This window comes from Mytilus galloprovincialis, chromosome 7, assembly GCF_965363235.1.
Source record: "Mytilus galloprovincialis chromosome 7, xbMytGall1.hap1.1, whole genome shotgun sequence".
Taxonomy (NCBI): Eukaryota; Metazoa; Mollusca; class Bivalvia; order Mytilida; family Mytilidae; genus Mytilus; species Mytilus galloprovincialis.
Window position 1 is genome coordinate 28,660,270 of NC_134844.1, and position 72,089 is coordinate 28,732,358.

The 72,089-nt window shown below is 34.3% G+C and overlaps 3 protein-coding genes across 5 annotated transcripts in view; 1 reads left to right on the top strand and 2 right to left on the bottom strand.

Annotated features, from left to right (window-relative positions):
- The first annotated feature begins 24,843 nt into the window (after window positions 1-24,843).
- Window positions 24,844-32,709, top strand: LOC143082703 (uncharacterized). 2 transcript variants are annotated; one of them, XM_076258517.1, is made up of 2 exons: window positions 24,844-24,970; window positions 30,681-32,709. In XM_076258517.1, exon 2 carries the CDS (start codon window positions 30,684-30,686, stop codon window positions 32,586-32,588), a length of 1,905 nt encoding a protein of 634 aa, XP_076114632.1. In that variant the 5' UTR covers window positions 24,844-24,970; window positions 30,681-30,683; the 3' UTR covers window positions 32,589-32,709. The 2 variants fall into 2 exon arrangements, with proteins under 2 accessions (XP_076114632.1, XP_076114633.1); XM_076258518.1 differs by lacking the exon at window positions 24,844-24,970 and adding an exon at window positions 25,845-25,941.
- A 2,364-nt stretch (window positions 32,710-35,073) lies between these two features.
- On the bottom strand, window positions 35,074-50,423 carry LOC143082704 (uncharacterized). Of its 2 annotated transcripts, XM_076258521.1 has the most exons (13): window positions 50,292-50,423; window positions 49,648-49,780; window positions 48,927-49,048; window positions 47,980-48,119; window positions 47,402-47,549; window positions 45,259-45,462; window positions 44,206-44,409; window positions 42,493-43,275; window positions 41,317-41,529; window positions 39,836-39,931; window positions 39,068-39,393; window positions 38,079-38,280; window positions 35,074-37,020 (listed from the first exon to the last, which is right to left on the bottom strand). In XM_076258521.1, exons 2-13 carry the CDS (start codon window positions 49,671-49,673, stop codon window positions 36,737-36,739), a joined length of 2,748 nt encoding a protein of 915 aa, XP_076114636.1. In that variant the 5' UTR covers window positions 49,674-49,780; window positions 50,292-50,423; the 3' UTR covers window positions 35,074-36,736. The 2 variants fall into 2 exon arrangements, with proteins under 2 accessions (XP_076114636.1, XP_076114634.1); XM_076258519.1 differs by lacking the exons at window positions 49,648-49,780; window positions 50,292-50,423 and adding an exon at window positions 49,317-49,372.
- Window positions 50,424-50,507: 84 nt separating this feature from the next.
- The window catches only part of LOC143084172 (uncharacterized), a 71,363-nt gene continuing 49,781 nt past the window's right edge, over window positions 50,508-72,089 (bottom strand). The window contains exons 27-42 of the mRNA XM_076260581.1: window positions 68,852-69,010; window positions 67,139-67,328; window positions 66,456-66,695; window positions 65,596-65,813; window positions 65,064-65,169; window positions 64,553-64,669; window positions 62,612-62,747; window positions 60,716-60,893; window positions 59,836-60,112; window positions 58,508-58,694; window positions 57,894-58,105; window positions 56,965-57,191; window positions 56,291-56,444; window positions 52,307-52,485; window positions 51,737-51,874; window positions 50,508-51,087 (exon numbers count right to left, since the gene is read on the bottom strand). Of these exons, the coding sequence (XP_076116696.1) occupies window positions 50,887-51,087; window positions 51,737-51,874; window positions 52,307-52,485; window positions 56,291-56,444; window positions 56,965-57,191; window positions 57,894-58,105; window positions 58,508-58,694; window positions 59,836-60,112; window positions 60,716-60,893; window positions 62,612-62,747; window positions 64,553-64,669; window positions 65,064-65,169; window positions 65,596-65,813; window positions 66,456-66,695; window positions 67,139-67,328; window positions 68,852-69,010 (2,919 nt within the window). The 3' untranslated portion in view covers window positions 50,508-50,886. The remainder of the gene's footprint in view (window positions 51,088-51,736; window positions 51,875-52,306; window positions 52,486-56,290; window positions 56,445-56,964; window positions 57,192-57,893; window positions 58,106-58,507; window positions 58,695-59,835; window positions 60,113-60,715; window positions 60,894-62,611; window positions 62,748-64,552; window positions 64,670-65,063; window positions 65,170-65,595; window positions 65,814-66,455; window positions 66,696-67,138; window positions 67,329-68,851; window positions 69,011-72,089) is intronic.

Here is a 72,089-nt window from a genome sequence, read left to right on the forward strand (position 1 = left end):
TAATAATATAAGCAACACGACGGGTGCCACATGTGGAGCAGGATCTGCTTACCCTTCCGGAGCACATGAGATCACCCCAGTTTTTTTGTTGGGTTCGTGTTGCTTATTCTCTAGTTATCTATGTTGTATCTTCTATACTATTATTTGTCAGTTTGTCTTTTTTATTTTTAGCCATGGCGTTGTCAGTTTATTTTCAATCTATGAGTTTGACTATCCCTCTAGTATCTTTCGTCCCTCTTTTTTGGACATACATGAACAAATAAAGGAATTTGATCGAAAACGTTACAGAGAAGTATACAAAATAGAATTTTTGTTCTTGCAATACATGAATTGATAACTCATCCAGTACATAGACATGATTAAACTGAAACTGACACTGCCATCATAAAACACCAAAAACGATCATATTTAAAAACAAACAACCGTATATATAATACCAAACATCACAAACACGAACACCACCAAAAACTGAGGAGTGATTGCAGGGTGCCCAGAAGAATTGTCGATAAAACAAGGAAATTATTTAGTGAAAAATCGAATTTGGAAATGAGAGGTTAAATGTTTCAAAAGTACCAGGCTTATAATTTGATACGCCGCACGCGCGTTTCGCCGTCTATATATACATAAGACTCATGAATGATGCTTCGATCAAAATTGTTAAAAAGCCTACAAGTGAAAAGTTGAAGAGCATTGAGTACAGTTCCAAAATCCCTATGAGAATATAAATTGCAAATGTCCATTTTTCATACAATTGTAATAAGAAGAATAACCAAATAAACGATGTGAATAACCTTTTTAGTATACAAAATCTTTTTTTTTTCTATAAAAGCAACTGTTGTATACTGCTGTTCAAAAGCAATCAATCGATTTGAGATAAACCATTCGGGTTACAAACTGAGACCAACCGAGTGAAACACATCAAATATAAGAGTAAAACAACGGAACAGCAGAAACACTGAAGTTGAACTAAAACAAACGCCAACATACATAGAAATGGACTATTTTTAAATAACAGCTGCAATATTCCTGACTTGGAACAGGAGATTTAAAGAAAAAATGGTGAGTTGAATCTGGTTTTATGGATAGCCAAACCAAGTTTGATATCCTTATCGTGTTAAATTATCTATAAAAAAAAAGAAGCATGAATTACTTTAAATCAATAGGTTGCATTGCACACAATTGCCGTAGACAATCATTCTGAAAAATTAATAATTGATTCAAATAAAATTAATTTGGACTTTTAGGGACGACATCAAAAGTTCAATGAAGGATAAAAAACTTAATTCATATACATGTAGTTCTTTTACTGACCCCCCCCCCCCCCCCCTCTCAACTTAATTTGGGAAAAATTGATTGACCAATTAGGATGTATGTAAAATCGATGTCAATTTAAACAAAACTTGCAGCAGTTTGACCCCCCACCCCAAACTATTTGAATTAAGTTTTTTATCCTTCATTGATTTTTTGATGTCGTCCCTTAGTTAATCATTATTTTTGATAATATTTCAACACTTCTACATTCATTGTTGTATGCGTTCTCTACAATAAGCATGTATGGTTCTATGATATTTTTTCACTTAATATTCTTATGTTTACGAAAACGTTTTCAATGATTCTTTTACTGCCGACATACGTTAAAAATATAAACTAGTCCAATACCATTTGTACATTAGAACTCGTCATTGGTTGAGATAAAATTGAGAATGGAAATGGGGAATGTGTCGAGGAGACAACAATCCAACCAATGTTATTTTTTGTCGTTAAATGGCTATTTATTAGTACTCTTTGTGCAAAAAAAAATTAAAGATTTGTATAGCTTATTTCCTAAATCCTGTTAATTAAGACTTTGGTTGGATTGCTTGCTTTGTTTACATGAACGTTTGCTATTTTTAGCATTCATGAAAATTAAGATTGACATCTGCTAACAATATAAAATTATTATAGTGAAAACCTGCAGAGGCGGATTTAGAGGGGGGGCCCAGGGGGCCCGGGCCCCCCCTTTTTGGGAAAAAATTTGGTTGCTTATATAGGGAATCATTGAAGCGTGACTGGAGCGGGCCCCCTCTTAGGTCAGTCAGTGGGCCCCCACTTATGAAAATTTCTGGATCCGCCACTGACCTGTATACCTTATACTTAAATTTGATCGGATGTTATCTTGTAGGTAAGAAACGGTAAGCGGAAGAAGGGATCCCGTAGACCGCCCTACGTCACGATTCATGAATTATGCATATTCTATTTATAGGCTATTTATAAACGATTCTGAAAATACTTATTCTAAAAATAGAATATTCTCAACATGTACAACTATTAAAAAAAAAACCGATTCAAAATCATTAACTTTCATGTAACACGGTGAATTTGCTTTATTTATTTTTTTATCACATGAAAAAAAGGAAAATGTACCGCATTACAGTAGCATATATCATAGTACAAATATATATACAGATAGCTTTTTAAAATACACCCTAACGGGAAGGATTGTGCCTGATGTTCATATGATGAAATCATAATCTTTCAGTCAGTTTAGTTGAAGTCTGGAGCTGGCATGTCAGTTAACTGCTAGTAGTCTGTTGTTATTTATGTATTATTGTCATTTTGTTTATTTTCTTTGGTTACATCTTCTGACATCAGACTCGGATTTCTCTTGAACTGAATTTTAATGTGCGTATTGTTATGCGTTTACTTTACTACATTGGTTAGAGGTATAGGGGGAGGGTTGAGATCTCACAAACATGTTTAACCCCGCCGCATTTTTGCGCCTGTCCCAAGTCAGGAGCCTCTGGCCTTTGTTAGTCTTGTATTATTTTAATTTTAGTTTCTTGTGTACAATTTGGAAATTAGTATGGCGTTCATTATCACTGGACTAGTATATATTTGTTTAGGGGCCAGCTGAAGGACGCCTCCGGGTGCGGGAATTTCTCGCTACATTGAAGACCTGTTGGTGACCCTCTGCTGTTGTTTTTTATTTGGGCGGGTTGTTGTCTCTTTGCCACATTCCCCATTTCCATTCTCAATTTTACATGATACATTTCATATAGATATGATAAACAGTAGGACTTAGTGCCTTAATTATGTTGTAAAGACCTGCAAATGTCAAATGCACGTGTCCCATGGCTTTGGATATACTATGGAGTTAATAATATTTTTATTATCCGTCTAAAAGAGTATTTTTATGTAGGCAAATTGAAAAAAGATGTAGCTTACACATGTTAAACATGTTACACGTACTAAGGCTTTACAGGAGTGTGAGAGGGTGTTTAAACTGGTCTGCGTTTAAAGAAACGAATCTGTAATGTGACCCCCTGTTGTCTGACCATTCTACTATAGCTGGACGTTCTATAGGAACCATTGTTACTTGTTTACAATAAAGCTACTGTTAGGGCGTTCTACAGGATCCCCTGGTCGTTCTACATGATCCCCTGTTGTCTGAACCTTATATATCTACTACAAAACGTTCTATAGGGTCCCTTATATTGTTTGTTTATCATGTATACACTAAAGGACGTTCTACAGGATCCCCCTGGGCAGTCTACAGCTCGGGGATCTACAGGATCCCTTGTTGTCTGAATATCATATATATATATCTACTATATATAGTATAGAACGTTCTATAGGAACAAGTTTTTGGTCAGGATTCTTCTGAAAAAGCTCATACCAAATTTATGAAATATATTCTTGGTGTAAACAGAAAGTCAGGTAATATAGCTCATGTAATGTCAGAGATTGGTAGATTTCCTATGTATTTTACTATAATTTTATCAATGTTAAAATATTGTCATAGACTGGAACGTTTGAAAGAAGGATTATTATTTGATGCATTTATATGTTGTGAACATACAGTTACACAGTTCTAATGTGAATACATGGTATTCTAGTATAGATTATATTCAGAGAGATTGAATTACCAAATTTTTACCAATCAATTGGTTCTTTATGTCAGTATGTTAAAAATAAACTATGTAAAAGTAATTTCACATTTTGGAATAAACTGAAGTATCAAACAATTAACTCCGAAAAAGGGAAAAAATTGTTTTAAAAAGAAAAATATTTAGAATTACAGGACTTAAAAAAAAGACAGTCAATTTGTAAATTAAGAATAAGCGCTCACTCTTTAAAAATTGAGACAAACAGAAATTCAAAAAAACATGTAGAAAGATCTGAGCGTCTTTATTCTAATTGCTCACTCGGTAAAGTTGAAGATGAGCTTCATTTTTTATTAGAATGCCCTCTTTATGATATTCAAAGGGACGATTTTTTCCAAGACATTTCTAACAATTGTTATAATTTTATAAATTTAAATAAATCTTCTAAATTGTATGGCTCTTGACCCAAGAAAATGTTACTCTTATGGAAAAACTTGGCTGTTATATTGGTGACTTTTTTTAATTAAGGAGATCAGATATGAACACTGACACTAAGTCAAGTAAACAATTTGAGAATAAATACATATATAATGTAATTTTATTATTCTTTTATTCACAATATATATGTGGTTTTTGGCTTGATTCTGACCAATGCTTATATTCCAAATATATATGTATATGCCTCTATTATTGTTGTTGTTACCAATTATGTAAATCAATTGTATCTGATTCTATGCCCTTTATAGGCCCTGTAATTTTTGGAAAAAATATATATAAGATCCCATATTGTTTGTTTATCATGAATATACTAAAGGGCGTGTTCTCCAGATCCCCTGGTGTCTGAACATAATATATTACCTATAGAACGTTCTTTAGGATACCCTATTGTTTGTTTCTGATGTATCTACTAGGCTAAGAGAAGGTTCTATAGAATCCCCTGTTGTTTGTTTATCATGTTTATACTAGAGGACTCTCTACTAGATCCCTTGGTTGGTCTGTGGGATCCCCTGTTTTCTCAACATTATATATAAACTATAGAACGTTCTATAGGATACCCTATTGTTTGTTTTTGATGTATCTACTAGGCTAAGAGAACGTTCTACAGGATCCCCTGTTGTTTGTTTTTCAAGTGTATACTATAGGGCGTTCTACAGGATCCCAAAGGCGGTCTACAGGATCCCCTGTTTTCTCAACATTACATATCTACTATAAGACGTTCCACAGAATCCCCTGTTGTTTGTTTTTCAAGTGTATACTATAGGGCGTTCTACAGGATCCCCTAGGCGTTCTATAGGATCCCCTGTTTTCTCAACATTATATATCTACTATAAGACGTTCTATTGGTTCCCCTGTTGTTTGTTTATCAAGTATATACTTTAAGACTTTCTATGGGATCCCTTGGTCGGTCTGTGGAATCCCCTGTTTTCTCAACATTATTGTTTACTATAAGACGTTCTACAGGATCCCATGTTGTTTGTTTTTCAAGTATATACTATAGGGCGTTCTACAGAATACTTGAGCAATCTACAGGATACCCTGTTTATAAAAATTATGCAATTAAGATAATACTTTCAATAGGTTCCCCTGTTGTTTGTTTATCATGTATATACTATAAGGCTTTCTATAGGATCCCCTGTTGTTTGTTTTTCAAGTGTATACTATAAGGCGTTCTACAGGATCTCCTAGGCGGTCTACAGGATCCCCTGTTTTCTCAACATTATATATCTACTATATGACGTTCTATAGGGCCCCATGTTGTTTGTTGTTCATGTTTATACTATAGGGCGTTCTACAGTATCCCCTGGGCGATCTGCAGGATCCCCTGTTTTCTCAATATTATTAATCTACTATAAGACGTTCTATAGGATCCTCTGTTGTTTGTTTTTCAAGTGTATACTATATTGCGTTCTACAGGATCCCCTAGGCGTTCTACAGGATCCCCTGTTTTCTCAACATTATATATCTACTATATGACGTTCTATAGGGCCCCATGTTGTTTGTTGTTCATGTTTATATTATAGGGCGTTCTACAGTATCCCCTTGGCGGTCTGCAGGATCCCCTGTTTTCTCAACATTATTTATCTACTATAAGACGTTCTATAGGATCCCCTGTTGTTTGTTTTTCAAGTGTAGACTATATTGCGTTCTACAGGATCCCCTTGGCGGTCTACAGGATCTCCTGTTTTCTCAACATTATATATCTACTATTTGACGTTCTATAGGGCACCCTGTTGTTTGTTGTTCATGTTTATACTATAGGTCGTTCTACAGTATCCCCCTGGGCGGTCTACAGGACCCCCTGTTTTCTCAACATTATTTATCTACTATGAGACGTTCTATAGGATCCCCTGTTGTTTGTTTTTCAAGTGTATACTATAGGGCGTTCTACAGGATCCCCTAGGCGTTCTACAGGATCCCCTGTTTTCTCAACATTATATATCTACTATAAGACGTTCTATTGGTTCCCCTGTTGTTTGTTTATCAAGTATATACTTTAAGACTTTCTATGGGATCCCTTGGTCGGTCTGTGGAATCCCCTGTTTTCTCAACATTATTGTTTACTATAAGACGTTCTACAGGATCCCATGTTGTTTGTTTTTCAAGTATATACTATAGGGCGTTCTACAGAATACTTGAGCAATCTACAGGATACCCTGTTTATAAAAATTATGCAATTAAGATAATACTTTCAATAGGTTCCCCTGTTGTTTGTTTATCATGTATATACTATAAGGCTTTCTATAGGATCCCCTGTTGTTTGTTTTTCAAGTGTATACTATAAGGCGTTCTACAGGATCTCCTAGGCGGTCTACAGGATCCCCTGTTTTCTCAACATTATATATCTACTATATGACGTTCTATAGGGCCCCATGTTGTTTGTTGTTCATGTTTATACTATAGGGCGTTCTACAGTATCCCCTGGGCGATCTGCAGGATCCCCTGTTTTCTCAATATTATTAATCTACTATAAGACGTTCTATAGGATCCTCTGTTGTTTGTTTTTCAAGTGTATACTATATTGCGTTCTACAGGATCCCCTAGGCGTTCTACAGGATCCCCTGTTTTCTCAACATTATATATCTACTATATGACGTTCTATAGGGCCCCATGTTGTTTGTTGTTCATGTTTATATTATAGGGCGTTCTACAGTATCCCCTTGGCGGTCTGCAGGATCCCCTGTTTTCTCAACATTATTTATCTACTATAAGACGTTCTATAGGATCCCCTGTTGTTTGTTTTTCAAGTGTAGACTATATTGCGTTCTACAGGATCCCCTTGGCGGTCTACAGGATCTCCTGTTTTCTCAACATTATATATCTACTATTTGACGTTCTATAGGGCACCCTGTTGTTTGTTGTTCATGTTTATACTATAGGTCGTTCTACAGTATCCCCCTGGGCGGTCTACAGGACCCCCTGTTTTCTCAACATTATTTATCTACTATGAGACGTTCTATAGGATCCCCTGTTGTTTGTTTTTCAAGTGTATACTATAGGGCGTTCTACAGGATCCCCTAGGCGTTCTACAGGATCCCCTGTTTTCTCAACATTATATATCTACTATAAGACGTTCTATTGGTTCCCCTGTTGTTTGTTTATCAAGTATATACTTTAAGACTTTCTATGGGATCCCTTGGTCGGTCTGTGGAATCCCCTGTTTTCTCAACATTATTGTTTACTATAAGACGTTCTACAGGATCCCATGTTGTTTGTTTTTCAAGTATATACTATAGGGCGTTCTACAGAATACTTGAGCAATCTACAGGATACCCTGTTTATAAAAATTATGCAATTAAGATAATACTTTCAATAGGTTCCCCTGTTGTTTGTTTATCATGTATATACTATAAGGCTTTCTATAGGATCCCCTGTTGTTTGTTTTTCAAGTGTATACTATAAGGCGTTCTACAGGATCTCCTAGGCGGTCTACAGGATCCCCTGTTTTCTCAACATTATATATCTACTATATGACGTTCTATAGGGCCCCATGTTGTTTGTTGTTCATGTTTATACTATAGGGCGTTCTACAGTATCCCCTGGGCGATCTGCAGGATCCCCTGTTTTCTCAATATTATTAATCTACTATAAGACGTTCTATAGGATCCTCTGTTGTTTGTTTTTCAAGTGTATACTATATTGCGTTCTACAGGATCCCCTAGGCGTTCTACAGCATCCCCTGTTTTCTCAACATTATATATCTACTATATGACGTTCTATAGGGCCCCATGTTGTTTGTTGTTCATGTTTATATTATAGGGCGTTCTACAGTATCCCCTTGGCGGTCTGCAGGATCCCCTGTTTTCTCAACATTATTTATCTACTATAAGACGTTCTATAGGATCCCCTGTTGTTTGTTTTTCAAGTGTAGACTATATTGCGTTCTACAGGATCCCCTTGGCGGTCTACAGGATCTCCTGTTTTCTCAACATTATATATCTACTATTTGACGTTCTATAGGGCACCCTGTTGTTTGTTGTTCATGTTTATACTATAGGTCGTTCTACAGTATCCCCCTGGGCGGTCTACAGGACCCCCTGTTTTCTCAACATTATTTATCTACTATGAGACGTTCTATAGGATCCCCTGTTGTTTGTTTTTCAAGTGTATACTATAGGGCGTTCTACAGGATCCCCTAGGCGTTCTACAGGATCCCCTGTTTTCTCAACATTATATATGTACTATAAGACGTTCTATTGGTTCCCCTGTTGTTTGTTTATCAAGTATATACTTTAAGACTTTCTATGGGATCCCTTGGTCGGTCTGTGGAATCCCCTGTTTTCTCAACATTATTGTTTACTATAAGACATTCTACAGGATCCCATGTTGTTTGTTTTTCAAGTATATACTATAGGGCGTTCTACAGAATACTTGAGCAATCTACAGGATACCCTGTTTATAAAAATTATGCAATTAAGATAATACTTTCAATAGGTTCCCCTGTTGTTTGTTTATCATGTATATACTATAAGGCTTTCTATAGGATCCCCTGTTGTTTGTTTTTCAAGTGTATACTATAAGGCGTTCTACAGGATCTCCTAGGCGGTCTACAGGATCCCCTGTTTTCTCAACATTATATATCTACTATATGACGTTCTATAGGGCCCCATGTTGTTTGTTGTTCATGTTTATACTATAGGGCGTTCTACAGTATCCCCTGGGCGATCTGCAGGATCCCCTGTTTTCTCAATATTATTAATCTACTATAAGACGTTCTATAGGATCCTCTGTTGTTTGTTTTTCAAGTGTATACTATATTGCGTTCTACAGGATCCCCTAGGCGTTCTACAGGATCCCCTGTTTTCTCAACATTATATATCTACTATATGACGTTCTATAGGGCCCCATGTTGTTTGTTGTTCATGTTTATATTATAGGGCGTTCTACAGTATCCCCTTGGCGGTCTGCAGGATCCCCTGTTTTCTCAACATTATTTATCTACTATAAGACGTTCTATAGGATCCCCTGTTGTTTGTTTTTCAAGTGTATACTATATTGCGTTCTACAGGATCCCCTTGGCGGTCTACAGGATCCCCTGTTTTCTCAAAATTATATATCTACTATTTGACGTTCTATAGGGCACCCTGTTGTTTGTTGTTCATGTTTATACTATAGGTCGTTCTACAGTATCCCCCTGGGCGGTCTACAGGACCCCCTGTTTTCTCAACATTATTTATCTACTATGAGACGTTCTATAGGATCCCCTGTTGTTTATTTTTCAAGTATATACTATCGGGCGTTCTACAGGATCCCATGTTGTCTTAACATCATATATCTACTATAAGACGTTAATAGGACCCCCCTGTTGATTGTTTTTCAACTGTATACTATAGGGCGTTCTACAGGATCCCCTGTTTTCTCAAAATTATATATCTACTATAAGACGTTCTATAGGATCCCCTGTTGTTGTTGTTCATTCACTGGGCGGTCTACACGATCCCCTGTTGTTTGAACATTATATATATACTATAAGGACGTTGTATAAGACCCCCAATTGATTTGTTTTTATGTTTATACTATAGGTCGTTCTACAGGATCCCCAGGGCGGTTTACAGGATCCTTTTTTGTAAAAAAAATATGCATCTGAGAAAGGAAATGCTATAGGTCCCCCTGTAGTTTGTTTGTCATGTATATACTATAAGGCGATCTTGGGCGGTCTGCAGGATCTCCTGTTTTCTTAACGTTATATATTTAAAATAGGACGTTCCATAGGGTCCCCTGTTGGTGTTGTTAGTGTTTATTTTAAAGGGCGTTCTACAGTATCCTCTTTTGTCTGAACATTATATATCTACTATAGAACGTTTTATAGGATCCCATATATTGTTTGTTTATTATGTATGTACTAAAGGGCGTTCTACAGGATCCACTGTTGTCTGAACATTATATATCTACTATAGAACGTTCTTTATGATCCCCTATTGTTTTTTATCGTGTATATACTAAGGGGCGTTCTACAGGATCCCCTGGGCGGTCTACAGGATCCGCTGTTGTCTGACCATTATATATCTACTTAAGGACGCTGTACAGGATCCCCTGTTGTTTGAATATTATATATCTACTATGGGACGTTCTATAGGTAAGACTGTTGTTTGTTTTTCATGTATATATTAGAGGGCGTTATATATATGCTCCCATGGGCGGTCGATATGATCCCCTGTGGTTAAATAGTTGTGTATCTGTATAGGGCGTTCTATAGGATCCCCAGGGCGGTCTATAGGATCCCATTGTTTGGTTATCATGTATTCACTAGATTTATCTACTAGAGAGCGTTCTATGGGATCCCCTGTTGGGTCTATAGGATCACCTGTTGTGTTATAATCGTGCATCTGCTATAGGGCGTTCTATAGGTTCCCCGGGCTGGTCTATAGGATCCCCTGTTGGTTGTTAATCATGAATCTATAATATGTTGTTCTAGCCTGGGCGGTCTATAGGACCCCGTATTGTTTCATAATCGCACATCTGTTAAATGGAATTCTTTGGGATCCCCGGGTCGGTCCATAGAATCCTCTGCATGTTGTTTGTTCAACATGTTTCTTCTAGAGGGTGTTCCATAAAATCCCAGGGTCGGTCTATAGGAGATCTTTAGTTTTTTCATCATGTATCTATTAGAGGGCGTTATATATATGCTTCCATGGGCGGTCGATATGATCCCCTGTGGTTTAATAGTTGTTTATCTGTATAGGGCGTTCTATATGATCCCATTGTTTGGTTATCATGTATTCACTAGATTTATTTACTAAAGAGCGTTCTATGGGATCCCCTGTTGGGTCTTTAGGATCACCTGTTGTGTTATAATCGTGTCTGCTATGGGGCGGTCTATAGGATCCCCTGTTGGTTGTTTATCATGTATGTATAACAGGTTGTTCTATAGGATCCCAAGGTCGGTAAATATGATCCCTGTTGTTTGTTCAACATGTTTCGTCTAGAGGGTGTTCCATAAAACCCTAGGGTCGGTCTATAGGAGCACTGTAGTTTCATCATGTATCTATTAGAGGGCGATATATATATGCTCCCATATGCGTTCTTTAGGATCCCTTGTGGTTTAATAATTGTGTATCTGCTATAGGGCGTTCTAAAGGATCCACGGGGCGGTCTATAGGATCCCCTGTTGTTTGTTCATAATGTATCTATAACAGGTTGTTCTATACGAACCCCTTGGCTGTCTATAGGATCCCCTGTTGGTTGTTCATCATGTATCTATAACAGGTTGTTCTATACGATCCCCTGGGCGGTGTATAGGTGTCGCTTTTTTTAATAATCGCGTATATTCTATAGTGCGTTCTATAGGATCTCCGGGTCTGTCTATAGGATCCCCTATTGTTTATACCTTGGCGGTCTATATGATCCCCTTTTGTTTAATAATCGCGCATATTCTATAGTGCGTTCTATAGGACCCCCGGGTCTGTCTATATGACCCCCTATTCTTTAATAACCTTGCATCTGCTATAGGGCGTTCTATGTTATCCCTTTCAAAGGTCGAGGGGGCATATTGTTATTGGTTGTCTTTAATTTCTTTTTCTTTTCTTTTTCCCCATAATTTAATTGTCCCGACAAGTTCTCGGAAAAGGATAGACGCATTCATCTTTATGGAATTATGGCATAATGTAAACCATTATAGAAAGTTGTGCTTTTTAATAAGGGGATGGTCCAAGATGGTCTCGATTACTATAAACACTGGTCAACAGTATTTTTTTTAATGTTTTTTGTATATAATTCTAGTATTCCTGAGCATAGAACCATGATATTCAATATACAAAGTAGGTGTCAACAATTTGTATGATCCTCAGAACTACATGTACCTAGCAGTAGGTAGTTGTGTTTTTTTAGTGTAAATGTTATTTCAAAATTGCTGACGGTAACCTAGCAATGGCAAGGTCGTCTGGAAACTTGACAACAGTATGACATCCGCCTCTGCTCGCAATGCCAATTCTATTTGTTTTCGTATTTTTATGGATTTGTACAGACAGGAGAAAAGAAATTGACCCGTCTGTTAATATCCCTTTCCGATATATTGATGATGTACTGTCTATTAATGATAATAGATTCAATGAGTATATATGGCAATCCGTTTTACTATTTATTCTAACTTCAAGATACTCATATAATATATCAGATATTTCAAATGATATATAAAATCTCTCTCTCATATATAATATATGATATATCTAATATACTATACAAGATATCTCATATAATATATAATATATAAGATATTTTATATAATTTACTCTTTATAAGATATCTTATCAACTTTAAAAGATAGCTTATATACTTTATAAGATATCTTATCAACTTTAAAAGATAGCCTATATACTTTATAAGATATCTTATCAACTTTAAAAGATAGCTTATATACTTTATAAGATATCTTATTGATTCAATAAGATATATTATACACTTAAGAAGATATACTATAAACGAAATGAACAAAAAAGAAACGAACAATAACAATATGCCCCCTTTGAAAGGGATAACAAAGAACGTCCTATAGCAGATGCACGATTATTAAACAAGAGGGGATCCTAAGACCGACCCGGGGATCCTATAAAGCGCCCAGGGTATCGTATAAAACACCCTGTTATAGATACATGAACAACGAACAGGGGATCCTATAGACCTCCCTGGGAATCCTATAAAACGCCCTATAGCAGATACACGAATATTGCACAACAGGTGATCCTATAGACCCAACAGGGGATCCCATAGAACGCTCCCTAGTAGATACGTGATTACCAAACAACGGGATCCTATAGAACACCCTATAGCAGATACACTATTATTAAACCAAAGGGAATCCTATAGACCGCCCAGGGGATCCTGTAGAATACCCTCCAATAGATACATTATGAACAACCAACAGGGCTCCTACAGACCGACCTAGAGATTCTATGGACCGACCCGGGGAGCTTAAAGAACGCCCTATAGCAGATGCACGATTATTAAACAATACGGGATCATATAGACTACCCAGGGAATACTACAGAACGCCCTATTATAGATACATAATGAACAACCAACAGGGGATCAAGCATGCAGATACACGACTATTAAACAACAGGGGATCCTATAAAACGCCCTCTAGTAATTACGTAAAGTAGATAAATGTTTAAAAACAGAGGAACCTATAGAACGTCCTATCCTAGATGCATACAAATCAAACAGGGGATCCTGAAGAATATATAATGCTCAGACAACAGGAGATCCTGCAGAACGCCCTATAGTATAAACATGGACAACAATCAACAGGGGATCCTATAGAACGTCCTATGATAGATATATAATGTTGAGAAAACTGGGGATCCTGCAGAACGTCCTATAGTAGATATATAATATTAAGACAACAAGGGATCCTGTAGACCGCCCATGGTATCCTGTAGAACGCCCTTAAGTATAAACAGGAAAAACAATCAACAGAACGTCCTATAGTACATATATTATGTTCAAAAACAAAGATTCCTGCAGACCGCCCAAAGTTTCCTGCAGACCGCCCAACGGATCATATAGAAAGCCCTATAGTATAAACATGAAAAACAATCAACAGGAAGGGGGTCTTATAGAACGTCCTATAGTACATATATTATGTTGAAAAACAGAGATTCCTGCAGACCACACAAAGTTTCCCTCAGACCGCCAAAGGGATCATATAGAAAGCCCTATAGTATAAACATGAAAAACAATCAACAGGGGATCTTATAGAACGCCATTTAGTACATATATAATGTAAAGACAACAGGGTATCCTGTAGACCGCTCAAGGGATCCTGTAGAACGCCCTTTAGTATATACATGATTAACAAACAATAGGGGATCCTATAGAACGTCTTATAGTAGATATATTATGTTGAGAAAACAGGGGATCCTGTAGAACGCCCTATAGTATATAAATGAAAAACAAACAACAGGGGATACTTTAGAACGTCGTATAGTAGATATATATTTTTAAACAAATGGGGATCCTGTAGACCGCCTAGTGGATTCTGTAGAACGCCCTATAGTATAAACATAAAACACAATCAACAGGGCATCCTGTAGACCGCCCAGGGGATCCGGTAGAACGGCCGTCAGTACATAAATAATAAACAAACAATATAGGGATCCTATAGAACGTCCTATAGTAGATATTTAATGTAATTCCAACAGGGGAACCTGTAGACCGTCCATGGTATCCTGTAGAACGCCCTTTAGTATAAACATAAAAACAATCAGCAGAACGTCCTATAGTACATATATTATGTTAAAAAAACAAAGACTCCTGCAGATCGCCCAAGGGATCATCTAGAAAGCCCTATTGTATAAACATGAAAAACAATCAACAGGGGGTCTTATATATACAACGCCATTTAGTACATTATAATGAAAAGACAACACGGGATCCTGAAGACCGCCCAGGGGATCATGTAGAACGCCCTCGAGTATATACTTGATTAACAAACAATAGGGGATTCTATAGAACGTCTTATAGTAGATATATTATGTTGCGAAAACAAGGGATCCTGTAGACCGCCCAGGGGATCCTGTAAAACGCCCTATAGTATATAAATGAAAAACAAACAACAGGGGATACTTTAGAAGGTCTTATAGTAGATATATATTTTTACACAAATGGGGATCCTGTAGACCGCCTAGTGGATCCTTAGAACGCCCTATAGTATAAACATAAAAAAAAACAATCAATAGGGCATCCTGTAGACCGCCCAGGGGATCCGGTAGAACGCCCTTTAGTATATAAATAATAAACAAACAATATAGGGATCCTATAGAACGTCCTATAGTAGATATATAATGTAAATACAACAGGGGATCCTGTAGACCGCCCATGGTATCCTGTAGAACGCCCTTTAGTATAAACATGAAAAACAATCAACAGAACGTCCTATAGTACATATATTATGTTGAAAAACAAAGATTCCTGCAGACCACCCAAAGTTTCCTACAGACCGCCAAAGGGATCATATAGAAAGTCCTATTGTATAAACATGAAAAAAAATCAACAGGGGGTCTTATATATACAACGCCATTTAGTACATATATAATGTAAAGACAACAGGGGATCCTGAAGACCGTCCAGGGGATCCTTTACAACGCCCTGTAGTATAAACATGAAATACAATTAACAGGGGGTCTTATAGAACGTCCTATAGTACATATATTATGTTGAAAAACAGAGATTTCTGCAGACCACACAAAGTTTCCCGCAGACCGCCCAAGGGATCATATAGAAAGCGCTATAGTATAAACATGAAAAACAATCAACAGGGGATCTTATAGAACGCAATTTAGTACATATATAATTTAAAGATGACAAGGTATCCTGTAGACCGCCCAAGGGATCATGTAGACCGCCCAAGGGATCCTGTAGAACGCCCTTTAGTATATACATGATTAACAAACAATAGGGGATCCTATAGAACGTCTTATAGTAGATATATTATGTTGAGAAAACAGGGGATCCTGTAGACCGCCCAGGGGATACTGTAGAACGCCCTATAGTATATAAATGAAAAACAAACAACAGGGGATACTTTAGAACGTCCTATAGTAGATATATATTTTTAAACAAATGGGGATCCTGTAGACCGCCTAGTGGATCCTGTAGAACGCCCTGTCGTATATACATGATTAACAAACAATAGGGGATCCTATAGAACCTCTTATAATAGATATATTATGTTGAGAAAACAGGGGATCCTGTAGAACGCCCTATAGTATATAAATGAAAAACAAACAACAGCGGATACTTTAGAACGTCTTATAGCAGATACATTGTATATAATGTTGAGAAAACAGGGGATCCTGCAGACCAACCAAGTGATTCTATAGAAAGCCTTATAGTATATACATGACCGCCTAGTGGATCCTGTAGAACGCCCTATAGTATAAATTTATAAAAACAATCAACAGGGCATCCTGTACCCCGCCCAGGGGATCCGGTATAACGCCCTTTAGTATATAAATAATAAACAAACAATATAGGGGATCCTACAGAACGTCCTATAGTAGATATATAATGTAAAGACAACAGGGGATCCTGTAGAACGTCATGTAGTAGATATATAATGTAAAGACAACAGGAGATCCTGTAGACCGTCAACGGGATCCTGTAGAACGCATTATAGTATAAACATGAAAAACAATCAACAGGGGGTCTTATAGAACGTCCTTTAGTATATATATAATGTAAAGACAACAGGTATCCCGTAGACCGCCCAAGGGATCCTGTAGAACGCCCTTTAGTATAAACATGAAAAACAATCAACAGGAGATCTTATAGAACGCCATTTAGTACATATATAATGTTAAGACAACAGAGTATCCTGTAGATCGCCCAAGGGATCCTGTAGAACTCCCTATAGTATAAACATGAAAAACAATCAACAGGGCATCCTATAGAACGTCTTATGATAGATATATAATGTTGAGAAAATAGGGGATCCTGCAGACCGCCCAACGGATCATAAACGCCCTATAATGTATACATAATAAACAAAGAACAGGGGAACCTATTGAATTTCCTATCTCAGATGCATATTTTTTTTTAACAAAAGGGGATTCTGTAGACCGCCCAGGGGATCCCGTTGAACGCCCTATAGTATAAATATGAAAAACAAAGAACAGGGGAACCTATAGAAGTTCCTATCTCAGATGCATATTTTTTTAACAAAAGGGGATTCTGTAGACCGCCCAGGGGATCCCGTAGAACGCCCTATAGTATAAATATGAAAAACAAAGAACAGGGGAACCTATAGAAGTTCCTATCTCAGATGCATATTTTTTTAATAAAAGGGGATTCTGTAGACCGCCCAGGGTATCCTGTAGAACGCCCGATAGTATAAACATAAAAACAAACAATCAACAGGGCATCCTGTAGACCGCCCATGGGATCCGGTAGAACGCCCTTTAGTATATAAATAATAAACAAACAATATAGGGGATCCTATAGAACGTCCTATAGTAGATATATAATGTTCAGACAAAAGGCGATCCTGTAGACTGCCTAGGGGATCCTATTGAACGCCTTTTAGTATATAAATGATAAACAAACAACATGGGATCCTACAGGATCCCTTGGGCGGTCTACAGAATACCCTGTTGTCTTTACATTATATATGTACTATAGGACGTTCTATAAGACCCCCTGTTGATTGTTTTTCATGTTTATACTATAGGGCTTTCTATATGATATTAAGTTGAAAAACAGAGATTCCTGCAGACCACCCAAAATTTCCCGCAGACCGCCCAAGGGATCATATAGAAAGCCCTATAGTATAGACATGAAAAACGATCAACAGGGAATCTTATAGAACGCCATTTAGTACATATATAATGTAAAGACAACAGGTGATCTTTTAAAACGCCCTATAGCATAAACATGAAAAACAATCAACAGGGGGTCTTATAGAACGTCCTATAGTACATATATTATGTTGAAAAACAGATTCCTGCAGACCGCCCAAGGGATCATATAGAAAGCCCTATAGTATAAACATGAAAACAATTAACATGGGATCTTATAGAACGCCATTTAGTACATATATAATGTAAAGACAACAGGGTATCCTGTAGACCGCCCAAGGGACCCTGTAGAACGCCCTTTAGTATATACATGATTAACAAACAATAGGGGATCCTATAGAACGTCTTATAATAGATATATTATGTTGAGAAAACAGGGGATCCTGTAGAACGCCCTATAGTATATAAATGAAAAACAAACAACAGCGGATACTTTAGAACGTCTTATAGTAGATATATAATGTTGAGAAAACAGGGGATCCTGCAGACCGCCCAGCGGATACTGTAGAACGCCCTATAGTATAAACCTAAACAACAAACAACAGGGGATCATATAGAACGTCTTATAGTAGATACATTGTATATAATGTTGAGAAAACAGGGGATCCTGCAGACCAACCAAGTGATTCTATAGAAAGCCTTATAGTATATACATGACCGCCTAGTGGATCCTGTAGAACGCCCTATAGTATAAATTTATAAAAACAATCAACAGGGCATCCTGTACCCCGCCCAGGGGATCCGGTATAACGCCCTTTAGTATATAATTTATAAATAAACAATATAGGGGATCCTATAGAACGTCCTATAGTAGATATATAATGTAAAGACAACAGAGGATCCTGTAGAACGTCATGTAGTAGATATATAATGTAAAGACAACAGGGGATCCTGTAGACCGTCAACGGGATCCTGTAGAACGCATTATAGTATAAACATGAAAAACAATCAACATGGGGTCTTATAGAACGTCCTTTAGTATATATATAATGTAAAGACAACAGGTATCCCGTAGACCGCCCAAGGGATCCTGTAGAACGCCCTTTAGTATAAACATGAAAAACAATCAACAGGAGATCTTATAGAACGCCATTTAGTACATATATAATGTAAAGACAACAGAGTATCCTGTAGACCGCCCAAGGGATCCTGTAGAACGCCCTATAGTATAAACATGAAAAACAATCAACAGGGCATCCTATAGAACGTCTTATGATAGATATATAATGTTGAGAAAACAGGGGATCCTGCAGACCGCCCAAGGGATCATAAACGCCCTATAATGTATACATAATAAACAAAGAACAGGGGAACCTATTGAATTTCCTATCTCAGATGCATATTTTTTTTAACAAAAGGGGATTCTGTAGACCGCCCAGGGGATCCCGTTGAACGCCCTATAGTATAAATATGAAAAACAAAGAACAGGGGAACCTATAGAAGTTCCTATCTCAGATGCATATTTTTTTTAACAAAAGGGGATTCTGTAGACCGCCCAGGGGATCCCGTAGAACGCCCTATAGTATAAATATGAAAAACAAAGAACAGGGGAACCTATAGAAGTTCCTATCTCAGATGCATATTTTTTTTAACAAAAGGGGATTCTGTAGACCGCCCAGGGTATCCTGTAGAACGCCCGATAGTATAAACATAAAAACAAACAATCAACAGGGCATCCTGTAGACCGCCCAGGGGATCCGGTAGAACGCCCTTTAGTATATAAATAATAAACAAACAATATAGGGGATCCTATAGAACGTCCTATAGTAGATATATAATGTTCAGACAAAAGGCGATCCTGTAGACTGCCTAGGGGATCCTATTGAACGCCTTTTAGTATATAAATGATAAACAAACAACATGGGATCCTACAGGATCCCTTGGGCGGTCTACAGAATACCCTGTTGTCTTTACATTATATATGTACTATAGGACGTTCTATAAGACCCCCTGTTGATTGTTTTTCATGTTTATACTATAGGGCTTTCTATATGATATTATGTTGAAAAACAGAGATTCCTGCAGACCACCCAAAGTTTCCCGCAGACCGCCCAAGGGATCATATAGAAAGCACTATAGTATAAACATGAAAAACAATCAACAGGAGATCTTATAGAACGCCATTTAGTACAAATATAATGTAAAGACAACAGAGTATCCTGTAGACCGCCCGAGGGATCCTGTAGAACGCCCTTTAGTATATACATGATTAACAAACAATAGGGGATCCTATAGAACGTCTTATAATAGATATATTATGTTGAGAAAACAGGGGATCCTGTAGACCGCCCAGGGGATACTGTAGAACGCCCCATAGTATATAAATGAAAAACAAACAACAGGGGATACTTTAGAACGTCCTATAGTAGATATATATTTTTAAACAAATGGGGATCCTGTAGACCGCCTAGTGGATCCTGTAGAACGCCCTGTCGTATATACATGATTAACAAACAATAGGGGATCCTATAGAACGTCTTATAATAGATATATTATGTTGAGAAAACACTGGGGATCCTGTAGACCGCCCAGGGGATCCTGTAGAACGCCCTATAGTATATTAATGAAAAACAAACAACAGGGGATACTTTAGAACGTCTTATAGTAGATATATATTTTTAAACAAAAGGGGATCCTGTAGACCGCCCAGGGGATCCGGTAGAACGCACTTTAGTATATAAATAATAAACAAACAATATAGGGATCCTATAGAACGTCCTATAGTAGATATATAATGTAAATAAAACAGGGGATCCTGTAGAACGCCCATTAGTATAAACATGAAAAGCAATCAACAGAACGTCCTATAGTACATATATTATGTTGAAAAACAAAGATTCCTGCAGACCGCCCAAAGTTTCCTGCAGACCGCCCAAGGGATCATATAGAAAGCCCTATAGTATATACATGAAAAACGATCGGGAATCTTATAGAACGCCATTTAGTACATATATAATGTAAAGACAACAGGTGATCCTTTAAAACGCCCTATAGTATAAACATGAAAAACAATCAACAGGGGGTCTTATAGAACGTCCTATAGTACATATATTATGTTGAAACACAGATTCCTGCAGACCGCCCAAGGGATCATATAGAAAGCCCTATAGTATAAACATGAAAACAATTAACATGGGATCTTATAAAACGCCATTTAGTACATATATAATGTAAAGACAACAGGGTATCCTGTAGACCGCCCAAGGGATCCTGTAGAACGCCCTTTAGTATATACATGATTAACAAACAATAGGGGATCCTATAGAACGTCTTATAATAGATATATTATGTTGAGAAAACAGGGGATCCTGTAGACCGCCCAGGGGATCCTGTAGAACGCCCTATAGTATATAAATGAAAAACAAACAACAGGGGATACTTTAGAACGTCTTATAGTATATATATAATGTTGAGAAAACAGGGGATCCTGCAGACCAACCAAGTGATTCTATAGAAAGCCTTATAGTATAGTGGATCCGGTATAACGCCCTTTAGTATATAAATAATAAACAAACAATATAAGGGATCCTATAGAACGTCCTATAGTAGATATATAATGTAAAGACAACAGGTATCCCGTAGACCGCCCAAGGGATCCTGTAGAACGCCCTTTAGTATAAACATGAAAAACAATCAACAGGAGATCTTATAGAACGCCATTTAGTACATATATAATGTAAAGACAACAGAGTATCCTGTAGACCGCCCAAGGGATCCTGTAAAACGCCCTTTAGTATATACACGATTAACAAACAATAGGGGATCCTATAGAACGTCTTATAGTATATATATTATGTTGAGAAAACAGGGGATCCTGTAGACCGCCCTGGGGATCCTGTAGAACGCCTTTTAGTATATAAATGAAAAACAAACAAACGGGGATCCTATAGACCGCCCAGTGGATCCTGTAGAACGCCTTTTAGTATAAATTTAAAAAACAATCAACAGGGCATCCTGTAGACCGCCCAGGGGATCCGGTATAACGCCCTTTAGTATATAAATAATAACAAACAATATAGGGGATCCTATAGAACGTCCTATATTAGATATATAATGTAAAGACAAGAGGGGATCCTGTAGAACGTCCTATAGTAGATATATTATGTAAAGACAACAGAGGATCCTGTAGACCACCAAGGGGATCCTGTAGAACGCCCTATAGTATAAACATGAAAAACAATCAACAGGGGGTCTTATAGAACGTCCTTTAGTAGATATATAATGTTCAGACAACAAGGGATCCTGAAGACCGCCCAGGGGATCCTGTAGAAAGCCCTTTAGTATATACTTGATTTACAAACAATAGGGGATCCTATAGAACGTCTTATAGTAGATATATTATATTGAGAAAACAGGGGAGCCGTAGACCGACCAGGGGATCCTGTAGAACGCTCTATAGTATATACTTGGAAAACAAACAGGGGATCCTGTAGAACGTCTTGTAGTAGATATATAATGTTGAGAAAGCAGGGGATCACACAGACCGACCAAGGGATCCCGTAGAAAGTCCTCTAGTAGATACATCAAAAACAAACAATAGGGTGTCGTATAGAACGTTCTATAGTTTATATATAATGTTCAGACAACAGGGGATCCTATAGACTGCCCAGGTGATCCTATAGAACGTCCTTTAGTATATACATGATAAACAAACAATATAGGAGATCCCAAAGAACGTTCTATAGTAGAAATATAAGGTTCAGACAACAGGGGATCATGTAGACCACCCAGAAGATCCTGTAGAACGCCCTAATAGAACATGTAGCTTCATTATAAACAATAACAGGGGAAACGAAGAACAGCACCCCAACCCCATCACCACTACCACTACCCCCTCACACCCCGTAAAGGAAATGTCTCGTGTCTAAGAACGTGTAAGCTACATGTTTTTTTTCAATTTGCCTACATCAAAGTACTCTATTAAGCAGATAATAAAAATATTAACTCCATAGTATATTCAAAGCCATGGGATCACGTGCATGGGACATTTGCAAGTCTTTACAACATAATTAAGGCACCACTACTGTGTGTCATATATATGTGAAATGTCATATATATCTTAAAAAGGAATATGTATTTGCTTAATGAGGGCACAATGATATATGCTACTGTAATACGGAACATTTTCCTATTTAAGACACCATTTCACGTTGAACGTGAAATAATTTCTGTCATGAACGTTGCACGAAAAGTAAAGACTTTAAGGTGAACCTTTTGTGACTGTCCTCTTGTATATATGAACTCTCTGTTTTACTTAATATTCCCTATTTAGTGTGTACACATTTATGATATAAATAATTTACAGCTTTTAAAAAAGTATATAAAGATATTCTGAACTTTTAAAATGCAAATAAAGGAACAACATCATTGCCCTTACCGCCTTGTCATTTCTTATCACGGAAACAAAATTAAATCAATTTGTAGAGAGCCGTGGTGTTTTGGTTAGTGCATCGGACTACTAACACTAAGGTTCCTGGTTCGATTCCCGTTTGAGATGAAAATTTCAGGAACTCATGCAATTTTCGGCTCTCCCTCGACACCATTTGCGAGTATCGGTATGGTCTTGAGGAAACGATGATAGTCCGTCGGAAGGGGACGAGAAATGGCTGACCCGTGTTAAGAGAGAGCCATAATCTTGCACGTTAAAGACATCCTTGTAGATTTCGAAAAAGAGTAAGCTTATGCCGCTACAAGGCTGAACTCGCACCCGCAACGTGGAAAGGGATTAATATAAGTTGCAAAACGTGTTTCCCAATCCACTATAAATAAATATGTTTAAACATAAATCAATTTCGTTCTTCTTGACCATTTGACGATCCCTGTCTGGTGTTTGATTTTTTTTTTGAAAAATACTGAGCACGCAAAATAAGCATTTGAATCACGAAGCACGTACAAAATTACATAAGCACAACATTTTGAACACCTAGCTGTTTTGCACGACTGAACGTGTAATAAAAAAGTAAAAACACGTTGAACGTGAAATAAAAAAAAAGCGATCACGTTCCACGAAAATAACCCTTTACCACTCTCCATGAAAGTTAATGATTTTGCATCGTTTTTTTAAAGATAGTTTTACATGTTAAGAAATTCTATTTTTAGCATTAGTATTATCCGAATTGTTTAAAAATAGCCTATAAATAGAATATGCATAATTCATGAATCGTGACGTAGGGCGGTCTACGGGATCCCTTCTTCCGCTTACCGTAAGAAACACCCAATTAGCCGTTTCAGAATCTAATGCATCCTGGGTAATATTTTCAAAAGTGTACAACAAAACGTCCTGATTGGTTAAAAATGTCATAAACAATGGAAATTTAACCAATGACGTGACGTTATTTTCATTTTGGGGTACGAACAATGAAATTACCCATGATGCTTTAGATTCTGAAACGGCCAATTGTATATATTACAAGACAATGTTAGTAAGGTTTAACTCCTAATTACAATGTTTGAGCAAACGTTGAAACGAAGAGTGAGCAAGCCAGTCAAAATCTTAATCTACAAGCATTTCGATATTAGCTCTATAAATATATGTTATAAAATCAGTGAGAATGCAAATGGGTAATATGTTAAAGAGACAACAACCCAACCAAAGAGCAGATCTAACAGCTGACGGCCACCAATGGGTCTTCAATGCAGCGAAAAAATCCCACACTCAGAAAAAAATGTGTACTAGTTCAGTGAAAATGGACGTCATACTACACTTTAAAACATAAATGTCATTATGAAATAAAATTAAAATAAAACATACAAGACTAACAAAGCCAGAGTCTCCTGACTTGGGAAAGGCCCAAAAATGCGGAGGGGTTAAACATGTTTTGTGAGATCTCAACACTCCCCCTATACCTCTATCCAATCAGTGGCGGATCCAGGGGGGGGGGGGGGTTCCGGGGGTGCGCACCCCCCTTTATTTTTGCCGATCAATGCATTTGTATCGGGACATATGTTTTGCACCCCCCTTTGCCCTGGGTGCCCTGGGTTAGCACCCCCCCTTTCGAAAATTCCTGCATCCGCCCCTGCCAATGTAGAATAAACAAACACATCGTATATATACACAGTAAAACTCGGTTTGTAAAAGAAGTCTGAGTCCAATGATACATTGTAATCATATCATATTTCATTGTCATATTGATCATCATATCACATTGGCGCTTGATGAATGACAAATCCAAATCAAACACACCTTTTTTTACCTGCATGCTTTCTAGTACCCGTGAAACAATTCATGCTTACCTGTATCTTTTGATACCTGTATAGTGTATTCTATATATTCAAGCGTTGGGACGTGCGAAAAGTTTGCGCCATATATATTTACAGGTTTGTTTTTCCGTTTCTTAATGTAAAGGTTCGGTTATAACATCTTCGTTTATGCAGAGACATATGTACATTACACTGTGGAGGCCCCTCATGGGGGGGTCCTAGTAATCACATAATCACCATTTTTTTGCCAATATAATCACATAATCATTAAATATTTGCTTATCTTTAGTAATCAAATAATCATAAACTAAAAATACAGTCCTAGGTAATCAAATAATCATGAAATATTTGGCTTAATAATCAAATAATCATTAAAAAAACGGCCAAGTAATCACATAATCAAAAACCCCATGAGGGCCCTCACTGTGTATATGCATGTCGTATATATGTCTCTGGTTTATGATAGTACTGTTATATTTCTTTGAACAGTTGCACTATTGTTCAAAGGCATATTTGTACTATTTGTAATTATCATTGTATATAAGATCATATAATATACTCGGGTGAATCGTTTTACAATTGTCATTTCTATAATTTGATAATAAACTTTTGTGTGTGACTCAAATTTTCACCATAAAAGTTTGGCTTGCTCAAAAGAAGAGAATTGTCTAATTGGCATTCATTCCACCTCTTCTTATTTTTATGGAACAAGGCCTGAAAAGCATTATTAGTAGGCCAGATATTTCAATGAATGAAATATCCAATTTTTAGAGAAGATTTAATTCATATTATGAGAGGGGTACATCTGAAATATTTTATAAAGCATTTGTAGGACTTAATTTACAGTTGGTTTAAAGCGTGTCAGTTCGTACTATAGCAAAAATAAATATTAGAAAGTTTGATCTAACATGAGGTACGAAACGAAATTTTGAATAAGGTACGAAACTGCTTGAAAATGAATGTAGGTACGAAACCACCTGCTGTAATAATTTGAAATTGAAAGTGAAAGTAGATCTTTAAATGGCTTGTTAAAAGAAATGCACAACATAAATACTGCATGCAAATAGTAACAAAAAAGTGCCCTTCCTGTAAGTTTAAATCTTGCTCATTTGCACAGCTTTCGGCTCCTGCAAATAGAAAAAATATGTGTCCAGCTGATCACTATTAATTTGAAACTGTTTTAGTCCAAAAATTATCATTTTAATATGAGGGTTTGGATGGGGATAAATGATTAAAGAATAATAATGGCCTTAAAAAATGAAGATTAGAGAAATGCGTGGTCTAATTTTTTAAAGATTAGAGAAAAAAGGGGTTAATTTTTTGAAGATTTAGAGAAGAAAGGGATGAAAATTAAATGTTTACAGAATAACAGACCCCCCATCCAGACCCTCATTTATGAGGCTGGTAATGGGGAAGTCCAAATAATTATGACTTCTGGCAAGGTAGGAAGGCGTCCCAGAAAAAAATTAAAATAGCCTTGCCAGATGTCATAATTATTTGAACTAGTAATGGGGGTACCTTCATGATGAATAACGGTAAAAATTCTTGCCAAATGATGTTAATGGTAATTTTTTGTGCATGACAATAAAATATGCACTTTCTTTTAGACGATAAAAAAAAATTGAATAATTTTGAGGAATCATGTAAATTTTTTTCCAAAATAACGTAAATAATAATTATTTGAGACCTCTGACGAATCACTATTAAATCATATTTTGACGATAAACAGTAAAATTTTAATCAATTTGACGATAACGGTTGCCGAAAATGGCTATTTGACGCCTGACGTTAAAGGGCATTTACTACCCTCATTTATTATGAGGTCTTGGAAGGCTATTTTAAATTTTTTGCTTTGACGGCCTCGTACGACGTCAAAGAAAAATATAAAATAGCCTTTCAAGACGTATGTCCTAATTATTTGGACTAAGCACTCTTATGATTTTATCCACCATTAATTTATATTGATCCAAGATCGTCAGTCAGTCCCAAAAGCAACGAAGCAGTGCATTCATTTTGGATGGGCAAATATCAACGAGCTCTGAAGTCCAAAGGCCCCAGCTTGTCTGACAAAACAGCCGTTGGACATCAGAGTAATCTCGGATTAGGCATCTAATTGCATAATGTGCGTTCCTGATTGTATGCTGAGGCTACTTATATGATAGTAGTCTCAGCTGAATCCCAAGGGCTTGTTTAACATGTTTAAGATAGGCAGTGTCTGCGCGTACCCGCAAAAAAAAAAGTCCCGCATGCTCAGGTACGAATAGTCAAATTGCCATTCGTGAGGCTACTCGTACCCACATCCGGTTTGATGATAAAATGCCATCGGATCAGGATGAAACGTGAAATATATACAGAAATTATCGATAAAATGGGATTTCGTGTAGAATGAGTGAAGAGTATGAAAAATAATATTTTCAAATTGTACTTATTAGTTAATAATACATAATAAATATTGCAAATTAAATGTACACTGATTGAAGATGAAACTTTACAGTCCCTGTAAACATTTGTAAACTAGTCCTATAATATATGCACTTCTATTTTCTTTTTACTTATATTGCTATTTTTCCTTTTTTACTATTATTATCAATGTGCCACCGGCGCATTAAAAAAAATGAAAATATCAGCATGAAAACGTTAAATAGTGAATATATAATGCGAAGGCATATATTATATAGGACTACCTGTAAACATGAAGCAAAAAAAATAATACTATTATTAAATGTAAATGCAAATTTAAACACTTTAATTTTACTGAATTTGAAAAATACCAATATGAGATTTAAAAATTATCTTTGAGTGAAAAAGATCGTAAAACAGAAACTGTAGTTTAAAATATCTTAAACTACTAAAATTAAAGCTTGGGTGTCTATAAAAGAAATTAAAGAAGTTCTTCTTTTCTCTGCAGCTTCAATTGACTCTGAGTTCCTTTTATACAATTATCTAAAATTAATCGACTCATAGTTTTGAACAAATTGTTCCGATTCATGATAACTTTGAAATGTCTTCCCCACATGTATATCACTCTCTTCCATTTTAAGAATATTTATTAACCGAGAAAAACTGTTCACTTACCTATATACAGATATTTATAAAACTTCTAAGTTTTTTAAATCAATTTATTCACTAATTGGGATAATTTCAGTATATAGTATATATGTCATGTTTAATTCCCGATCCAATGGCATAATATCTTAAAACCAGATGCGGGTATGCGAAGCCTACAAACAGCAATTTGGCTATTCATACCTGCATGCTGGTACGCTCAGACACTGCCTTTCTATATATATCAGATGACCCACTTTTAATCACTTTTCAGTGTGAATCTTTTTTGAAAATAGTTCATGATCCAATAGACTAGGATTTGATATCATTAGAAGGGTAGGTATGCCTTTTACCATCGTGCTTCAATTGGTCAATTTGGGTACCGTTAGCAATAAATCAGTAAAAATTTACTGGGATTCATCAAAATATCCTTATTATCATTCATCATATTAGTCTCAAATAGTTATTGTAACTGTTAAATTTGGAAAAAAATTAATGTGATTTGTCGAAATCAGTCGATTTTATTTATCGTTCTAAAGAAAGTGTACAAATTATCGTCATGCACCAAAATAAACTGTAAACGTCATTTGGCATGATTTTTTACTGTTCTTCATCATGATGGTACCCCCATTACGACCCTCCATTTATAGGTACTTAACCTGTATTTTTGAGAAATGTCATCCAGTCGCAAACTTCCATTATATTTTGATTCTGTATAGTTGTCTATATATATCCAATTTAAAATTATTATGTCATCAATGTCAAGGGCAGTTTTAATGGGTGGCCCAGGTGGCTTGATTCCCCCCTTTTCTGGGAAATATTTGTTTGATTATATTAGGAATCACCAAAGCATGACTGAAGTGGGCCCCCTCTTAGTCAGTCGGTGGGCTTCCACTTATGAAAATTTCTGGATCAACCACTGGATGTACATTAAATTAACTACAACAAAAATATGATGTATACACACCTATTTCTATTGTCAGAATCATTTGTAGCAGGCCTTCCAAGTTAAGGTCAACCGTTATATACTTTTCTTCATGCAGACAAGCAACTGGACGTTAAGCAACCAACAATCAATCAATCTCGCAGACAAATGACATTGTTCATCTCACATTGTTATTAGCATGATTAGAATTCATGGTTTTAATAACACAATATCCTGAGTGAACAACAATCTCTGTGTACTCTCAGGTGTGTGTTTTAGGGGGTTCTTGAAAGAAATTATTTTTTCAATCAGATTTCTTTTTAAACTCGATGTTGATTCCCCACCTAATTTTCAACAGACAAACTATCTTGTGTCTAAAGTCTAAATAATCAAAAGCACTTTTTAATAACTTGCCAAAATCATGAAAATGTATATACATAGTTGATATAATGTTTTTTTTTCAAAAATATAATAAAAAGTAAGGGTCACATTAATTTTTTTTTCAATCTACAGGTTGGGTAAAGTTGTCAGTTGCCAATACTTGGAAAACACATTATAAAAATAAGGAGATGTGGTATGATTGCCAATGAGACATTTAATTGTTCCTATTGAAAAGATTTTTTTTGTGAGTTTGACAAATAAAAAATTGAAAATGACAATATTTGAGATCAGCTCTTCCTGAATTTATTCGTTTAGTCAACAAAACACACTAAAAAATGTAAATTTCAATTAATTAGGAACAATGCTAAAAATGTTATCAGAAATCTACTTTTTATGATAAAATCAGTGTTAATTAATAATTGAAGGCCACTAATTGTCAAATGTAAAACAATTCAAATTAGAAAACTAATGGCCTAATTTATGAACAAAATAATGACATAGAATAAACAAGTACCCCACAACAACCACTGTCAGACCACCAATTAAATGTCCCTATCGGTTCAACCAAATTTTGCAATTTTCACAGCTTTCTTGATATTTTACTTAACTTCATAGAAACCAGTAAGATCGAGGTCTCCGGAATAGACAAATGATAGTTACCACTAAAAATAACCCCTGGTTTCTGGAAATCTTAAATTAGTATACTATGTAGACTTGCTACAATTCCCTTTCTATTATTTCTCTCTTACTATTAATTTATATGTTTACTGATAAGTGCCAGCCTACTGATTGCCCTTGGAGTTCCTCCTGCAGATGTCAGTATAATTGTAATCTCCTAGTTATAGCAGTAAAATTATTAAAGGGGCAAAATTGAAAAAAAAAAGAAAAAAACATAATTAGGAAGGGACATGTAGCAAGTCTATATACTATGGAGTGCATTAATCCTGAATGTTGAATGCAAACTCATAGACAAGTAAATTTTGACTCAAAATGGTCTTAAATATATTTTCTTTCACCAAAAGTTTCATTTCTGCCAATTTGTTGGTAATAGTTTAAGTAAACAATGACATCAAATGCACTATTATTTTTTTGTCCGAGTAGGCCTACTTTCACATTCATTCTAAATTGGAAGGAGTAATTGGTGATCTGACATCTACAGGCCCCTGATTTGGTACAGGCACATACCATGCAGTGTGGCCTTTAAGACATCACCATTATTTTAGAGTTTCAGAAAATGTTTGAAACACTTTTACATTTTAAATTCCAAAATACAGGTTATTTCTATTTAGGGATAGCAAATCCTTAGCATTTCAAATAATTCTAAATCTTGTAAATAGTAAATTTATAAATAAGACTTTTAAAAGCATATTAAAAAGAAATTATTTTTTTAAGAAATGCTATGTTTAAAGTAGGTACATGTTTTACTGTTAGATGTGAGTACGGTATATATACAAAATGTCTTCATTTTTATTATAGACAATGGACTTAAATGATGTGTTTGAAGAGGAAATTCTGCAGATAGCAGATAAAGATGAAGACCTCCTTTGTGGCAAAGTATTTGCCAAGAATTTTAGAAGCAAATGTTTTATCAAGACTAAATTTCATGATTGCTTTATAGAAAAAATGACAATAGCCAGAATAACAAGCAGTCAGAGGCAGACATTGGTAGGCATTGAAGGGATCGGAAAGTCTTCATCCGCAATATACTATGTCCTTAGTTGTAGAAAAAAGGGGGACAATGGCATTCACTATGTTGACTTGAACGTAATTGAAGCAATCGATAAAAACCTGGAAAAATTTAAGCTATTTGCAGACAATGTGACTTGTAATGATTGTTTAGTAGTAGATCATGTGACATTATCTAATATGCCATTAGTGAAGAAAATTGCAGAAGTTACTCAGTATACACAAATCATTCTGATTGAGTCTGGTTTTACTGCTTGTGCACATACAACAACTGGTGTTGACTTTAGTAAAGATCTTCAGCTAGATTTGGACGAGTTTAAGAAGATATGGACTGGATCTCTTTCAGTACAAACTAAAGGTTTATCAATGTTTCTTGAAGGTCATAAAGGTTCATCATTGTTTCTTGAAGGTCACAAGGTTTATCATGAATTGAAAAGCCAATTGATTGTCACACCAAAACTATTACATAGTACTTTAGATGATATGATGTTGCACAATTTAAAAACTGAAGCTGTCCTTTACTCCGCAAAATGTAGATTACGGGAAGATATAGCTATTATCAACCTTGATGTTAAACATCCTCAGGAGGAAAGATTCATATTAGATACAAAAACCCTGCTGGAGTTAATTAAGAACCATGATGACGGGTTTACCACCACACTTTTTACCTTACAAGAATTTAAGATAGCAATTAATATCTTTGATGTCCAAATTAGTGTGGTATCGAAGCAAGCTCTGAAGGAAAACTATAGATTATTTGAGCTTGAGCTTACAGAGGGTGATGTTTATGTAGTTATAAGTGAATTGCAACCCTCTATTCATTCTTTTTGGATTGAAAAGTTCCCTTATAATTTCAAAGAAGTGACAAGTCATACTGATAACTGTTCAAAAGATTTTCTTCATAGGATAATTAATTATGGTGGTATGCAAAAAGAATTTGAGACAGCGATTGTTAAATTTCAAGCAGAAAATCACATAGTGTTCGTTCCTGATAGAGATGTCTACACAGATACAGACAGTGTTGAAAAACCTGGTAAATGTGAGATTAAGCAGTGTACTGGGATTATAAAGCAGAGACATGGTTTACAATGTCTGAAACCTGATCAAGATAAATTGATGGAATATTCTGATGAGAATACCAATAGGTATGATAAACCTCTAAGGAATGTACACAGAACAGCTCTTTTCATGAGTGAAGAAATAAAAAAGAATAGAGATCAAACTTTACTTGTATATCCCTCTGTTCAGAATCTGGTTGGCTTCAGTTATTTCTTGTATACTGCAAATACTCATTCAAAATGTGGCATCGACGAAGAATCTAGTGGCAGTGTTCCAGTAAAAAGAAAAAGGAATGAAAAAACTTTGTTTTTGGTTCGAGTCTCAACTGGGATCTCTCACACGGGACTAACAATGAACAATGCGTTAAAAGTCTTCAGAAATACCTTGAAAGAAGTATCTGTCCATGCAGTTGTCTTGATTGCTACAAAAGGTAGTGGTCCTTATACGCTAACAGGGAACTGCGTTTTTAAGCATCTATCTATTGTCAATATAGGTCACCAACATTATATGAAATATTTAAAGTTGTGTCTAAAGGAAGAGGATTATTCAGTTATCGATGCAATATTAACAAGCTCTGATGAAGTCGGGAATGAAAGAATCTTTCCACTTGTTCAAAAGATTACCAGGAATGGAAATTGAGCCTGGCGTAATATATTGTGCTGCAGACAGTCACTGAGGCATATATCAGTTAAAAGTGAGGAACAGAGAAGATTCATATGTTGGATATGAGAAAGTGAATAAAATTATTTCTTTTAATTTACTAATTAGTATTTTGTACATTAAACAAATGATTTCTGAAAGATTTAGAACAAAACAAACACGAAAATAGAAATGAAAAGTAACACAAGCAGTTGTGTTATGATTGCCAATGAGAAAACTATCCACCAGAGGTTAAACGATGTAGGAAACAAGAGGTCACCTTAGGCATTCAATAATGATAAAAGAAAACATAACAAAGGTCCTGACATGAAGAATGTAGAAAAAAAGTAGCGAATTCATAAGATTTCAATCAACTAAAAACAAATGTGACAGATATGAGCCAACGAAAACCACTTAGGTTTAGGCACATTACAGCGGCGTTAATCAAGTTTGTCAATGCCACGTTTATCTGGGACATTGGTGTAGCAGCACATCATTAGAATTAACTGTAAAAAATAGTGGTAAACTATTGGTTAACTATGTTAACAACTGTATTCCTTAATTTTCAAAAGGATTCAATTTACATTCTAGTTTGATGAATGAATAATTATACTTCATCTTAGTTGGTATATTATGATGACTGGCAAGATTTATCTGACTTGGACCTCATTTTCATGACTCATTGGTCAATCTCAAGATTTTTGTAGTTTATACTATACCAATAATCAATGGAGCCATTATATTTAGTATAAAAATAATGATGGTTTGGTGTACATGTCCTTTTGGCAGTTTTCTTCTGACCTTAAACCTATTTGAATGGTTCATTTATTGATGTAATTATTTCCCAGTTCAATCCAATTTTCAGATATTTTTAGGCAAAGTGGCCACTATTTTATAGCTGTTGTATGGAATGATTTTAATGTGTACATATCTGGTTGGTATATTCCATGGTTTGTTGGTCAATGTTCAGTTTTCATGGCTCATTGGGTAGTATTAAGATTTTTTTTACATTTTAATCTTTCTCTCAGATATTATAAGCAATAGATCAACTATGGTCACAATGTATAGAGTGATAGTGTACAAATTGACTTGCAGGGTTCATCTGACCTTGAACCAATTTAATGGTAAATTTATCAAGGTTCAATTTTTGGTAACTTGGTTTATTTTTCACCGACTATATGAGCAAAAGGCTCTGTGAATTAAATCCAACAATATTTGTTGAAAAGTATCATTGTTAGGTTGATCTGACCCTTACCTCAATTTCATGGATCATTGATAACGGTAAGTTTATGTGAAACTTGTAGTAAAACCTTTATATAACAGACCTTCACATCAATCACGAAGCAGGTGACACATTGATGCTGACCTTGACCTATTGTGTGTTTATTGACCAATGAAAAAGGTGATTAGTTAATTTCTGAATTACAATAATAGGTCAACCCAATTTGATTGATAGAAACAAGATGAAAATGTCAACTGGGTTAACATATGTTGACCTCATTTTCATGGTTCATTGATCATGATCATGATTCTGAGAGCATTGCATGAAAAAACAGTTCCCTACTGGTTAAACATTCATTGTACAGGATCAAAATGCTTACTTGATCTTTAACTTGTTATGGTGTAAACTTTATAACAAATACCAAGTCAATATCTTCAGTCATGATGAATAAAGTGTGGAATTGAAGTGAATTTTCTAAGACAAAGGACCATAACTATGCACAAATTCATCAGACCAAAACAAAATTAGAACTTAATCTGTAAATTTTCATGAAAAAAAACCCAAATACACCACATATCATATCAATGTATTTAAGCATGAAGAAAACAAGTGTGGAAAATTGATTTGCTAAACAGACCAAGGGACAGGGTGCAAACCTTAAGCCCCCTTCGTCTTCTTCGGTAGGGGACTAATAAAACATGTGAAAGATGAGAGTATGTAGTTTAATAGGCAATGAGACAACTATCTACCCAAGATGAAATGACAAATTCAAACAATTACAGATTACCATGAATACAGCAGGCACTTAACAACAATCAAAACCCATACCTCTTTCAGTTAATGTTACAAGAACCTTCTGACGGACAGCAATCAACATCAAACAGTGAATTAGTTTCCTTGTTTTTATCAGGCACATACAGAATAAGGCATGGATTTAACCATTCTGTAAGAGTTCAGTTCTCTACTTAACTTGGACCAATGATAAACATGGTAAAACGGCTAAACATTAGACGGAACTGTTTAGTTGAAAGGGGCTTGTTGTCAAATTGGGTCTATGCACAAAAACAACTAACAACATGGCAAAAGAAACAATGTAACAATCTAAGTCAGTTCCCATAAGTAATATTTCAACTTTATTTAAAAAGACAGATATTTGTCTGTCCAATAGGAATCCTCTGACTTTGGGCTCATTCACTTTGGAATAATGAAATATGTAATGTGTAAAACTATTGTAAGGTGCAATAAGAAAAAATAGCAAAATAAAACTGTTGATCATTTTTATTTATTAAACTAGAATGTTAAACAAATATTTGTTAAACATTTAGTCTAAGTAAACGTTGTACATGTATACATGATTTGGAAAAGTAATTTAACAAATGTGGGGTACTTGTACCCTTTTTCTGGTTTCATTCTTTTCAATGAAAAAAAACCCCAATATTTATATGTTTCAATTAATATCCCATCATTTCGTCAGTGGCATATTGCTTTGGACACTTTTCATATCAAAGAAATTTGACTTCATTAAGCTGATGTGAACAATAACATTATCTAGAGGTGGATCCAGGATTTTTGAAATTTCAGATAATTGAATATATACAATTCATACTTGAAACCTTTTTTTGGACGATTTTGTCCTGTTTACATCTTTTGTGAAAAAAAATGTGATTCTACCAAAAATAAAGGACTTTTGAGTGATTACTGATAGGACAACAAAAACCATCCCAAAACATAAAACTACTATTAACTTGACTAAGTGTTTATCAATCTTGACTACCTATGAGGGTATTAATGCTCTTCACCAAACATAAAACATAAAACAGAATATTACAATACACCATCATTATTTGACATTTCCTTAATATACTTCCGACACTTTGAACATTGCAATAAAAAAATTCTACAGAAATGCTTCGGTATGTATCATACTCAAAACTTTACTTACAAAGTTTTGTATAAATAACAATGGAATTCTAAAAAGAATAAAAGTAGATGTGACAACATGAAACCTCTATGTTTTCATAGGGGGTCACCATGTGACAGTGCCAAACCGATCACATCCTCACTGATAAACCAGAGGTGCAATAAATAAAACTATCAAACTTTTATATTCTTCACATTTGTCTTGTAAACAAATTATTTATTCAATACACTGAGATCACTCTTGAATAAATTATCACAATTATATGAATGAAGCTACAAAAAAAAATGAATATGTGAACAATAAAAATAAATAATAAAATATGTACTGTACAATAAACATCCTTTAAATAAGTACAATTAAATGAATAATGAACACAATAAAAACAACAAATGGCACAAGGAATGAGCTAACATTTTTATGATCTTTAATGGATGTATGAAAAAAAAAAACAGTAAATTGTTGAAACCCTCATCAAATATGAATGTGATAAAAAAAAAAAAACATCAAAAAAACTTCTTTTTTTTTGTACCATGATATTGTTATTTTTGTTAAGTCTTTTAATTATTGAAAATGCTCTATTTCATTGCATGCATTTGGTAATTTGTTATCCAGTAAAATATCAAGACTTAGAAGACTGTCTGATTCTTTTTTAAGAACTATCAAATATAAGCAGTTTTTTGTGACGAAATTTGTCTATTAGAATATAAAGTATGGTACTTTTTTAATTCTTAAAGTGACATGCTTTTGTAATCATTTCTCTTGTAGTCCATAAACAAACTTCTAAAAGAAATTATCAAATTTTAAATAACAAAAATAATTTAAAGAAAGAAGTTTTGATAGGATTTTTATGTTAGAGTTACCTTTACTAAAAGTATTTGAATTTTACCTTTCATCATGTCAACTTTTTTTTATCACTTATGTTTTGCATAGATACAACTTAATCAGAAGTTTATGGCTATGCTTTAATGAAAGACAGATGTAACTTTTATATATCGAACAATATATTTATGTTGGTAATTGTATATTAGCATCAGCGTCTGTATATAAGCCACTAGCTGAAACTGCCCGTACCAGTACAAACACGTAAATTCCAGCGGGCTCTGTAATAGATGAAGGCATTCCAAATTCTATATTCTGATTGGTTGTTTCTAGCCACTGTACTATATTAGATCCTCCCCTGAATGTACCTGCTGATATTTCATACCATAAAGTTTCTGACGATGAGAAAACATTCTCCCATAATACATTGAATTTGTTGTCAAGCCACTCGATGATAACTTGTTTGGAATCTAAAATTTGAAAAATATTTAATGATGAAAATTGCGCTCAAAAGTTGAATATTATACATACACCCTAATCCGTCAGATATTACTTTACATATTTTTTTTTTCATATTAACTTTATGGTAATGGTTTATGTAAATATGACCAATAGATCACAAGATTTATACTGAATTGTTTTTTTGCACAATAGCGTGATTATAATTTCATTTGCAACACAAATTCAGATAATTATTTTGCAGTTTCCAATAAGAATTCAAATTTTTTATTGTAATCTATTGTTCCCTCATTTATGCAGTTGTTTGCATAACACTGGTTTGTTAATAAATTTAACTTCTAGCTTTAAACATTCAACTCAGGCTATTTTTTTCAAATTATGCCTAACTTTCTATGTCATTTGGTCACGCTGATCAGTGTTATCTTATTGGAAATAATAACACATTTTTATATTTTTATTTACACATGGTAAAATTCTTGAGGATGAGATTCAAAATATTTGTTTTATTTAAAAGAATAATATTTGGTAAATTATTTTAGAATGTTACTTTTAGATTGAATGCTTCTTTTTGTAACTTTATAGGGGTGTAAAAGTGTTGACCGAAGTACATTTTGTATATCCACACTTCATTCTAAAAATGTGAAGTCAACACGTTTACAACACTATGAAGTTACAAAAAAAGAAGCATTCAATACTTATAATTTACATTTTTTAGCTAGGATTATGAAAACAAGATTTTTATAAAGTTTTTATTTAATTTACCTGTACACTTTGTTGTGGGACCTTGTGTCACAATGAATGATACATTTTATTGTGTAATAAAGTTGATTAAGGAATAACGTGAGATTGCAGTGTAGTCAATCAGAATAATGTTTTATGATGAAACATACATCTAATGTAATTATTAAATAATCAAATAAGAAACTTATCTTCTATAATTTCATTTCACAGTTTTGCATGTAATTTTTTACTAATGCATATAATTTCATATGGATGAAAAAGTGGTCCCTACAATTATCTGCTGATAATATTTGCAGCAGCCATAAGATAAACTAAGTATAATACATACTATCTCTAACTGGTGGTGTTAATAAAACAGTCATATTTCTGGACACTTTGTCACTCTTTTTATACAAGACATTAATGGCCTGTACATGTACAGTCTGGTGGGACTCTTTCAGCTGCAGATTATAGAAATAGGTGAAGAATAAATCCTGTTGTATTGGGAAACTAACTTTCTCTTTCTTCGTCTGACTTCCTTCAAATGTAATCTGCAAATAAATTTTGACATTATTTTAAATAACATTTTTTTTAAATTCAAGGTTAAAATTCTATATATTTTTTATATAATAAAAATCTTGAAGCTTTATTCATCAGCAAGCAAAGAGAATATTATTATAATTTTTATTTTTCAAATAACCAATTTTATTTTTTACATGAAATTCACTGTAAATTCATAAATTTCTGTGTGCATTTCTAATTGGGATTGTTGAACAATGGACAAAAAAATAAGATCAATTATTATGATCTCAGCAAAATGCTGCATTATAAGATAATGCTGTTGGAAATGAAAATACTGATTTATTTTTGCCAAACATGTCCAATTGTAATTTTCAAAACTATAAAAATATAGATATTTTTTTTTTAATTGACTTATTTATTTATCATATTGCAGTTTTTAAAACATCTTTTCAAAATGTTTTGCCTATTACACAGTAATGCTGTTGAACCTAGAAAGAATCCCTCGATTTAATTAAAATCATTTGTATATGCTTTTTAGATTTCAGCTGACAGTTTTATACTTTACTGTAAATTTATTTATTTTTTTGTGGGATCCAATTATCATGAATTGAGGAAAAATCATATTTACTTAGGTTAACATTTAAATTTGTGGTTCACCTATACCCAAGAAATACACTAAAATTTGTATCCTGCTTATTAATAATAATAAATCCACAGTTTATATTTTTCCTTCCGTAACATTTGAGGAGAAAAATCTCAGCCAATTTGTGTAAAATATAAGTATTAGAAGATCTTTCTATGAATTTTCATACATACCAAGTAATTATCAATACCAATAGAATCAGTAAAACCTTGCCACTTTAATCTGACGACATCTGTCACACTCTGGAAGCCATCTTTAGATATATATTCACTGGATGACAGATAAAATGGTGACACAACTGCACTAGTGATGGAGGGAGACTTGTTTGATATTCTGACTCCATCTGAGGATGTAGTATTTCCTAGTCCCATCTTGTTATAACATTTGACTGATGTATACACTGTTAACCCTTCAAGGTCACTGTAATCAAACTCCATCGAAACACTTTTAACTGTTGTAGTTGTCCAAGGGTGAAGGTCACTTCCACCTGGTTGATATCCTGCAAGTATAATAATGAATTATATACTGAGCATGATTCCACTCTCATTTTAAAATGTATGTCCAATACTATGTTCCCTTTTATGCAATTTGGTCAATGACTTACAACGTATGTATCTATAAAGATGTTCTCATCTCAATTGTTTTCCAAGTCAAATGGTTTAGTAAGAGTATTTTCAAGACTTAATCTGCAAATAATAATTTTCCACAAGAATGGGGATCCATCTCTTCAAATTTTCACTCAGAAAGCAAGAGGCTTGCAAACTTTAAGCAGTTACATTTTTTTCTCTCTTTATTTCTGTAGATTTGCCAATCTGGGCTCTTGGTCATAAAACTTTATTTATTTAATTATTTTTTAACCAGTTTTTAAATTGGTTGAATTCTGATTCTAAGTACAATAATTGTACTCAAAATATTTTTGACTGCAAGGCATGTTTTCTTACCAAAGGCATACTGACAGAAGTCAATACCAGACTCTGCATCTTCTACTTCCCAGTTAGCTGAAACAATGTTGATTTCCCAGGCATCTTGATCAGCACCTTAAACAAAGATATGACAGTGTCATTGGTTATAAAAAATGATCTATGTTCCATACAATTTTGATGAAACTTTATTCTTAGAATAAAAATTCCTAAACCTCTCAATCGTAACTAGCTTTTAAAATATAACAGTTACAGTAAATCTGAAGATAAGAAGGCACTTGAAGAGGATTCACTTAATTTTATTGATACCAATTTGGAGTGTATTTGCAAATGTTGATGTTTTGTTGTTTCCTATTTTTTTGTCTGATGACCGTTCTTTTGAGAACAATGAAACATATTTATTTCATTAAGATAGCTTGATCTGGTAATACACTTAAAACATTATTTTTTATACAGTTGATCAATTGTTTATGAATCAAAGAATCTGTAATTTAACCGAAGAGTTAGCCTGTGTTGAAACAACTCAAATCCTGGTAAGGGGGATAATGCACTGGTAATAATTGCAAATCATAGCAATTTTCATTGATTTTTAAAATACATAAACAATAAAAAGTGAATCTACAAAACTTTACCTCAACCGCCAATTAGCTTGAGGAATACATATATAATTATAAAAAACAATTATGGAATTAAACAAGAATGTGTACATAGTACACGGATGTCCCATCCGCACTATCATTTCATTTTCTATGTTCAGTGGACCGTGAAATTGGGGTAAAAACTCTAATTTGGCATAAAAATTAGAAAGATCATAATCATAGGGAACATGGTACTAAGTTTCAAGTTGATTGGACTTCAACTGTATCAAAAACTACCTTCACCAAATCCTTAACCTGAACAAATGAATGGACGAACAGACCAGAAAACATAATGAATAATAAATGGGGCATAAAAATGTAGATAACGTAATATTTGACAAATAAAGTTGGATATCAGATCCATTTTTACAGAAGTGGTCTTAACTGTAAGTTAGGGGAATATCATATACATTAATCAGGTGTTTTGTGTCCTGTTTTGAATTGTTTTACATCTTTCATTTAAGGGTTTGTTCTTGGTTGCAAGTCATTCAGTGAACTTTTATTTACATCCTCATCATTTGGTCTATGGTGGTTGGTACTGTCTCAGTGGCAATCAAACCACATCTTCTTATTTCTATATTCAATAAATAAAGTGAAATGTTTAATATACCTTATTGTGACTTCCAGATGAAGAATAGCAATAAAAGGGCTATCCTTTGCTTTTTTAAAGTTTTTTTAGAGTGCAAATACTGATTTTGTATCATGGATGGTAACCCCATATCATATGTTCTTCTACAAGAGTGAATTACTTTTCAAAGAGGGCTGTTATATTCCTCTAGATGCATCCTAACACCAAGTTATGAGAAATCACTTGGTACAGTATTAGAAATCTCAAGTCTTTCAGATTTCATACACAATTCTTACCTGTACCATCATAAACATAGTCGAATATAGGAGGAGTAAGGTCAACTAAAACTGGGTCTGAGTAAGCTATGGTCTGCAGTCCTGCAGCATTGGTTGCTATGACAGTTATGTAAACAAATGTTTTGTCCACCAGGTTGACTTTGTTATTCAAACCAAATTTTCTTCGACCTTCACATTTGAATGTTTGAATCTGTGTACCACCTTGAGTATAACCTTAAAAATAAAATGAATCTATTTTATCTCAGAATCATTTATCAAATTATACATTTATTCCTTAACATTTCTTCACCATTGTTGCAATTTAACATGCCAAAAATCAATATTTAATCTCAGATTTCTTGTAATATTTCTTCAATTGTGAACAGCAATCCAAGTAGCCCAAGTTTAAGACCACATCTAACCAAGAAAAAAATACATTTTGAAAACAAATTTCTTCATTCATTTCTATACACATCAGGGATTATAATAATGACATAACTGACGGTCACCTCTGCCTGCCATAACAAACAGTATGTTAAAATACAATTTTGTTTTTTCTGTCTGAGGTGTGGTAAAAGTATAGTCAAATAAATATGTTTCAAGCTCACATGAGATTTTTCACTACAGGTACCGGTTTCTATCATCTCTCTTACTTTGCCTCCTGTCTACTCAAAGACGAGTCTTTCGGAACAGCACCAACTTAACCAACTTTTCTATAGTTCTTTTAAATGAATCAAAACTTTCAAATTGTAGAAAATGCACCATAAAAAGTCTTGTAGATAAAGAATTAATATTAAATTACCTTTTATGGGTTTTATTTGAATAAAAGACAGCTTTTACCAATCCATTTTTAAAGAATTTGCAATTAAACAGCTTAATTCTTTAATTCATCACATACGTCAACTCTTTAACAAAAACAGGTTTATTAGAATGATATACTGTGGATTCATTTATTTTCATGGGTACCAATTTTTGAAGATTGAAGAAAACTTACATTTGCGTGGATATTTGATTATGTGGCTTTCGTAAAGTCTGTATATAATCATACAGTAAACTTGTAATTTGTTGTACATTTTAATTCTTGGTTTCCCTGCACTCAAGAAAAAACACAAAAATTGGTATCCAATGAATAATAATAAATTCACAGTACATGTACTAACTAAGTGGCAAGTGCATATAAACAATGTAAAAACCTACCTATAGCCCATTTATAATCCACAATTGGTGACTCTGGATCAATAAAACTCCACGAGCCATGAATGGAACTCCATTGGTGGATGTAATCAATATGACCATTCACATGACCAGAGGAAGCTGAGTCCAACTGGACCTCGTGTACCTGTATATTATCATAGAATAAGCCTGTCTTCATGTCCAGGCTTCCTATTGTTAATTGTGCACTATTTGTTGAAGCTGTGAAATAAAATGTATGTCTGTGCCAAGACGTTAATTCTCTTGTATTTGTCCCATGATCATCTCTTCTGTAACTTTTTGTGTATATAAGAAAGACATGATATTCATCACCTAACTTCACAAAGCCTTCTTTATTAGCCACATAAGCTTCCCATATTGGTAAGTGACTGGTATAAAACGTTACACGGTACAATTTCCCTGCTTCAACACTTGTCAATGTTTGCTGTAGCTCCCCACGTAAATACAAGAAGAAGTTGCCATCATGTGCCAAATTACTGGTTGATGTGACTGCCGTCAAACAAGTCCCAGTTCCCCCTGTCCAGCTAGCGGGATGGTGGAATGTTTGTGTGTATGTACAGATGTCTGTGGTTGTACTAAGTGTTTCCCAGGATATTATACTTCCTTTAGTCAATTCAAAAGATGGATTCTGTACGATGTTAGTATCTAAATGTGTCAATGATTCAGGTATAGGTCCAGTTACATCAATAACAACACCATCAGAGACAACTTTGTCTGATATCAATCCAACAGCATCGATTGCATATACTTTATGGTACATCTTTGACCCTAAAATAGATTTATCTTTTATCTTCTTATTCATTTGTACATAGAGGCATAAGATTCAGTATCTAGATATAATCAATTCATTTTTTTCTACAATTGTTTTAAATTTATTTAATAATCACTGCCTTGCTCTGTTAGATAGCTGACTCATTTGCAATCATACCACATCTCTTTATTTTTATACTGATTTTTTTTTTTTAATTCTAATTTACTGAATGTTTAGTACAGTAACCATTAAATATATATCTGTCATAGCCAATTTGGCCCAAGACCACAATTAATGACCCTACTTTTCGTTGTCCACGAATATAGTTCCCTTTAATTAAGGTGTATTCTTTCTTATTTTTTTTCTTTGCCTTTCTCATTGATTATTTAGTTTTTATGGGTTGGAAATGAAAGAAGAGAGGTGAAATAAACTTCTGGATGTTGTATTTTAACTGATTTTGATATGGAAAGAGTGATTAGGCTAAGTGCAAAAAGGTAATATTTACAGTTTTCGGAACATCTCTTGACTTGTCAATAGGGGTAGGGATGTGTATTGGCTAAATTTGTAAAAGTGATTGTTACAATCTTTCTGAATTTTGGATACACTTTTAGACAGGTACTATACATTACACACACAAAAAATTGGACAAAAGTGCATGGTGCAAATTTTTTAATGTGACAAAACGTTATAAAGAACTAATAGAGAAATTAATTGTGGTCTGTGGCCATTTGATGTTTGTACTTAGAGGAAACTAGAACTATAAAACTGTGACAAATAGTCCAGGTTGTTGTCTTTTTGACATATTCCCCATTTTCATTCTCAATTTTACTAGTTGGAGAAACAAAGCTAAATTATTCATTTATACTGTCATCTAAATAAAAAGAGCATTCTCTAAATGGATCCTAAACCAGTTTATCATATTGATCAGAAACATTCACAGCTTGTACCTTGTGTTGCATTATTAGCCAGATATCTAGAAGCAGAGACGTGGAGACCAACATTTTCCCATGGTTTGAGGTCACATTCTGTGCTGGTAGTAGTTGAACCAACACACCAGTAGTACTCTTTTATTCCAGCCTCTGTATCAGAAAATCCATGCCAGTGAGCTCCAGCAAATGATGAAGAATTCTGATATTCCATATCCTCTAAACCTGTTATCAATTAAATAACAATAAAGCTGACTCAGAAATTAAAAAAAAAATATGCTTATATGAGATCAATGTTATTTGGAGTGTACCAATTTATGTATATTTTGTATGTAGAGACAACCAAAAATTTAAAAGTTTAAGGATGTTTGCTCCTCTACTTTTTGAATTGTTGCCAGATTTTCGGAATCCTCTGATTTTATCAATGTATTTACATTAAAAAAAATTGGCCCACTAACCCCTACTTTTCTTTTCATATTTTTATTACATATTATTTAAAAAACCATATTTCAAAAACTTATGAAATCCTTGTTATTTTTTCGTAGTTTTTTAAACAAAAAAGGTGCCAATGTTGAGTGAAAGAAAAATCTAGAGAGAATTATTTCCCGCCAAATTTTCGACGACTTATATTTCGAAAACAAGCACACGGACCCTCCATTTTTTTCTGCTTTTTTAGTTTCTTTATTCATATACTTTCAATTTATAACAGTCTTTTAAAAAGCCTGTTATTTTTAGACAGAGTAGCGAACATCCTTAACAATGGTATAATTTCCTATAGGCCTGTATGGAAAATTTGACAAAAACATGAAATTAAGTAGTATCTATAATTATACAATTTCGCTTCAATCAAGTCTAGTCTTGTTTGTTCATTTTTAATAAAATATGCTCATTTAGGACATTTAGTTAAAAAGGAATAGCAAAAACAGTGGGTTTTTTTTTTATCAAAGAAAAAACAAGTTTATATTCACTTGATCAAGCTGTTTTTGAAGAAAATTAAAATTTCACCAATTTTTCATTTTATAAAAAAGTTAAATATGCATTTATTCTATAACTTTTGAAAACTTTACTATTTACCTATCCCATCATACACCATTCCTGCCGTTGGTTTGATGTGATCTATTGTAAACCCGTCAGATGTTGCTGTCATGTGGACACCAGAGTAACTGTATGCCACAACATTGACATAATATGTCACTCCTACTTCATAATTTAATCTTGTCATGTTGTAATGAGTTGTCTTTCCTGATAATGTATCTGATAAAATCAGGAAATCATGTCCTGCAAAATTGGAAATACATTTCAATAAATGAATCCTTTTCACTAGTAGTGCATTTTTTAAAATGAAATTAATACATGCATTACACACAAATTAAAAGAAGAGTAACATAACAAGAATGTGTCCATAGTACACAGATGCCCCAATTGCACTATCACTTTCTATGTTCAGTGGACTGTGAAATTGTGTTCAAAACTCTAATTTGGCATTAAAATTATAAAGATTTTACCACAAGGAACTTATGTACTAAGTTTCAAGTTGATAGAACTTCAACTTCATCAAAAACTACCTTGACCAAAAACTTTAACCAAAAACTTTAAACTGAAGCGGGACAGACAGACAGATGAATGAATGAATGGACGGACAGATCTTATTTGGCATTCAAATAAGGGACGACATCAGAAGTTCAATGTAGGATCAAAAGAAATTAATTCATATAGTTTTTTCACTGACCCCCCTACCCCCCTCTTAACATAATTTGGGAAAAATTGATTGACAAATAAGGATATATATAAAATCGAAAGTTTTTTATCCTTCATTGATTTTTTTATGTCGTCCCTAAGAAAGATGATATCATAGGGAACATGTGTACTAAGTTTAAAGTTGGTTGGACTTCTACTTCATCAAAAACGACCTTGACCAAGAACTTTAACCTGAAGCAGGACAGATGGACGGTGCGAAGAACAAAAACGGATGAAAGGACCCACAGACCAGAAAACATAATGCCCCTCTACTAATGTAGGTGGGGCATAAAAATCAAAGTTAAAATTCATTTACTGGCAAAAAGCTGCAAATGGATAAACCTGCCTTAAAATTACCTCCAATACTGCGTGCTAGACAAAGTCATCAAACTTTCAATAATTGATGTAATGCCTGTTGCTTATTTTATAGAAATATCATTGAGTATTCTGGTTATCAGTTGACATTGAAATTGTCATATTAAGGGCTGTAGTTTTGAACAGTTGGGAAGCTTTGTAATAATAAAGTTATTTCATTGATGGACAAACAAGAATGTGTCCACAGTACACGGATGCCCCATTCGCACTATTATTTTCTATGTGCAGTGGACGGAGATCATATCAAAGGTAACATGTATACTAAGTTTCAGGTTGATTGGACTTCAACTTCATCAAAAACTACCTTGACCAAAAACTTTAAACGGAAAATTGCACTTTCATTTTTTATGTTCAGTGGACCATAAAATAGTGGAAAAAAATATAATTTGGCATTTAAATTAGAAAGATCATATCATAGGGAACATGTATACGAAGTTTCATGTTGTTTGGACTTCAACTTCATCAAAAACTACCTTGACCAAAAACTTTAACCTGAAGCTTGACAGACAAACGAACGAACGGACGGACAGATGAATGGGGGGACAGACAGAGGAACGAATGCACAGACTAGAAAACATAATGCTCCTCTACTGTCGTAGGTGGGGCATAAAAATGTTTGATCACGTACAGAATATAAAACTAAATTAATTATTTCTACTTTTTTAAGCATTTGAATAATATGTGAATAATAGATTATGATATATAGATAAAGAAGATACGGCATAAGTGCCAATGAGAACTCTTCTTCCAAGTCACAATTAGTAAAAAGTAAAAACCCTTATAGGTCAAAGTCTTGCCTTTAACCTGGGAGACTTGGATCACACTGAACAGCAAGCTATAAAAGGCCCCAAAAATAACTAGTGTAAAACCAACAGTGTAATCTACATAAAAATTTAGACACACAAGAAACACTTATGAACAACATCAACAAATGACAACCAGAGAACAACAAGTTCCATGTTCATTTCCATATGGCCCCTGGTATCATCCCTCAACCCAAATGAGCACTTTGCTAGCTCTTTGATCTAATATTGGAGTATCAGAATGACACCAGGGCTGTTACAGAAAAGAACATGTTCTAATACAATAATATAGTAAACCTAACCTCCAGGGAATGTACTTATGTAGATTCTGAACTCTTTGATCAAAGTGGCAGCATTAACAAACTTTTCATTCCAGTCAAAGGTCATAGGTCGTCCTTGTCTGACAAAATCAGCATCTTTTACATTGGTCCCTGTCACCTTCTCTGTAACCTACAATATATACAAAGTCACATGACATTCATGACAATGCAACAAGGTTCAACACTTTATACAAACAATACCATACATGTGATTTATTTAAATTGAATTTTATATTAATGTACTCTTCAAATAATATTCTTTTGAATACTGTAAATTCAGATATTATTGTGTCCATTTGTTATTTCATTTCACTATAATGCGATAGGTATCTTTGCGATATTGAAAAAAATCTGGTTTAATTCATATACAAAATTTCAAAATATGAGTTTAAATTATTGTGACTTACATCTAATATAACCTTGTTGCATTTTTCACAATAATAAAACATCGCAATAATTTCTGAATTACAGTAAACTTATCAAAATTGTCAATTTAACATTGTAATAAGTTTTTTTAATATTGGTTTTAAAAGTACTAACATTTTATTATTTATACTTACAGCTTTTCCTCCTGCTGTAGCCAGAGCTAGATTTCCTGTAGATATCATTATACCATTGGTTTTAAAGTCAGCAAATGTTGTACCATCATACCATAAACGGACAAAGAAGGAATAATCCTGACCATTGGTGAGGTAAAACTCTGCAAAAAATATATATCATAAAATATGTGTACTTGATTTTTTTTTTTAAATATGCCAAACATATTTTGCTTGATTATTATAGACCACTTAATTTCAAAATTGCTGTGATACAAAATCTTAAGTTTTTCATACCTCTAATAGTGTTGAGCTTACTGTTGCAACTTAATGCACTGATAGCTAATCTTTTCTAAAGTAGCTTTTAACTTAGAAATTTGAAATCTAATGAAAAAGCAACACTGTAATAACAGCAAACATCATACCAAAGTTGACTTATTTCAGGAGAAATCGTTTAGACTATTGTTTCATAAACATGCAAAAAAAATGGTATGAGTTTTCATGTAACTCACTATCATGAATGTTTTTTAAAATATCTATAATTCTAATTATGGTTGACAAATAATTAAACCAAACCTGCTGTACCAGATAATTAGCCAGCTGTGATCATGGTGATACTGTAAACCAACTTTTTCGCAATTACTTTATTTCACGTTTTACCTTTTATAGTCCACTTCGCTGCTATTTAATTTCGCGATTTTCTTATTTATATGATGTAGTTTGATAAGGAAAGATCCCAGTTTTACATATTAGCGACGATTTATTTCGCATTAATTTTCTACACGTGAAAGTCACAAAAATAAATCGCTAGTGAAAATAAGTTGGTTTACAGTATACCAAATGTATGTTGCAATATTCATAATCAGTGATTTTTTTCAACAACAAAAAAACAGATTTATTTATGATGATCAATGTTTTACATTCACTGTTTTCATCTGTGATTTTTATAAGATCCATTATAAAATTTATACCATATTCAGAAGAGTATGTAGCTGATGTAAGCTGTGCTGCATCATGCCAGACTCTATCATCTACAGAAGTATATATTCCATCTGGTAATGTACCACTAGACAACCCTACACTCCATTCAAACCTAAAATAAAAGTAAAATACCATTTCAATTGTTCAAACAAAGAACCTAATAAACTGACTTATGTTTCAGTTTCATTTGCTAAATTTTATGCTATGTTATCATTGTCTATCAACTCCCAATTGTAGAGTTATTCCCTGTCTCATTACTATCTGCCAGTATCCCCTGAGTATTGTATCTGAGGATGTACTCACCATTGATGAGCTATTCCCTTCCTCATTATAAACTGTCAGTACCCCCTGATCAGAACAGTATCTGAGGATGTACTCACCATTGAGGAGCTATTCCCTTCCTCATTATAAACTGCCAGTACCCCCTGATCAGTAAAGTATCTGAGGATGTACTCACCATTGAGGAGCTATTCCCTGCCTCATTATAAACTGTCAGTACCCCCCTGAATATTGTACCTGATTATTTATTCACCATTGTGGAGATATTCCCTGTCTTATCATAAACTGTCAGTACCCCTGAGTATTGTACCTGATTATCTATTCACCATTGTGAAGATATTCCCTGTCTTATCATAAAAGAGGGACGAAAGATACCAAAGGGACAATCAACTGCCAGTACCCCCTGAGTATTGTACCTGGTTAGTTACTCACCATTGAGGAGCTATTCCCTGTCTCATTATAAACTGCCAGTATCCCCTGAGTACAGTATCTGAGGATGTGATTTCTTGGTCATCCAAACTATAACCATTGACATCATACACTTCTATCAAATCATTTGGGTTGGCTGAAAAAGATTGTCTATGAGCTATATTCAATTTAAATTATACAATTCATTTTAGGACACACCAATTTAATTTCTTATTCTACTGATATTTCCACTCCAAAAGTTGGGGAGAGGGAGCAATTTGAAAATAATTTACATCTATGTTCCTTTTCCAGCTATTCCAATAAATGAAAGAGGTGTAAAATACCAACCAACACACAAACATATTACTCTATCTCATTGTAAAAATCTAAATTTCAGCTCAATGTCAATATACTATGAATGAATTACTTTTTTCATGGATAATACATTTTGTAGATTAAAGAAAAATTCTTTTTTGGGGGATATTTGATTTCATGGTTTTGTCAAAATCTGCGTACAAGTCTTTAGAAAAATTGTCTTTTGAATATTTAAAGTTGTGTTTTATGTATTCTCAACAAAATTGATATCCAATGAATGATATTGAATCTACAGTGAAAGGAGAATCATTCTAGCATCTGGCTATAAACCTCTTTACCACAGTAATACTTACATGCTGTTACACTGTTACATGTTAGACTTGGATCATATGAACATTTCTGGTCCTGTGGAGCACACACACAATGTCCTATACAGGATCATGTCACACAGCGTCTAATTAGTTCTAGTGATCCACCTGACTAAACCTCTTCACCACAGTAATACTTACCTGCTGTTACACTGTTACATGTTAGACTTGGATCATATGAACATTTCTGGTCCTGTGGAGCACACACACAATGTCCTATACAGGATCATGTCACACAGCGTCTAGTTAGTTCTTGTGAACCACCTGACTAAACCTCTTCACCACAGTAATACTTACATGCTGTTACACTGTTACATGTTAGACTTGGATCATATAAACATTTCTGGTCCTGTGGAGCACACATACAATGTCCTATACAGGTGAATGTCATACAGTGTCTAATTAGTTCTAGTGAACCACCTGACTAAACCTCTTCACCACAGTAATACTTACATGCTGTTACACTGTTACATGTTAGACTTGGATCATATGAACATTTCTGGTCCTGTGGAGCACACACACAATGTCCTATACAGGATCATGTCACACAGTGTCTAATTAGTTCTAGTGAACCACCTGACTAAACCTCTTCACCACAGTAATACTTACATGCTGTTACACTGTTACATGTTAGACTTGGATCATATGAACATTTCTGGTCCTGTGGAGCACACACACAATGTCCTATACAGGAGAATGTCACACAACGTCTAACCAACTCTAGTGAACCACCAGATTTTTTATTAAAGGCTGAGTGAATCATGGCACTTCTTAGTCCAACCTAGAATTAAATATAGAAACATATGACTGTATAATCATAGAACTGAAGTTTCAATAGGGAATGGACCATATCACCACATAGTAAAAAATAAATCAATTAAATAAGGCTGATTGGATTAAGCACAAGATGGTTATATCTGCAGGCTTGCCTGGATCACAGCTATTCTCAGTCCAACATAGATTAGATGTTAAAAGAATTAAGTGGCTCCCTGCACTTCTTAAACCATAACAGCAGAGTAGATTGGAGCTGTTACAATATTACAATGTAATGAAATGACCAATTTCATTATTGAAACAGTGTAACAATATTTGTATATATACTCTTGTGAATAATAGTAGTCTCATTGGAAATCCTATCACATCTCCTTGATTCTAGAGTATAGTTGCCTCATTGGTAATTGCAATCAACTCACATCTCCTGGATTCTAGAGTATAGTTGCCTCATTGGCAATTGCAATCAACTCACATCTCCTTGATTCTAGAGAATAGTTGTCTCATTGGCAATTACAATCAACTCACATCTCCTTGATTCTAGAGAATAATTGTCTCATTGGCAATTGCAACTTGATTCTAGAGAATAGTTGCCTCATTAACAATTGCAATCAACTCACATATTCTTATTTATATATAAAAGTTATTATATGTCTTACCCCATTGACTGCCCAGACAGTGACATACACTGTATCATACAATATAAGGTTGAGAGTAGGTACAGTATTTAGTTGTATATATCCTTCATCATTGTGATCTGTTCCTGTTGTTGTGTATCCATACTTTGTTGATGTGTCCTTCAAAAGAAATGGTATTTCATTTGTCTGCTATTTTTTTCATAATAAAACTAATGATATATGTATCTATAAATTTAGGCAAGCATGCAAATTTCTTTACACCCAAATTACTATTTGGAAAACTGTCCGGCTGGACTTGAGAATCGTCCTGCTTAAACTTTTGACATAATACAACAATCAATTTTCCATTGTGGCGTCAGATATTTTCTATTATGACGTCAAAACTTTAATGATGTCCAGTAATAGTGGACAAATAGCAATAAGGTGCATTGGATCACTGTAAGAATAAAAAAAAATCTTTTTCATTCATTGTTTTCACACAGTGTCATATTTTGTCAAACCACTTTAAATAGCTACTCCTCATTCAAACAAAGAAAAAAAAGAGTGATTAAATTCTATAACTGAATAGATTATAACTGAATAATTACTTACATCAGTCAAATCATCTTTTAAATAACCGCTCCCTACAGTAACGTGATAATAATCTATCCCTGAATGAATGTCTGAGAATCCTAGCCACGCTAAATACAATGCTCGACTGGACCAGGTCATGTGACCATTTTCATGTCGTGTTAAATTAGCTGCATGTTCTGTGTCCACTGCAAACATTCCTTTTAAAAAAGTATGAATAAAAAGATATCAATTTTGTGAGAGAGCTGTCATAGATTTTTATTGGCTAAATTTTCATGGCATTTACTATGTCTACTATATACACATATAAGCAAAATATCATATTTTTTGTATATAAGTTATAAATATACATATTATGAACTAAGTATGAAATTTTCCTAAATTGAATTAACATCTATGCTTTAATGGACTTCTATTCACATTTAATTTTGCTCCCTTGTTAAATATTTGCACAAAATGCCTTGATAGTAAATGTTTCACAAGCAAATGGTTCTTGCAAAAGTTAAAAAAATATTGTGAAAATTTTAGTCTTAATCAAATACATATTTATTTGTTTAATATGTGAGAGGATTAATGCCTTCATCTGAACATGAAACTTTACAAACATAGGAATATAGAATATTAATTAAAAGTAATTAAAAGTAAATAATGAAAATAGGTCTGTGTACACATGAAAAAGCCATATAAATGCCTTCACCTCCTCTAGCACATGATTTTTTTTGGTACTTTTTGAAGTAATAAAACCTATTGGTATTCTGATTTGCCTTAATGAGTGTTATTTTATTATACAAGAAAGTTCCAGATTCAATTTTAACATCAGTGTTGATGTTTAAATGTAACTAGAGGCTCTCAAGAGCCTGTATCGCTCACCTGATTCTACTTGGATTTTTGAAATCATATAAAAAAAGATAAAATTTGGCTAGAAAGTTACAAAACTTGGCCAGCACCTCATAAGGACAGGAACATTCATGCTATGTTTGATTTCATTCAATTCAGTGGTTCTCTAGGAGAAGACTTTTGTATGCATTCCCCATAGGGTCCTATGTTAAACTAAACCCCCTGCTGGTGGCCATCTTGGATGATGGATCGGCTACAAAGTAACGACACTTGGTCAGCATCTCATAAGAAACATTTATGCTATTTTTGATTTTATTCCATTCAGTGGTTGTCTAAAAGAAGAAATTTGAATGTATTTCCCATAAGGTCCTATGTAAAACTAAGTCCCCCATCTGGCAGCTATCTTGGATATTTGATTGGTGACAAAGTAACAACACTTGGTCAGCATCTCATTAGGAAAATTCATGCTATGTTTTGTTTCATTCCATTCAGTGGTTCACTAAAAGAAGTCATTTGTATGTATTTTCCATAGTGTCCTATGTTAAACTGAGTCCCCCACTGGCGGTCATCTCAGATGATGGATCAGCTACAAAGTAGCAACACTTGGTCAGCACCTCATAAGGAACATTCATGCTATGTTTGATTCCATTCCATTCAGTGGTTCCCTAAAAGAAGACATTTGTATGTATTTACCATAGGGTCCTATGTTAAACTAAGTCCCCCTGCTGGTGGCCATCTTGGATAATGGATCGGCTACAAAGTAACAACACTTGGTCAGCACCTCATAAGAAATATCAATGCCATGTTTGTTTTCATTCCATTTAATGGTTCACTAAAAGAAGTCATTTGTATGCATTTCCCATAGGGTCCTATATTTAACTAAGTCCCCTGCTGGTGGCCATCTTAGATGATGGATCGGATACAAAGTAACAACACTTGGTCAGCACCTCATAAGGAATATTCATGTCATGTTTGGTTTCATTCCATTGAACGGTTCTCTAAAAGAAGTCATTTGTATGCATTTCCCATAGGATCCTAGTATGTTAAACTAAGTCCCCTGCTGGTGGCCATCTTAGATGATGGATCGGATACAAAGTAACAACACTTGGTCAGCACCTCATAAGGAATATTCATGTCATGTTTGGTTTCATTCCATTGAACGGTTCTCTAAAAGAAGTCATTTGTATGCATTTCCCATAGGATCCTATGTTAAACTAAGTCCCCCACTGGCGGCCATCTTGGATGATGAATCGACTACAAAATAATAACACTTGGTCAACACCTCATAAGGAACATTCATGCCATGTTTGGTTTCTTTCCATACAGTGGTTCTCTAAAAGAAGTCATTTGTATGCATTTCCCATAGGATCCTAGTATATGTTAAACTAAGTCCCCTGCTGGTTGCCATCTTGGATGATGGATCGGCTACAAAATAATAAGGCTTAAATTAAAATATTGTTTGTTTGCCCTTTACCGACCGACCCTATAAATTTGTTCCGCCTGAAAATCTTTTATTTGTATTTACCAGCAAGATTTTATTTTATTTTATTTTTTCGTTCCTACAAAAAATCTTATATTTGTATTTCCCGCTCAAAACTTTTTTACCGGAATCCTCGGGTTTTATCTTTATCGTATAAGGTCTAGTGTGTTTGGTATCACGTGAGCGTTTTACATGCACACTGGCAGTTAGAGTTTCAAAGCATTTGTTTGAAATCGATGTTGAACGCTTTGAAATCATGATATGACGTACTTTAACTCTGTATCTTTATACTTGAAGAGCAGGGTTCATTTACAAAAAAGTTTGTTTAATACAAAATTATCAACGTGTGTACAAACTATTTTGTGTAAACGGACGTTGTATTCTATGTAGGGATGGCCTTTTGTGATCCGTAGATCAGGATGATTATGTTAACAATGCCTTCGACCAGCATTGCTATATTCTTTATATCTGACATGAACCAAAGGTTACAAAAGCCTGTAAAGTGGAGAATATTTGGCAGTAAAATCGCCCAAGTTTTCCATACAGATCATTTATAAATGCGATGTAAAATACGTGACAATTGAGTTTGTCTTGTAGCATTTTTATTGGAAACATAGGCACACTCGGAAATTTAAAAACTAGGGACCTTTTCTACTAGTAATGTATGTCTGCCCAGACATATTTTACCAGGACAAAGTTATCTCTTACAGAAAACCTTTAGGTAGAGGTAAGCGTACAAGGTACGTAGTACAGAATATTAGTGCAAGCTCAAACTCTTCAAAGTTCCAGGCATATATAAACGTTGAAAATATTCGGCACAGCTCTATATTTTGATATTTGAAAACAAAATAGTAGTGCATATGAATTAGCTTCACATTCTACATGATATTTTTTTTCAAAACGTAGTCCCAGAAACTTATTAGCAAAAGCAAAAATGACATTATGCAGATTTTGTATCTATAAAATAAAAAAGTATACCTACCTGCCTACCCATGAAAAAAAATATACCGAGCCAAGTTATTTTTTTGGGGAAAAAAATAAAATATTTTACCTACCTACCTACCCTGTTTCAAAACATAGGGTCGGAAAAGGGCAAACAAACAATATTTTAATTTAGGCCTAACACTTGGTCAACACCTCATAAGGAACATTCATGCCATGTTTGGTTTCTTTCCATACAGTGGTTCTCTAAAAGACGTCATTTGTATGCATTTCCCATAGGATCCTAGTATGTTAAACTAAGTCCCCTGCTGGTTGCCATCTTGGATGATGGATCGGCTACAAAATAATAATACTTGGTCAGCACCTCATAAGGAACATTCATGTCATGTTTGGTTTCATTCCATTCACTGGTTCTCTAAAAGAAGTCTTTTGTATGCATTTCCCATAGGATCCTAGTATGTTAAACTAAGTCCCCTGCTGGTTGCCATCTAGGATGAATAATCGGCTTCAAAGTAATAACACTTGGTCAGCACCTCATAAGGAACATTCATGCCATGTTTGGTTTTATTCCATTCAGTGGTTTTCTAGAGGAAGTTCAAAATGTAAAATGTTAACGACGACGACGACGACAGACGACGAGGGATGCCAAGTGATGAGAAAAGCTCGATTGGCCCTTCGGGCCAGGTGAGCTAAAAATAGAATGGATTGCAATCTTAAATATTGCATATCATTTATTCCTGAAATACCTCTTGATGGTGGAGTTGTGTCTACAAACATTCCATTGGAGACACTTGTGGTACAAAGTTGTGCTCCATTACAGGCTATCAATGTCACATAATATGTAACACCATCATGTAGTCTTAGATTAGTAAATATATAGTTCCTCACTATCCCATTCACCTGCAAACACATAATATACATGATATATAAAAAATAAATATGTTATTATGAACTGAATATGATGAAAATGACATAGGTAGTAAGAATTACAATGCAGTGGGCAACAATGTTAACTAAAGGCCTTTACCCAAAATCTGGTTTCTTGGCTCTAATTGCTGTCAATACTTTAGCTTATCTGACACAAATATTTAGTTTGTCAACACCTTTGCTCTATGTTTCCTAAGCATTAATTTGGTTAAAATCAGTATGAGTTTGTCAAATTTTCAAAAATCTCTGATTTTGACCTATTTGGGATGTCAAAATCAACGCTTCAGAAAAAAACTTTGCCAAAAATACTTCTATTTAACTTCCTAACATGTCTTTTCATCATCTTGAAATATTTTCATCCTGAAACATTGAACTTAATAATTGGAATCAAATAAGGCCCTTTCCCCTCCTTTGGTTAACTTCCTAAATATTATCCTTTAATTGCAGCATAAACATATATAATGGGAAAGTCTTCAGTCATTATTCAACTTACCTGAACAGAAGACAATTCAAACTGACCACCAATATGAGACTTGACCGATAGATACTGCCTTTCTATATGTGATTGAGTATCTTCAGTAGTCCATTCTACTTTCATAGTAGTCCTATATATCTGTGTTAGTCCATTTACACCAAAGTTCTGAGGGAATGTAGGACCAGTAACATCAGGGACTGTATCATCTACCTTGAAACCATTGGAACTAGCTTCTGACCACAAACCTAGAAATTTTGGCAGATAGGTATACAAATTAAGAGGGTGGCACATGTGCTCATTTGCCAAATCGAGATTTCTTTTGTCTATTTTTTAAATTCCCATTTTTATAACTTCTTTTACCCAGATCACACTTTTACCCATAATATCCCACATCCACACTTTTTTAACCCCCTATCTATATCTCACATCTTCACTTTTTCACCCCAATATCTCAAATCCCAAAAGCATGTCACATACAAGCCAATTTTCAAATTCTCCATAAGGGATTTTAAGAACAACAGGACAAAATGATCCTCTTGTATTGTCATAAGTGTTCTTAATCTTGAATGAGTATATATATATGTGATTATATTCTTTTAAATCATTTGAATGCCAGTTTTTAGGTCTTTAGTTTATATGATAAAGAATTTAAAAATTTCGGTCAACACCTCTCCTGGCTATTATCCCCAAAAATCAGAATAGTTGTGAATTGACAGGGTGATGTCATACCCCTCAATCAATATTTCAGTTTCGTGACATTTTCAAATTATATTTGTTACATACATCATACTACACAGATATCAAATTTAAAATAATCATATGTATGTATAATAAGAAGAAAATGTTCATAAGAAAACTGGTGAATAATTCAAAACTTTTGTTGAACTAAAGTTATTTTTATGGAAATATCTTGTGTAAGAACTGCCAAATACTTCTTAATTCCTTACCTGCTCTGTTATAAGCTCTAACTGTAATATAAATTGTCTTCTCGACTGGTAACAATGGGGACAAATTTGGGACGGCAGCAACCTGCGTTATATGGAGCTCCACTGGTGCCATGACATCATCTCCTCCTTTTGTTGTACCTGCCCTCCATACATATTTTTCTATACCAGATTGTGGGTCTTGGAATCCATACCATTTGGCTGATATGTAAGACCTGAATCAAAAGATAAATATATCCTTATGTAGTTAAGAAACACTACATGCAATGAAAATAGGACTAATCTAAATAGGACTAATCTAAATAGGACTAATCTAAATAGGACTTATCTAAATAGGACTTATCTAAATAGGACTAATCTAATTTCCAGCTAGTAGAGACATAAGTTTTTAAAATGTACTGCTAAGTGATGTTGCCTTTTTATTCTAAAGTTCGGCCTTCACTGGGAAGGGCTAGAAAACCATTAATACGTAGTGGTTTGTTTATGTCATGACATATGGTATGAATTAGACAGTTTGAAGTCCTAAGCATATGAGTGAAATCATGTGAAAAAGTTTTGTGACTCTTGATAGACACCCTGTGTACAAAACCAGTTTTAGGTTGACATATACTATTTACCTTAAAGACTGATATTGTATGTCAAGGTACCCTGTTCCGTCCTGCACAGATCCAGCCTTAGGTGGACTATTGTCTATAATGACACCATCTGATGACATGGACGTACACAGTTCTGCTGTGTTACAGGCTGTTATACTGACATAGTATTTTATACCATTACCAAGGTGTACGTTAGTCAGTTCAAAATCTGTAAAATAAAATTTGATGCAGTTTAAGATAAGATGCTGTTAAAGATGCCTAGCTAGGATAAACAAATGGTTATTTTAAAAGAGGCACAGTTATTTCAAATTTGAAATATACAGCAGGTTATAGTTGAAGTTTTCTTTTTATTTTATGTCATTTTAATTATATAGAAATCTAGCTTGTATCAGGAGTGACTTTAACTTGGATAAGCAATTTACAGTTTATAATGTACTCTGTTGCAGCATCATTTTAAAAAAGAAAATGTGTCCATAGGACTATCATATTCCTTGTTCAGTGCATCATGCATGAAATCAAACAGTAATCAGGTATAAAATCTTACAGTTTACATCATAATGAACATGTGTGAGACATCAAAACAAGGAAATTATTACAAAACTTACAATTCAAAATAAAATAAAAAATGTATCTTCTACATGCATGTAAATTATACACTTTAACATATCATATTCAAGCATTTTTTCATTTGAATTTTTTCGAATTTGGTTGATTTTAGGGCACTTCTAAAGATTATGATATGGTATCAGTTTTGCTCATTGTTAAAGACTGTACAGTGTCCTTCATTGCTTAGATCTGTGTCATTTGGTCTCTGGTCAATATACCATGTCAAATCTTATTATTTTTATATATTGATAGTTAGATATAGGAAGATGTGGTGTGAGTGTGATGAGACAACTCTCCATCCAAATAACAATTTAAAAAAAGTAAACCATTATGGGTCAATGTACGGCAGTCAACACGGAGCCTAGGCTCACACCGAACAAAAAGCTATAAAGGGCCCCAAAATTACTAGTGTAAAACCATTCAAACGGGAAAACCAACGGTCTATTCTATATTAAAAAACGAGAAACGAGAAACACGTATAAATTACATAAACAAACGACAACTACTGTACATCAGATTCCTGTATGTATTCAGGACTGGTATTCTCAAATTATTTGATTTTATAAATCTTCATGATTTAATTTTAGAAACTCAAATATGGTTCTACAGGATTATATAACTTAACTCTCTCTAAATATAAATATAGTTTCAGGCATTCAGATATCAAATTCTTTTACATATTTTGCAATGCTTGGGAACAGCTAGTACTATTTTCCTTGCTTAAAGTACATAAGCAACATTACCTTGTACAATACCCAGTGCTTGTCGATGCAGAACATCATCACACAGATCACATGTCCCAACACTGACGTAATACTCCTGTATATGGGAATGAGAATCATGGAAACCTTGCCAATAGCCATAGAGGACTTTAGTCTCTGTCTGATAGTCTATGTCCTTAACATCACCAGTCATTTGACTTCTCTGTCCATCATAAACATGTCCACCAGTAGGTGGCGTTGTATCAACGACAAATGCCCAGGATGTAGCAACAGATGATAATCCAGCATTGTTGAAAGCCTAAAAATGGTTAGAATTTTTATTGATACTATATTAAGAACAATTATTCCAGAACAAATATCTGAAACACTACAAATACAGCTTACAAAATAATACCCCTAATCTTATACTTATCTAAATATACGAAGTCTTGACCTTGACTATGTAGATACTCATTCAAATACAATTTGCTACATATAGTCTAATCTAATGGTTAGTTACATTGATAAAATTATTAGTATCCTTTAAGGTATTAAAAAGTTCTGTGTCTGACTGATCATATTTGAAACTTTGTTTGTGACCTAGATCCTGCAAACAACTGTATCTGTGAATGAAGTTCCCTATGAGGCAATTTTTCAAATACCATATAATCATTCCTAATCATATGAAGCTAAACTAAATAGGGTATGAAATAAAATTAAAATAAATTTCCAGAAATCTTTCTTTATAACAAAACATGATCTCAAATGAATGAATATTTTCTCCATTATTTTCAACTTTCTTCCTGTACTCTTCCAAAATGAATAATATCTTATATATTATATAGATATTTTTGAGATTGCCTCATTTTTCAATCTTACACTATAAAAAATATTGTTCTGGGAAACCAAATCATGTAAATACCTCTACAGTAATATAATATGAATGACCATCCAGTAAATCTAATGGTGTATTTGAGTGTCCACATTCCTCTCCAGTTACCATAGCTCTGGACATGATGTCATAATAACCAGGCTGAGATCCAATGTACCATTCATAGTGATTTATACCACTCTCTACATCTTCAAAAACTGATGTCCAACTGTAATGGTAATAAATAGTTATATTTTGAATACAACTTCAAGGCTAGTAAAACAAGTGAAACTGCGAGCTACTGCTCACTGATGATACCCCCGCTGCAAGTGGATAATATTAATAGTGTAAAAATATGCAAGTGTTCGGTAAACAGGAAGTTGTCGAGTGATGAATCTGAAAACGCATCACACGGTATAGCTGACTTATATAAACCCTGAAACCAAATTTCAGAAATCCTTGTATTGTAGTTCCTGAGAAAAATGTGACGAAAATTTTCAACTTGGCTGTCATGTGTGAAATCATACAAGTGTTCGGTAAACAGGAAGTTGTCTAGTGATGAATCTGAAAACGCATCACACCGTATGGCTGACATATATAAATGTTGATACCAAATTACAGAAAGGGTGGATGTGTAGTTCCTGAGAAAAATATGACGAAAATTTTCAACTTGGCTATCATGTGTAAAATCATACAAGTGTTCGGTAAACAGGAAGTTGTCAAGTGATCAATCTGAAAACGCATCACACGGTATAGCTGACTTAGATAAACCCTGAAACCAAATTTCAGAAATCCTTGTATTGTAGTTCCTGAGAAAAATGTGACGAAAATTTTCAACTTGGCTATCATGTGTAAAATCATACAAGTGTTCGGTAAACAGGAAGTTGTCAAGTGATGAATCTGAAAACGCATCACACGGTATGGCTGACATATATAAATGTTGATACCAAATTACAGAAAGGGTGGATGTGTAGTTCCTGAGAAAAATGTGACGAAAGTTTCATGGGACGGACTGACTGACGGACGGACGGACGGACGGACAGACAGAGGTAAAACAGTATACCCCCCCTTTTTTAAAGCGGGGGTATAAATACAATCTATGCTGTATTTTCATGAATAGCATAAACCTTAGCTAGTCCTGTCCATATCAGGAAAAATAAAAAAGTTACAAGAAAACACATTTTTCTTTTAGTGTTTCAATTCATATCCTGAACTCAACACTTTAGTGTCATTCAAAGATAACATACGATAGTTTTTTGTTCAACATGTTCAATACATACAATAGATTTTTGTAATTATAACAAGAAATTGATAGATGTTTTTTTGAGATATATTTTATTTTCACAAACCTTAATATTTGTCTTGATTGCCACATCTTCAGCAAAACTTAGAATAACTGAATCAACTATTGTCAGGAATGACATTTACTTTAGCTGATATGACTACTGTAAACCAACTTATTTTAGCGTATACTTTATTTCACGTTATACAATTCAAGTCCATTTCGCGGCTTTTTAAATATGTGATTTTCTCATTTTATTGATGTAGATTATAAAGGATTTCCTTATTTCGCGACGATTTATATTTGAGTTATTTTTCTTCTCGCAAAAGTAGCGAAAATAAATCGCTCGTTAAAATAAGCTGGTTTTCAGTATTGCAATGCAAGACAGAGAAATATGGACATGTGTATACTGTAGCTATCACTATGATAAAATCTAGAATGAAAATCACTTATTTGTACCAGAGAAGTACTAGTACAAGATTTTTGTTTTAAGTTTCATATACTATTGATTCATTACTTTTCTTGGGATACTAATTTTTGTGTATTTCACGGGTATATGTTGACCACAAGTTTTAATATTCAAAGGAGTACATAGTTTCTTAAGGCTTGTATGAAAACTTTGGCAAAATAAAAATCCAATGGAAATACAATTTTTCTTTACTTACCATGCCTCCACCTCTCTGGTTGATGTAATGTGACGACCAACTAAATATATAGGTTCATCAGACTTAGTAGGTTGGGTATAGTCTACTATAACTGGGTTGGAAGTCTTAGTTGTGCTTCTCCCAGCAAAATCAGTGGCTATAAATGAAATATAGTATGTAAAATCTGAAGCATTTCTCAGGTTACATTAAAAATAAATGTTAGTTATCTTGATATAAGTATAACAAGAATGTGTCCACAGTACACGGATGCCCCACTCGCACTATCATTTTCTATGTTTAAAGGACTGTGAAATTGGAATAAATTCTCTAATTTGGCATTAAAATTAGAATGATCTTATCAAAGGGAACATGTATACTAAGTTTCAAGTTGATTGGACTTCTACTTTATCAAAAACTACCTTGACCAAAAACTTTAACCTGAAATTTGCACTATCATTTTCTATGTTCAGTGAACCGTAAAATTGGGGTCAAAACTCTAATTTGGCATTTAAATTAGAAAGATCATATCATAGGGCACATGTATACTAAGTTTCAAGTTGATTGGACTTCAACTTCATCAAAAACTACCTTGACCAAAAACTTTAACCTGAAGCCAAAAACTTTAACCTGAAATTTGCACTATCATTTTCTATGTTCAGTGAACCGTAAAATTGGGGTCAAAACTCTAATTTGGCATTTAAATTAGAAAGATCATATCATAGGGCACATGTATACTAAGTTTCAAGTTGATTGGACTTCAACTTCATCAAAAACTACCTTGACCAAAAACTTTAACCTGAAACATGCACTTTCATTTTCTATGTTCAGTGGACCGTGAAATTGGGGTCAAAAGTTTAATTTGGCTTTAAAATTAGAAAGATCATATCATAAGGAACATGTGTACTACGTTTCAAGTTGATTGGACTTCAACTTCATCAAAAAATACCTTGACCAAAAACTTTAACCTGAAGCGGGACAGACGGACGAACGAACAGACGAACGAACGAACGAACAGACGGACGGACGAACGAACGAACGGACGCACAGACCAGAAAACATAATGCCCCTCTACTATCGTAGGTGGGGCATAAAAATATTCAATTGAAAGGACAAAGCTCCTCAAGGCACAATAATCTGATAAAGAAGCCCATTAAAACTGGCTGTCGTAAAATTGTACTTGTGTTTGAAAAGTAGAGTGATAAACATGTTTGCTATGCCCTTATTATTTAACCTCAAAACTGATTTTTTTTGTGTATAACAAGAATGTGTCCTCAGTACACGAATGCCCCACTCGCACTATCATTTTCTATGTTCAGTGGACCGTGAAATTGGGGTAAAATCTCTAATTTGGCATAAAATTAGAAAGATCATATCATAGGGAACATGTGTACCAAGTTTGAAGTCGATTGGACTTCAACTTCATCAAAAACTACCTCGACCAAAAACTTTAACCTGAAGCGGGACAGACGGACGAACAAACGGACGGACGGACGAAAGGACGGACGAACGGACGGACGCACAGACCAGAAAACATAGTGCCCCTCTACTATCGTAGGTGGGGCATAAAAATAAGATGGGGTCCCGTTTGCTTATGAGTCAACTATTCACTGTAGATCAAAGCATGTGCATGTATGTAAGTAAATAAAAGTCTTCAGGAGTTTACATTTTTGTCTAGTCTTTAAACTCTCCATAAAAATGTAATCTAAATGCAAATCTACATGTATCTAAAATCAATGAAACTTTTGATGAAAAATTGAGTTTTAACTCATTTTCTAAAGAAAACTTTTACTGAATATCCCCATCTTTGACCATTTAATTGTAAACTAAGCATATTCTATTGTCAAAAAATAAATTTGATAATCATTATTATAAATTTCCACATCAGAACTATGCAAACCTTTACAGTGTAAATCTACTTTTTTTTTAAATACATGTTTTACAGAGTATCATAAACTACAGTACCTGAAACAGTGGCATAATAGACAAATCCATTCTGTAAAAGTAGACCATGGAAGGCTTTGTGATTGACTACTCCTACACTCTGCCATGCTACAACATCATTAGCTCCCTCAGATGTACCTAAAATACATCCAAAATAACATGATTGAAAGCAAACAAGGACAACCACTAAATTTTGCCCAGGGAATGAACATAAACAATGTGGCTAGGTTAAACATTTTTGTGAACTCTGAACTCATATTAAAACTGGGACAGAGGTGCAAGTCTAATTATGTAAAAAAAGTTCTGGTCAAGAAAACCGGTATGTCACACTGTCCGGAAACCTTATTGGTTCATGTACATACTATATTATCTGTAATCTTGCTGGTCAATGCATTCATGAATTTAAAAACTTCAAATCAATTCGGATCAAAATGAGGGGAAGCTTCTTACTTTTAATATTAAATTTCAAATTTTAGCCTTCAAATAATTTCTTTTTAAGTGATCTGCTTTCAATTGAAGGTCTCAAACTTACCAATCCCAACAGTGTAGTCCATTATACCAGTAGGATTTGGTCCAGTCCCAAATTCATCCACATCTATAAAGGACTCCCAGTTAACATACATTTCTGTGATCGAACTCTACAAGATCATTTTTAATATGATAAATATTTCTCAATGTGTAAGGGGTCATAACTCCTGATAAATATCATCAGTATATGTTTATAAGGATATAACATTATTGCAGCAACTCATTTGAAAAATAAATCTTATAAGAAGAAATGCTTGTAATCTAAGAACATGTCATTAATAATTCAATTAAGAAATAAATATTTGTGCTTTTGTGAGTGTCAAATCTTAAGATTGATATTTTATGAAGTGTTTGTGATGAAATATTATGCTTCTTTGATAACTTATCAACATTGTTTCATTCATTATGACGTCGGTGATATATCCAGGTCAAGTTAATTCAGACAGGGTTAAGGTATTTGACATCACAAGGATGGGTATGCAGTTTTATGAACATCTGAGCAGAGTTATACAGATAGTGTGGTAAAGCTATAATACCTGGTATCTAACACTAGGACTATGAGAGATCCAAACTGATCCTGCTGTTGGTGATGTCAAGTCCACCACAACTCCATCACTACATGTACTGACCGCTGCTAACTCTTCAACCCATGTATCCCGGTCAATCACCTTATAATCAGCATGGACACATACAATGTAACGAGTACCATGTACTAAATCTCCAGCGGAAAACACTTCATTCATATACTCATGTTCTACAATACCAGGAAAGAAGTGAAGGATGATAATCATTGGATAATCATTGGAATTAAAGAACTATTTGTAGATGATTTGTTCCATCAAGTAAGTGCAATTAAAAACATTTCTATTTTGCTTATGTTTTATAATTATTAAGAAGATCATAGTAGTATATGTCAATGTGGTAGCAACCAGACAAGAAAATAAACTGAAAAAAAACCAGAGGTAATTATAGATATTAAATATATGCATAAAGTGGTTATAATTTAACAATAGAATGAACATATCTCTGAAATATTTTTGTAAACCTCTTCTATAAGCATTGGCTTATGAACTATTGAAAGAACAATTTTAAACTTTCTGTAAAAGGAGATTTTTTAATTTTCTTACATACTTTATTTATTTCATGCAAGACAAAGCCATCTCATTTTCAGATAAGATATCTATCTTGAAAAATATGAGTTAACAGTAATTAACAATATGAATCTATACAAAATCTTTACCTTTATGGAGATCATTAAACACACACAAAACAGAGAATAATGTCCTGTATATTATTTTCAAGGATAACTAGAATTTACCAAATAAATGTTTTTCCAATGCGGATATGACACTGTTTACTTTTTTTATTGATTGTTATAAAAGTAAAATACACAAACCTGTTGTACCACATCGTATCTTATCAACATGTGAACAGGGATCAGCTAATGAAAGGGTACCAGTTTGTCTATAATAGGTTGCCACATCAACGCTTGTGCCATTCAATATGGCATATTTATAATCTCTGTGACGAAGAGTAGGCCAGACTGCTGATATAATGTTATAATATGGGGTATAATCTACATCTGGTACGGTCCACAGTGCATTCCTTACAAGGACTATTTCATTACCAATTCCATCTAAAACAAATTATAATAAGCAGCAATTTTTTATGTTTTCATGCCACTTCATGGACCATAGTATGAAAATATGGAAAATAGCTACCAAAAAAAAACACTAAAATATTGTTTACCTGTTTACAATTTCTACAGAAGTAGATTAAGCTTAATTAAATCTCATTTCAAAAGATAAAAATTAACCAGTCATTCAAAAACCTCTTTGCTTCAAAGCAGAAATCATTACATATCTAAGTTCATTATATTGGTGGAGGAATCTAAAAAATAATTCTTCTATAACTGCCTACCTGAAATGAATTGTGCATTTTGACCCATATGCTACTTGCATTGAGTTATAAAGTTAATGTTACACAAAAAGCAGGTTGCATTATAATAGGCTTGTTCACTTCTTTAAATCTAACATTGAGAAAACATTATTGTGACAGCTAACCAGATAATAAACCTACCTACTGAATCAGGTGCACCTTTAGCATCAATAACAATATTAGGAACAATTAACTTAGGGTTGAATGCATCACATTGCTTTATTTCTGTTGATACTAAAGAGTACATCTTTACTCTGTTAAATCCTCTAATAGAAACTCTTTTACATTTAGAAAAATCCATTTCTCCTGTCAAGGTCACATCAAAGGTCACCTGAAAGAAGACAGGTAAAAGACAAATACAATGTGCTTTTTAAATGTGTTCATTTTTTCCACAAGCATTTCAGAGATAATATTTAAAAGCAGTGGTTTATCATATGTAACTAACAAGCACTTGCTTTTTAAAGATCACTTACTACATAAGTTGAATTTCTTCAAATTGCAATAACTTTCAAATTAATAACATACTGCGAAAAATAGGCTCTTTATAAAATTGAGTTTGACTATCTAATCCTCTTTAAAATATTTCTTTCAGGTAACAAGAGGCTGTCACAACGACAGCAAACCGGATTTATTAATATTTATTTGTGTCCTGGCAATATCACAAGAACCATTACTGATGAATGGTGAAAGTGAAAATCGTCAATATCAAATTTGACCTCCATTTTGTCATCAGTATCAACATATTAAAATTTGAAATCTTAGATTGAATGGTTCATGAGTAAATGCAACAACGTGAATGGAAACGCCATTTTACAATCTTTCAAGAACCATAACGCCTGAACGGTAAAAGTCAAAATCGTCATTATTGAACTTGACCTCTATTTTGTCATCAGTAACAACATATAAAAATTTCAAAAGCTTTGGTTGAATGGTTCATGAGAAAATGCACGGACACGACTGGAAACACCATTTTTCAATCTTTCAAGAACCATAACTCCTGAACGGTGAAGGTCAAAATCGTCATTATTGAACTTGACTTCTATTTTGTCATCAGTTACAACATATTAAAATTTGGGAAGCTTTGGTAGAACAGTTCATGCATAAATGCACGGACACAACTGGAAACTCCATTTTTCAATCTTTCAAGAACCATAACTCCTGAACGGTAAAAGTCAAAATCATCATTATTTAACTTGACCTCCATTTTGTCATCAGTAACAACATATTAAAATTTGGGAAGCTTTGGTACAACAGTTCATGCGTAAATGCATGGACATGACTGAAAACTCCATCTTTCAATCTTTCAAGAACCATAACTCCTGAACGGTAAAAGTCAAAATCACCATTATTGAACTTGACCTTCATTTAGTTGTCAGTAACAACATATTAAAATTTTAAAAGCTTTGGCTGAACGGTTCATGAGTTAATGCACGGACAACATTTGATTGCCGCCCGCCCGACTGCCCGGCCGCCCGACTGCCCGGCCGCCCGACTGCCCGACCGCCCGGCCGCCGAGCATCCCCAAATCAATAACCGACATTTTTGTCACAAAAATCCGGTTAAAAAGTCTTGAATGTATTGAATTCTCACACAAATCAAACTGAATGATTGAGAGCAATGCTAATGTATTGTACCTGTATATCAATGTACCGATACTGTTCTATAAATTATACAATGGATTTTGATTGTAAAGTGAGGATAGCATATATCCAGTTTTCTTAAACATGCAAACATTATGTAAAATTCCTTGGATTTCTAATTTGAATCTAAGCTATTAATTTGACTGAAAAAAATAATCTGACCACATGTACGAGCTTTGTCTTAAAAATAATGTAATGCTGATATTTGACTTACTATATCTCCTGCAGGAACAGTTACTGCTGTCCAGTTAGTATAAATATTGCCCATCCAGGAATTATCAGTTATAGCATATTCATACTTATCAACTGCATCATACTTTTCTGTAGTATCTGGGATGTCAGGATCGTAAAAGTTTTCCAGGGTAATGCTCAGCTATAAAATAAATACATAACAGAAATACAGTCGATTCCACTTAATTGCATACCGCTTAATAGCATAATTCGGTTTATTGCATACTTTTCTCCTGCACAAAACCATTACCCATTCATCTAATGTTAAATTGTCCGGTTATATGCATAGCCTTACAAGTGGCATTTCGGTTAATTGCATAGAAAATAATCGCCTGTTAGATATGCTTAGTTAAAACTGACTGAGATTTTTGACCGGAAACGGCAATTTGGTAAGTATATTTTTCTTGAATGCATCATAATTTTCGTTATTATTTCACATTTACTTCAGTGTTATTTAAATAAAGTTTTAAAACAGTTTCTTTTGTGTTTATATGATTATAAAAAAGGCCACGATGTGTACACAGGTAAAGTTTCCCATATTCTATTTTAAGCCTCGATCGAGGTCATAAGAATGTCAATCAGCTGATTGTTGTAAAAACACAACCATTCTATGATCTTCTATCTCAATAGGTGTTAATTATTGATATGATTTCAAACATTGTTCATAGATTACTTTTTGGGTGAATTTTTGAAACATTATCGATCATTATCCAATGTGTAATCTCGTAATTCGGCTAGGGGTGATCTATGTAACGATTATACTTTATTATATTCGTTTCGTTTATACAAATCTGTAATTTGTGTTCATCACTTCCGTTTTAGTATGATTAAAAAATGGCTCTCTCCATCTAGTCACACGTTTTATATGCCTTACCACTCATACGGCCCGAACAGCCAAACACACAACATAACATGGTGGCAGCGCAAATGTAAACGAACTCAGGCTTTCGATTGAATAACTTTTAGAGAATATTTGAAGTGATTTGAAGGGAAATTATGGAAAATCAGCTGAAAACGCCGGACAAACTGAACTTTGAAGTTACCGATCTTGCACACACATGGAAAAAGTGGAAAGAAGAATTCTCACTGTATGCCGAGCTAGCATTAGACGGTAAAGATGATAAATTCAAAGTTAAAATGTTTAAATACTTGATCGGAAGTAGAGGACGAGAAGTGTACGATACTTTGACTTTTGCTGAGACTGAAAACGATAGAACAGTCGATATTGTGCTTCAGAAATTCGACACTTATTGCAATCCGTTGAAAAACGAGACAGTTGAGCGATATAAATTTAATTCTAGGACACAACAGAGTGGTGAGTCCGTATCTAAATATTATACTGAACTGAAATTAATAGCAGCACATTGTGGCTATGGAGCGCTTGAGGAGTCACTTATAAGAGATCAGATAGTGTGTGGAATAAAAGACACCCAGGTACGTGAACGATTATTACGCGATAGTAAATTGACACTGAAGGGTTGTTTAGACACCTGTAGAGCTACAGAACTTTCAAAGGAGCGTATTAAAGAGATAGAAAATTCTCCAGCAGAGGTGCATGCAGTTAAGTCGCCAAGTCATGGTGCAAGTGCAAGACATAAGAATAACTATGAAACACCGAAGTCTAAGATAGATTGTCGTTATTGTGGACGCAAGCATGAGCCAAGTAAGCAGAAATGCCCTGCTTATGGACAATCGTGTCGTAAATGCAACAAGAAAGATCATTTCGCAGCCGTGTGTGGACGTAACAAACCGCAACAGCACAAAAGTCGTGGAAATCAAAGGAACCAACGAGTAAACTTGATGTGTGATGATGAAGATTCTGATGAGTATTATGAGACTATAAAAACTGTAACAGGCACTACTACAAAACATGTATATGCTACGATGAATGTGAACGATCGTCCAATAAAGTTCCATATTGACAGTGGTGCAAGTTGTAATGTTATTCCGATGAACAAACTGAAAGAACTAGAATGTAAAATTGTGAAATCAAGTACTGTCTTAACGACTTACGACAACTCGGAAATAAGACCGCTTGGAAAGACCACATTAAAATTGGTAAATGCTAAGAATGGCAAAAGTTACAACGAGACATTTATTGTTGTAAAGGAAAACACAACACCAATTTTGGGTAATCAGACTATTCAACACATGAACTTAGTAACAATTAATTATGACAATATACAGGCGTTAGATATCAACGAGATAAGTTTATCCGAAAAGTCAGTATTTAGGCAATACAAGGAAGTGTTTGACGGAACAGGCTGTTTACCAGGAACATATCGTCTCGAAATAGATGAAACCGTTAGACCAGTGGTGCACCCACCACGCAAGATACCTGTCGCGTTGCGCGATAAGCTGAAAACTGAATTAGAACGTTTAACCGACAAAGAAATGATTACGCCGGTTACTGAGCCAACTCCGTGGATGAACAATCTAGTGATCGTTGAAAAACCGAACAAGTTGAGAATTTGCCTTGACCCGCGTGATTTGAATAAGGCTATTAAGCGCAGTCACTACCCGATGCCGACTATAGAGGAGTTATTGCCAGATTTGAATAAAGCAAGGATATTCTCCGTTGCCGATGCGCGTAATGGATTTTGGCATGTGAAATTAGACAATGATAGCTCGATGTTAACTACATTTAACACGCCGCATGGACGATTTCGATGGCTTAGAATGCCTTTTGGACTTAATTCTGCGCCGGAAGAATTTCAACGTAGGCAAAATCAGAATATGGAAGGATTAAACGGTGTGCGTTGCGTTCATGATGATATATTGATTTTTGGTGAAGGCGAAACCGATGAAGCAGCTTCACGCGACCATGACCGCAATTTTAGAGCTCTGATGGAACGATGCAGAGATAAGAACCTCAAACTAAATAGTGACAAATTAAAGACTTGACTAGAAAATTCACTTTAACAGTTCAACATTTTCATAAAATTTTAAACATTTATCCAGTATCAAAGTCATTGTACTTTTGTGGAAACTTCACTTGTCTTCCGGATCTGGTATTGGTAGCTTGTGGATTTCTAATCGGCTGGACGGACGGATTACAATCAACATCGGGTTGACTGACACTAGGTTCCATAGACGGACTACGAGGCGGTGTCGCGGTTTGAGTATTGTCAATGTTTTGATTTGGTCTGTTATCTGTGCTAGGCGCGTTTTCTGGTATTCTATACAGATTTAAGTCAATATCATTCGGCCTCACGTAGTTG

Coding starts and splice junctions, on each gene's coding strand:
- LOC143082704 (XM_076258521.1), bottom strand. CDS start 49,673: ATGAGACAGGGAATAGCTCCTCAATG. Junction 48,120..48,926: donor TACATACTCTTCTGAATATG/GTATAAATTTTA, acceptor TATTTTTTGCAG/AGTTTTACCTCACCAATGGT. Junction 43,276..44,205: donor GGCTAATAATGCAACACAAG/GTACAAGCTGTG, acceptor AATCTATTTTAG/GGTCAAAGATGTACCATAAA.
- LOC143082703 (XM_076258517.1), top strand. CDS start 30,684: ATGGACTTAAATGATGTGTTTGAAGAGGAAATTCTGCAGATAGCAGAT.